Source organism: Eptesicus fuscus, chromosome 6 (assembly GCF_027574615.1).
Source record: "Eptesicus fuscus isolate TK198812 chromosome 6, DD_ASM_mEF_20220401, whole genome shotgun sequence".
NCBI lineage: Eukaryota > Metazoa > Chordata > Mammalia > Chiroptera > Vespertilionidae > Eptesicus > Eptesicus fuscus.
Window position 1 is genome coordinate 7,199,536 of NC_072478.1, and position 68,192 is coordinate 7,267,727.

The 68,192-nt window shown below is 54.1% G+C and overlaps 5 protein-coding genes across 14 annotated transcripts in view; 1 reads left to right on the forward strand and 4 right to left on the reverse strand.

Moving 5' to 3' along the window:
• The window catches only part of IBA57 (iron-sulfur cluster assembly factor IBA57), a 12,606-nt gene extending 7,988 nt beyond the window's left edge, over positions 1-4,618 (reverse strand). Inside the window, exon 1 of the mRNA XM_008151534.3 lies at positions 4,216-4,618. Coding sequence (XP_008149756.2) covers positions 4,216-4,556 — 341 coding nt within the window. The 5' untranslated portion in view covers positions 4,557-4,618. The remainder of the gene's footprint in view (positions 1-4,215) is intronic.
• Positions 4,619-13,330: 8,712 nt separating this feature from the next.
• On the reverse strand, positions 13,331-14,770 carry GJC2 (gap junction protein gamma 2). The gene has a single exon (XM_054716778.1). The coding sequence runs from the start codon at positions 14,768-14,770 to the stop codon at positions 13,505-13,507; it is 1,266 nt and encodes a 421-aa protein (XP_054572753.1). The 3' UTR covers positions 13,331-13,504.
• Positions 14,771-23,035: 8,265 nt separating this feature from the next.
• GUK1 (guanylate kinase 1) lies at positions 23,036-31,100 on the reverse strand. Of its 5 annotated transcripts, none has more exons than XM_028160478.2 (8): positions 30,975-31,100; positions 25,447-25,560; positions 25,189-25,230; positions 24,624-24,720; positions 23,738-23,876; positions 23,569-23,662; positions 23,342-23,427; positions 23,036-23,237 (listed from the first exon to the last, which is right to left on the reverse strand). In XM_028160478.2, the coding sequence occupies exons 1-8, from the start codon at positions 31,033-31,035 to the stop codon at positions 23,202-23,204; spliced, it is 669 nt and encodes a 222-aa protein (XP_028016279.1). In that variant the 5' UTR covers positions 31,036-31,100; the 3' UTR covers positions 23,036-23,201. The 5 variants fall into 5 exon arrangements, with proteins under 5 accessions (XP_028016279.1, XP_054573128.1, XP_028016278.2 ...); XM_054717153.1 differs by having other exon boundaries at positions 23,569-23,653; positions 30,846-31,100; XM_028160477.2 differs by having other exon boundaries at positions 30,846-31,100.
• Positions 31,101-31,134: 34 nt separating this feature from the next.
• Positions 31,135-34,596, forward strand: MRPL55 (mitochondrial ribosomal protein L55). 5 transcript variants are annotated; one of them, XM_054717154.1, is made up of 4 exons: positions 31,135-31,234; positions 32,037-32,124; positions 33,912-34,113; positions 34,367-34,596. In XM_054717154.1, the coding sequence occupies exons 2-4, from the start codon at positions 32,075-32,077 to the stop codon at positions 34,520-34,522; spliced, it is 408 nt and encodes a 135-aa protein (XP_054573129.1). In that variant the 5' UTR covers positions 31,135-31,234; positions 32,037-32,074; the 3' UTR covers positions 34,523-34,596. The 5 variants fall into 5 exon arrangements, with proteins under 5 accessions (XP_054573129.1, XP_054573130.1, XP_054573133.1 ...); XM_054717155.1 differs by having other exon boundaries at positions 31,141-31,234; positions 32,034-32,124; XM_054717158.1 differs by lacking the exon at positions 31,135-31,234 and adding an exon at positions 31,241-31,446.
• Positions 34,597-39,669: 5,073 nt separating this feature from the next.
• ARF1 (ADP ribosylation factor 1) lies at positions 39,670-57,969 on the reverse strand. 2 transcript variants are annotated; one of them, XM_008151411.3, is made up of 5 exons: positions 57,870-57,969; positions 41,529-41,713; positions 41,334-41,444; positions 41,133-41,257; positions 39,670-41,004 (listed from the first exon to the last, which is right to left on the reverse strand). In XM_008151411.3, exons 2-5 carry the CDS (start codon positions 41,674-41,676, stop codon positions 40,843-40,845), a joined length of 546 nt encoding a protein of 181 aa, XP_008149633.2. In that variant the 5' UTR covers positions 41,677-41,713; positions 57,870-57,969; the 3' UTR covers positions 39,670-40,842. The 2 variants fall into 2 exon arrangements, with proteins under 2 accessions (XP_008149633.2, XP_054573134.1); XM_054717159.1 differs by lacking the exon at positions 57,870-57,969 and adding an exon at positions 57,747-57,855.
• Positions 57,970-68,192: the final 10,223 nt, after the last annotated feature.

Genomic DNA, 68,192 nt, shown 5'->3' on the forward strand with positions numbered 1-68,192 from the left:
CGGGCCGTAGTTTGAGGACGCCTGAGCTAGGCACTGACCTTCCAGACTACAGGGAAAGTATGAAGAAAGAAAAATCAAGACATGCTTTACACCATCGAGCAACTTATCCTATATAATAAAAGGCTAATATGCAAATTGTCCCCTCAGGAGTTCGAATGACCAGGAGTTCGACCACTTGCTATGACGTGTGCTGACCACCAGGGGGCGGTGTGAAATGAAGAAAGGCCCTGGCTGGCAGCTGGCAGCCGGGGTAAGGAAGGCCCCGATTGGCCCTGATAGCTGGCCAGGCCGAGGGGGACACACCCAGGCACGAATTTTGTGCACCAGGCCTCTAGCAAGAATATAAACTCGTAAAAAGAACACAAAGGCAAAAAGATGTAAAGACAGACGGCAGATACAGCAAGGAAATTTGAGAATCAAAACATCATTATAGCCCAAGCCAGTTTGGCTCAGTGAATAAAGCATTGGCCTTCGGACTAAACGGTCCCTTGTTCCATTCCAGTCATGGGCACATGCCTGTGTTTTGAGTTCAATCCCCAGTACGGGGCATGCAGGTGGCAGCCAATCAGAGATTCTCTCTCATCACTGATGTTTCTTTCTCTCTCTCTCTCTCTCTCCCTTCCTCTCTGAAATCAATAAAACAAACAAAAAACACATCGTTACAATGCTGATAAATTAAAGAGTAATGACTGAAATAGATGCTACTGAAAATTACTGATAGAGGGCTCAAGATAATAAAAAAAAACCTTGCAAGTTCTAACAAGCAAATTAAAGCAATTAGAGGAAAGTAGTAAGATATGTGAGACAAAGACGATGGCATCTCTGCAATGGAACACAGCAGGGGTGGCAAATGTTTTCTGTAGAGGGCCAGATAACAGACAATTTGGGTTTGGGCCACAAGGTGTCTATCACAAATCTATTGGATCCAGGGCATAGTAGCCCCAGACAGTATGCAAACAAATGGGCATGGCAGCATCCACTGATACAGGAAAGCAGGCGGTGATTGCCTGAAGGACATACCTTAGTGACCCATTACACTGCCACAGCACCCACCAAGCTTCTGGCAACACCACAGGAAAGAAGACCCAAAATAATCACCAAATGAAGAGCCTCTACAACAAGCATGTCAAACTCAAAAGCTAACACGGGCCAAATTACAAGGTTTATGTTTATGTAAAACAAAAGCTTCAATTTTCATAGAAACGTAGGTTTATTTTGATAGAGACATGCTGAATAAAAAGGGCTGAAATAAATGAATAATCGTTAACATAAAATAGAACATTTTAATAAAAATATTTTTCTTGAACATTAACTTACCAGACACTGAATAACTGCACAAATTAATAAGCGTAACAAAATAAACCTATTTTTCTTGTTCTCGGAAAGCGAAACCAAACAAGTCAGTCCAAGACTAACTAAATATTTGCTGCTAGTATTAATAGAGAGAAATGTTGCGCCTGCGTGTAAGGTGCATAAGGGAAATGAATGCAACACGATTACAGTAATCAGTCATCAGCGAATGTGTAGTTCATTATTAGTAACTAGGGGCCTGGTGCACGAAATTCGTGCACTGGGTGGGCGTCCCTCAACCCAGCCTGCCCCCTCTCACAGATTGGGAGCCCTCAGGGGATGTCCTACTGACGGCTTAGGCCGAAGTCTGGCCTCCCTCTGTGGGAAGCAACATAGCTGATCAGGGGAAGGCGCCAGCCCCATCACCTCGCTGCTGCAGCCACTGCCAGTCACCACAGCCGCCAAGATATTTTCATCAACAAGGACTCCAGTCCCTTCACCATGAAAAAATGACAACTTTCTTTAGACATTTTCAAGATGTGTCTTTCATAGGATATGACATTTCTTTATTTTCTTTTTTTATCCTCACCTGAGGATATGTTTCCATTGATTTTTTTCCCTGCCCCTCTGATCGCAGGCTCGGCCCCTGCCCAAGCCTAAAGCCTCAGCCGGAGCTTTAGGCTGGGGCATGGGACCCCCGCCCCTCCCATGGCAGGCTCGAGTGACCTGGGTGCAGAGGATGTTCCCAGGACCCAGGTACGTATGCAAATTAATCATCTTTGTTGGGTTAATTTGCATACTCACACAGATTGGCTGTGGGCGTAGTGGAGGTAAGGTCAATTTACATGTTTGTCTATTATTAGGTAAAATTATGTACAACAGGATATTGTAAAAATTAAGCCATGACATTTTTATTAAAATGTCTCTTACGGCCCTAACCGGTTTGGCTCAGTGGATAGAGCGTCGGCCTGTGGACTGAAGGGTCCCAGGTTCGATTCCGGTCAAGGGCATGTACCTTGGTTGCAGGCACATCTCCAGTAGAGTGTGTCCAGGAGGCAGCTGATCGATGTTTCTCTCCCATCGATGTTTCTAACTCTATATCCCTCTCCCCTCCTCTCTGTAAAAAATCAATAAAATATATTAAAAATAAATAAACAAATAAAATAAAATGTCTCTTATGTACCATTATATTGGCTGGGCCGCAAAAATATTCGTTGCGGGCCCCGAGTTGGACATGTTTGCTCTACAAGCTTTCAGGGCCCCAAAACCAGGCATTCAGCTTCAAAACAGAAATACCAGCTCAGGAAGACAGGCTATGGTTTCACAATTCTCAGTGACAGTTTTGCACCTGGAGTTTTAGTCCGGTCAAACCATCAGCTAAGACCACGTGCAGAGCTATAATGAGTCCAAGTCCACCTGCAGTATCCACCTCTCAACAAGCGGCTACAGAATGAGCTCCCCTGCGAGTCAAACCAGAAAGAGGCAGCCGCGTCCACACCGGCGGGGACACGGGAGCTCCCAGGCTGCGAGGCCCAGGCCCAGCATGATTCCCGACACTGGAATTGCGCTAGTGGGCGGTCCCCAGGACCTTCACGTAGGTCATGGTAATGTCGCCGGATTGATGTAAAACACCAAACACCGATATCACTGGATATAGGGAGATTTGGGAGGGAAATATCACTGGATATGGGGAGATCTGGGAGGGAAATATCACTGGATATAGGGAGATCTGGGAGGGAAATATCACTGGATATGGGGAGATTTGGGAGGGAAATATCACTGGATATGGGGAGATCTGGGAGGGAAATATCACTGGATATGGGGAGATTTGGGAGGGAAATATCACTGGATATGGGGAGATTTGGGAGGGAAATATCACTGGATATGGGGAGATTTGGGAGGGAAATATCACTGGATATGGGGAGATTTGGGAGGGAAATATCACTGGATATGGGGAGATTTGGGAGGGAAATATCACTGGATATGGGGAGATTTGGGAGGGAAATATCACTGGATATGGGGAGATTTGGGAGGGAAATATCACTGGATATGGGGAGATTTGGGAGGGAAATATCACTGGATATGGGGAGATTTGGGAGGGAAATATCACTGGCTATGGGGAGATTTGGGAGGGAAATATCACTGGCTATAGGGAGATTTGGGAGGGAAATATCACTGGCTATAGGGAGATTTGGGAGGGAAATATCACTGGATATAGGGAGATTTGGGAGGGAAATATCACTGGATATAGGGAGATTTGGGAGGGAAATATCACTGGATATGGGGAGATTTGGGAGGGAAATATCACTGGCTATAGGGAGATTTGGGAGGGAAATATCACTGGATATGGGGAGATTGGGGAGGGAAATATCACTGGATATGGGGAGATTTGGGAGGGAAATATCACTGGCTATAGGGAGATTTGGGAGGGAAATATCACTGGATATAGGGAGATTTGGGAGGGAAATATCACTGGATATAGGGAGATTTGGGAGGGAAATATCACTGGATATAGGGAGATTTGGGAGGGAAATGCGGAGGGCACCGCAGAAGTCGGAAAGTCGTGGCACAAGCCGGTCACGCAGAAGCCACTCCCTGCAGTCGTGGCTCCCTTTTCCGGGCAATGAAGACAGGGCGACCGGGGCAAGACTGAACCGAAGGGAAGGGCAGGTGCAGGGGCGCCCAGCAACCACCACCACCACAGCGCCTCGGTGCCCCGCCCCTCGGTACCCCTCCCGCCCACCTACGGAAGCCTTGCCGGAAGCCCTCCCCCAGGCTACCGCCCATCTTCCGGTGCCCTTCCCATAAATGCCCCTCCTCCCAGCTCCCCACCACTCGCTTGGGTGGTCCTCTTCCCTCTGACTCCCCACTTTCCCCCTAGGTGCGCCTCCCCTGACTCCCCTTCTCCCCACCATCCGCACTCACCCATAGAGAATGACGTCATACAGCGTGCGTCCCTGGACGTTGAGAAAGTGGGCGTAGCCCGCACGCGCGGGGGGCGAGGCCGCACCGTCCGCAGGTACCGGAAGCGGCAGGTCATTGGTCAGCAGCCCCAGAAGGAAAGGGGCCGAGTCCGGCCCGCGCACGCGCACCAGGGCGCGTTGGGCCAGCGGGAAGCAGGCCCAGGCCGCGCCGTCGGCGGGGTCGCTGCCGTGGCCGCCCGAGCCAGAGGCCAGGCGGTGCCTTGAGATCGCGCGCAGCCGCCAGCGCCAGGCAGGTCCGCCACACCCTGGAGCCGCGCCCCGGAACAGCGCCGCGGCCGCCATCTTGGGCACGAGCGCGGCGGCGGGAAGGAGCGCCCCGGCCACGGGTGGGTTCCACAGCGGCCCCTGGCGGCGGGCGGGACAAGTGCGGGGACGTGGAAGGGGCGGGGCCTCGGGCTGGTCGTCAGCCCCGCGCCCCGCCCTGCCCGCCGGGGTTGGATCCCGTTCCAGGCTCGGAGCGCCTGCCCTGGCCCGCCGTGGATTTTCTGAGCAGTTTTCTGTTCTCTTACTGCCGCCTCAGCGCTTTTCAGGTGCACAGTTCAGGAGCGTTAAGCGCATCCCCAGTGTCGTGCAGCCATCCCCTCCATCCAGCACTTTCTCATCTTCCCAAATTGAAACACCCTCCCATCAAACTCGATTTCCCCTCTCCTCACCCCCTGGCATCCCCCTGCCCCACTCTCTCTGTGAACCTGACTTCTCTGGGGACTCATAGGAGAGGAATAATGTGGTATTATCCTTTTGTGATTGCTGATGCCACTGTGAACGATGTCCTCCAGGCTGATCCACAGTGTGTCAGCCTTTCCTTCCTTTTTTAGGCTGAATAACATCCCCTGACATTTTGTTTACCTAACTCGTTGCTGGACACTTGGGATGCTTCCACCCCTTGGCTTTTGTGAATGTGCTGCATAGACATGGGTGTGCACATATCTCTTTAAGACTCTGCTCTTGGCATTGTGCATGAAAATCCACTCCTGTGTGTTGTTTTACGCTCACACTCCTTTCACTTATGACACTTCTGATCACCAAAGGTGCGCGCGCGCAGGAGGTCCACACCTCAAGCAGTTGAGCTGGGTGTCCCACAGGTGAAGGACCAGAGCCTCTAACTTTTGAGGTTCCCACAACCCGGTCCTTGGGTTCCATTACTTTGCTAGAGTGGCTCACAGAATTCAGAGGAACATTACTTACTGTTGCCAGCTTCTTATAAAGAATATAGCTCAGAACATCCAGATGGAAGATACGCAGGGCAGGGAATGGGGAAAGAGCGAGGGAGGGGCTCCCTGCTTTCTGTGCCCACTACTCTCCCTGCATCTCCACACTCCACCAGCCCAGAAGCTCTCCAGACCCCCTGAAGAAGTTGATGGAGGCTCCCTCATGCAGGCACAAATTGATTGAATCACCGCTCATTGGTGATTGATTCAATCTCCAGCACCTCTTTCTTCCCTGGAGGTCAGGAGGCAAAACTGAAAGTTACAACCCTCTAATCCAGTGGTTCTCAACCTTTCTAATGCCACGACCCTTGAATACAGTTCCTCGTGTTGTGGTGACCCCCAACCATAAAAATTACTTTCATTGCTACTTCATAACTGTAATTTTGCCACTGTTATGAATCGTAATGTAAATATCTGTGTTTTCCAATGGTCTTAGGCGACCCTGCTAGCGGTTCTCAATCTGTGGGTCGCTGTAGAGTCAAGACCACCGGAAAACCGCTGCCGTAGAGCCTAAGACCACCGGAAAACGGATTAGAGTCTAATCCCTGGTTGGCTTCCCTGGCAACCAGCCCCCATCCTTAGGGGGCTTTCCAAAAGTCACTTCATTAAATATAAGAAAAGACACTTTTATGATTCTCATTACAAGAAATTCAAAAGATTTTAGGAGCTCTGTACCAGGAATAATACAAGACCAAATATACACTGAGTGGCCAGATTATTATGAACTCTGAACGCATAATAATCTGGCACTCAGTATATATATATATATATATATATATATATATATATATATATATATATATATATTTTAGAAGCCCAGTACATGAATTCGTGCATGGGTGGGGTCCGGCCAGCCTGGCCAGGGGAGGGGACATGGGCAGTTGGCCAGCCTGCCTGCTGGTCGAACTCCTGATGGAGGGGACAATTTGCATATTAGCCTTTTATTATATAGGATATACACTGAGTGGCCAGATTATTATGCGTTCAGAGATAATGATAATCTGGCCACTCAGTGTATATTTCCCATTATAAATCACAGTATCACGGGTAACTACCCAAAGTGGAATTGCTGGGTCATACAGCAATTCTGTTTAATTTTGCAGGAAATCTCCATATTGTCTCCTAAGTGTCTCAGTCAGCTCATGATGCATAACAAACACTTCAGGCTGGGTGGCTTAAACACAGGCAATCTCCCTCACAGCCCTAAAGGGAGGCTGGACATCCAAGATCAGGGTACTGTCCGGGCAGGTTTCTGATAGGGCCTCTCTCTCTTTGTGCAGACAGCCCTCTCTCACTCCAGGTGTCTCTTCATATAAGGATACCAGTCCTATGGGATCAGGGCCTCACCCTTATCACCTCATTTAACCTTAATCACTCCCCAAAAGCCCATCTCCAAGTACAGTCACACTGGGGCATAGGGAGTCCACAAGTGGATATTGGGGTACATAATTCAGCCCTTAACACCAAGCAAGTTTTTAAACCCCTGTTCCCCCACCAGTTGTTTGCTTTTTTTTTTTTTTTTTTTTTCAGGGAAACTTTGAGAGCCTATAACTAACTCACTGTTCCTGAAACCCACAACTGGTCGACCCAGGAAACTGCAAGGTGGCAGATTGAAACCAGCCACCAGGGCCCACAGCGCCTCCTGTGCTGTATCATCTGCTTCCTGCCTCCCCCATCTGGCTTGCCTGGGCTCCCTCCTCACGGTCACTTCCACCCAGGCCCACTGGTCAGAGAGCTTCAGAGCAGAAGCATGCTGGCCTGTAGTGTGGGGTCAGGAGTGTCCCTGGGAGCCTCCCCACTTCACTCAACCCACCAGCTCTCCAGCTACCTGATTTCAGGGTGTCCACAAACGAATGCTCCACGTTATGCCTGCAGTCCAGGCGTTACTCCCAAATTCCAGACCCCCTGGCCTGTTTGGCACTCCTCCAGCATGTTTCATGTCTGACTGTGTGTGTACAAGCCTCACCCCCACGTCTCCCTAAAGACCCATCACTCCAGCATTCAGCAGCCCACACTCCCCTGGGCTCAGCGTTGCCTGCACACCCCTCGTGTCCATGAGGTCCCCGTGTACCCCCTGGACTGTCCCGCACGGAGCTCACAGCCCCACACTCCCCTCCAGGCTCATCAGAGTCAGCTCTGCCCCAGCTCTGGCCTCCCCCCTCTGCCCCCTCCCCTCACAGACCCCCCAAGAGCACACAACTTGCCCCGCCCCCCTCAAGATTGGGCCCAGAGACCACCTCCCAACAAAGCTGTGCATGCATTTCTCCCAACATTCTATTTGAAATACTTAACCTACAGAAATTGTGAAAGAATAATAGACTGTACCACCCTTCACCTAGATTCACCAACTGTCAGCATTTGGCCGTCTGTCCGTCTGTCTGCTATCTCCTTGCTGGTCTTCTGCTCGTGCAGCTCCCCCTTGTGGGGCTGGCCCCTTCTGGGGACTGTGCTGCCCAAACTCTGATTTCCCAGCTGGGCCAACTGCGTGGTGAGGGGCACAAGCAGCATGCCCAGAGCCCCCAGGCCCTCCATCCCCACCCAGCTGGCTTCCTGGCTGTGACCAGTCAGGCCAGTGTACGGCTCCCCTGACCACTGCCCTTCGTGGAGGTGGTCTTCCTCTGCCACCGGGCATTCCAAAGGTGACCCAGCACCTCCCTGCCAGCCCCGAGGACAACACGGGTGGGGGCGCATTCCTCCAGCCTCACGTCAGCCCCCTGTCCCCCAGCCAGCCAGCAGGCAGCCTGGGGCCACCTGGAATCTTCCCGGCCTCCCAGTCAAGGCCAAGCCCAGCCCGCCTCACTACCTGGGCTGTTTAAGTGCAAATTAACTAAAAAAGGTCAAGTGAACATTCCAGCTCCTCCCCACCTGACAATGCTGTCTGTTCCATCCACTGAGGCTGGAACAGACAGCCTCCCACCACCCCGGAGTCTGCCGGCCAGCCAGCGCTGCTCCCGGGCCCCTCCTCCAGGAAGCATTCCTGGGTCTCTGCTGTAGCCTGTCCAGCCTGACACTAGGGACCCTGGCATGTGAGCACCACCCAACTGCTGCCCCTTCTCAGTGCCCACTGCTTCTCATGGCACAGCTCTGGAAGGGGCTGTGGCCAGGCCTCAGGAGGTTCCCAGGGAGCTGGGGCTGCAGCCAGATGCAAATGTGTGCTCTCCTGCCTCTGTGGCCACAGGACTGGAGTCATCAGGAGGGGTGGGGAGCTAGGAGCTGGGAAATGGCGGGTGTGGGGGTCTGACCCCACTTCCCAGATGCTGCTGAGCCAGGGGTGGTTTCCTGTTATTCTCTCCTCATGGCCTCCTCCCTTCCCAAAGGCAGGATAAGGAAGTTGCCCCGTTCTGGGGGTGTTAGAGCACCCCTCCCTGCAGCCAGCCCTCTGCAGTCTCCCTGAGTAGCCGGGGAGCTGGCTCCAGCCATGGAAACGGATGAGAATGAGACAAGGCCATTCCATCTGATCCTGCCCCACCTGTGCCCCGGGCTGGCCCTGCCCCAGCTTGGGCCTGGGTGGGCCCCACGCAGCCCAGGGACCCCACCAGGCACAGAGGCTTACCCCGCTGGCCTGCTCCTGAGCCAGGCGGGCAGACAGGGATGGGCAGGGGGACAGTTCTACGCCCAGGTTCAGCCCTTCATCCTCATGGCATCCCAGGTTGACAGGGGCATGGAGAGGGGTTTTTATGTTGTTTTTTGTTTGTTTGTTTTAAGTAGCTAAGTGAGCACAAGGGGCATGCTCAGTGGTTGGACTGGGCTCCACCTCTTGGAGTTAACAGACTTTTGAGCATCTCAGACACCATGTCTGAGTGAGAGATGGCCAACCACGTTAAGGTATCAGCTCAGGCCTGAGGTGGTGGTTGTCACAGCATCAAGGAATTGGTCTTAGAGATGGGACCATGGATGAAACCCAGGCTGGCTCCTCAGGCCCGGGACAGCCAGTGACAACAGAACCTAAGACACCACCATCCAAAGCTCACAAAACTGCCTGGCTGGTGTGGCTCAGTGGTTGAGCACTAAACTATGAACCAAGAGGTCACTGGCTCAATTCCTGGTCAAAGCACATGCCCGGGTGGGGATGTGCAGGAGGCAGCCGATCAATGATGTGCAGGAGGCAGCCGATCAATGATGTTTCTCTCTCATCGATGTTTCTATCTTTCTGTCCTTCCTCTCTCAAAATCGATAAAAACATATTTTAAAGAAAGCTCACAAGCCCTCGCCGGTTTTGGTTCAGTGGATAGAATGTCGAAGAGTCCCAGGTTCGATTCCACTTAAGGGTACACGCCCAGGTTGTAGGCTCCATCCCCAGTAGGGGATGTGCAGGAGGCAGCTGATCAATAATTCTCTCTCATCACTGATGTTTCTGTCTCTCTCTCCCTCTCCCTTTCTCTCTGAAATCAATAAAAATATATTAGTAAAAAACAAACAAACAAAAAACCCTCACAAAACTGACAGGACCCAGGTGGTGCATGCAAGCCCCCAAGTTCCCGAGACAGAAGGCCTGTGCCTTGTCCTGCGGGGATCGCAACTTCAGCTGGGCATGTACCTTCAGGTGGAGCCCTAATGCCCAGGACTTCAGATGGAGCTGTTTTTGGAGATAGGACCTTTAAAGAGGTAATTCAGTGAAACGAGGCCTCCCCTTATATGACTAGTGTTCTTATAAGAGGAGGACATTAGAACACAGATGCACACAGAGGGACGGCCATGTGAGGACACAGGAGGAGATGCCCTCTACACACCAAGGACAGAGGCCTCTGGGGAGCCAGCCCTGCCCACACCTGGATCCTGGACTTGCAGCCCCCAGTCCGTGGTATTTGTTATGAAGCCTGAGCTGAGAGATCCGTTCCAGAATAGAGCCTCCATGTGCACCTTCCCTCTCAGCTGGGATGCCTTTAACCAGCTCTGGCTGGTGGGGTGTGTATTCGTGGGTGTTCTCCAGAGAAACAGTACCAACTTGTGATCTATAGAGAAGGATGTGTTACAAAGAATTGGCTCATGCGGTTGTGGAGGCTCAGAAGTCCCGGGATCTGCCTTCTTCAAGATTCAGGAGAGCCAGTGGCCTAAGTTCCGACCTGAGTCCAAGTCCAAGGACAGGAGAAGACCAAAGTCTGGACATCCTATCCAGAATGTTCGAATCCAGAATGTTCTTCCCCAAACACAAATCTGCCCAGTGCCTGCCCTATCCGCTTGGCTTCATGGCTCCTTTTCAGATGGTAGGGCGCGTGCCCCATTCCCCACCCCTTCTAGACCCTTTCACCATCAGATGTGGAACACTGACCTTCAGGATCCCGGCCAGCCTCCCGTCCCTGCTGGGAGTAGAGGCCTGCATTCCTTGCTGGCCCTCTCCAGCCATTAGGGCTGTTATGAACCCCAAGTTCCACTGTTCCCCACCCATTTCTCTGAGCTCCTGAGGGCCTCTACCAGAGAGGAGAGCCGGCTGCAGGGGACTGACAAGGAAGCACGGAGGGGCCGTGGAGAGAGGGCCGGCGCACAGGCGTTCCTTGCACGTCCATCACTACCAGCTCCGCCACGCACTGTGCCCATTCCTACCCGCAGGGGCCAGGTATGGCAGGACAGCACTGCCCCAATCCCAGGGACCTAGCCTCCCTGGTGACCGCAAAGCCAGGATCACCGTCCTAAGTCCAGGACTGCTATTCCGTGGACCGAATTCTTTTGGGGAGGTGAGCTGTATGTCCCAGCTCTGGATCCAGATTGGAGTCGCCCTCCAAGACTTCCTGGGGCGGGGCTCCCCTGGGAGAGGGCTCACCTAGGGGCCAGGCTCAGCCTGGAGGCGGGTGCCTCTGGGAGCAGGCTTGTCTAGGAAGGGGCTCACCCAGGGGCGGTGCTCAGACAGTCTGACCGCACACGGAAGAGGGACCCAGCTTACAGTTGGCATCTGACCGATGCAGGCTGAGGTTAGGGGCAGGGTTCAGCCCGACTTGGAGCTGTGGACGAAAGGGGCCACCTGCTAACCTGACAAGCTCAGGGGAGGCCTGCATGGCGGTCTTGCAAACTCAGAGACCTAAAGTAACCACACAGGATGGTCTGAAATGAAACTTTAACTAAAAGCAGTGATGGTGGGCAGTTACGTCCTAGGCCGGTATCTTCCCTGACAAGGTCAAGCTTTACCTTAACTGAGCCTATTTGTCTTTTTGCATCTATGCTAACAAATCATTGAAATGTCAGAGTAACTTGTAACTTCCCTTTTTCTGGACCCCTCAGAGCACAACCAAATGCCCTGGGCGCCTGGGCCGAGGCCGAAAATTTCATTGTTATCATGTTAATTGTTGACTGTTAACTATCCTGCACCCAAGTCAAAGAAGTATGTGTCTATCATTTTACTTTTTATCCAATCCCAGGGTTCCCCCGCCCCTTGGCTTCCTCTCGCCTCCCTAATCTATCACCAATGGATTTCATGTAACCCACTTACGTCTCCTCCTAGTTTTATATGCAAGGTATAAAACAAGGTGAAAAACCACCATTATCCGTAGCATTATCCCAATCCGTTGTGATTCTCCTTCCCCGAAATTGGTGACAGTTTGGCTCAAATAAACTCACGAAAATTCTTTACAGGTTTGAATGTTTTTACGTTAACAGGGCTTGGCCTCCGGGGCAGCAAAGAGAGGGCTTTCAGCCAGGAGAGGTGATCAGGACTGAGCTGGGCCTGAGGGAGGCTGGAAGGCAGCTGGGTCACCGAAGTCTAGACCAAGGTGGCTGCTTGCAGACAGCAGCTGATTTCCCCACCTCCCTTGCCCACCTCTGCTCCTCACCAAAGCCACCTCGTCCAAGTTCCCCTGAGACAGCAGGGCCCCTCTGTCCCCTGAGCCACAGGCCAACCTTGGCTCTGAGAGTCGGGCCTGGCCTGCTCTTCGTTCTTACCACCCGAGTGCTTGGAGGGGCCCGCCTGGCCTCTGCCTGGCGCTGACCTGCACCCGGTGTCTCTCAGGAGCTGCTCTCCAGGCTAGCCTGGAGCTTAGCTGTGTACCTGGAGGCAGTGATGGACGTGCACACATGTTTGCACACACCATATGGATACATGCATGCATGTGCTTGTACACAGCACATGTGCACACATGTCACATACATTCATACCCGTGCATACACACACATCACACACCACACATACAGTTACAAACAAAAGTTAGATTTTTATTCGGGAGGCTGTGTCTGAATTAGGAAGGGGGCTGCAGGGCAGGGAGGCCCTGGGCAGGAGCCCCTAAGCCCCTGCCCCCAACACGGCCAAAGCCGCAGCTCCTGGCCACCACCCTGTAGGTCCCAGCAGCAAGGCAGACTGACGTCCCAGGGGAAGGGCCCAGCCAGGCAGCCGCGAAGCTTAGAGGGCGTGGCCGAATCCACTCCATCTGTCTGGGCGGGACCCCGGGCAGGATGCAGGCCCGCCCCACACTCGGGGAGGAGGATGGGCAGCTTAGGAGCTGGTGCCCTGAGGGCAAGGAGGGAGGAGACACAGTTCGGGGCTGCCTCGGTTTCCCCTACTGTAGGAAGAAGACTCAGAATTGCTTCCGTTCTGCAGGAAGCAGCATGTGGGCTGGAGGGGGAGGCGGGGTGCTGGGAAAGGAGTCACATTGGCTGCTGCAGGGAGTGGGGACAGCATTGTGCCCCGAACGCCCAGGCCAGACACCTCTGGGGTCCTATCTGGGCTGCTGCCGGGGAGCAGGGAGGAGGCTGGATCCTCTGTTCAGAGACCTTGTCCTGAGGCGCTGGCCGGGTCCCAGGGAGGCTCTGAGGGACGGACTGGGCACCTGGGCCAGAGAGGCTCAAGGTGGCTCTGTAGGGGGCGATGGGGCGGGGGCGGGGGGCAGTGCCCTAGCCACAGTCCAGCACACTCCTCAGAACTGGGGACCCTTGTGGTTGTCAGGCCCGTCCTCCCCTCTTACCCGGACAGAGAGGGGGCTCAGGTGGGCAGGGGTCGTGATACAGAGCAGGGGTGCCCAGCGCGGCCAGACCCAGCTTCACCCCAGAGTCCCCAGCCGATGCCGGCGCGAAGGGAGGACCGAGCCCCGGGGCGGGGCCTCAGATCCAGACGGTGGTCTTCCCCTCCCGGCTGCTGGCGCTGCCTTTCTCGGAGCCCGCCCTAAGTTTGGCGCCCGGCCGGCTCTGGTCCCCGCCCGTGCCCCCCGACGTGGCGCTGCCTGACCCGGAAGCGGAGGCGCCGGCCCTCGGGGGCCCCCGGGTGGCGGCGGGGAGGCCGGGGCAGGGCGGGCGGTCACGGTCCCCGAGCGCGCGCGCGTCCCGCAAGGTCCGCAGCGCGGGGCCGGCCAGGTCTGGGTCGTGGGCGCGCGCGCGCACCACCAGGCTGTAGTCGGGCGGGTAGGCCAGGCCGGCGGGGGCGGGGGGCAGCGGGCAGGGCGGCGGGCGCGGGGCGGGGCTGGGAGAGGGGCGCGCGGGGCGGCGGGCGCGCACGGCGTCCTTGGCGCTGCCCAGGCCCAGGTGCGCCATCTCGCAGAGGTTGAGCAGCAGGCAGAGGCAGCTGACCACGTACATGACCAGCAGGAAGACCGTCTTCTCCGTGGGCCGCGACACGAAGCAGTCGACGACGTGCGGGCAGGGCTGGCGGCTGCACGGGAAGAAAGGCGGCACCTCGAAGCCGTACAGGAGGTACTGGCCCACCAGGAAGGCCACCTCGAAGGCGGCCCGCGCCACCAGCTGGGCCACGTACACGCGCATCAGGCCCTCGCGCTGGATGCGCCGCCGCCCGTCGTGCGGCCCGTTGGGGCTGGGGGTCCCCGCCGCCTTGGCGTCCCCGCCGAGGCCCTTGGCCGCGCTCGCCACCTCCACCTGGTCCTCCGCGCCCAGGCCTTCAGCCGCCCCCGGCTCCTCGTCTTCCTCGCCCAGGCTCAGCATGGGCTCCTCCTCTCCCAGGTCGAGGGGCTCGGGCCAGGTGGGGTGGGACGGCGGGGGCAGCGGGAGGGGCGCGCGGGGCCCCCGCTTGCGGCGCGGGGCCCGGCGGCGCTCGTCCTTGGCCGCGCGGGCGAGGCGGTGCACGGCGTAGCCGAGGTACATGACCGAGGGCGTGGAGATGACCACGATCTGGAAGACCCAGAAGCGCACGTGGGACAGGGGCGCGAAGGCGTCGTAGCAGACGTTGTCGCAGCCCGGCTGCTTGGTGTTGCAGGTGAACTTGGTCTGCTCGTCCGAGTAAATGGCCTCGCCGCCGACGGCCGTGAGCACGATCCGGAAGACCACCAGCACCGTGAGCCACACCTTGCCCACGAACGTGGAGTGGTGGTGGATCTCCTCCAGCAGCCGCGTCAGGAAGCTCCAGCTCATGTTGGTCATAGGGGCGCGGGGCGGGACCTGGGGGCCACAGCGGAGCTCAGCCCGGGGCGGGAGAGAGGAGGGCGGGAGGGGATGTGGGGGTGGGGGTTGGCAGGACCTGAGGACTAAAAGGGGAGCTCAGCCCTGGGTGGAGGACTAGAGCGAAACCCATGGCCGGGAGGAGCACTGGGGCAGGAGTCAGGGCCCCAGAGGGGAACTCAGCTGCCTTCCGCTGAAGGACCAGCCCCTCCAGTAGCTCCGCTCCCACCCCTTGCCCCTGCCCCTGGGGTGTGTACAGAGAGGTGGGGCCTGGGTTGGCAAAGGACAGACCCCATGCAGGTGGACAAGAGGCTGTGTTGCCCCGTGGACCACTCACCCCTGCTGACCCCAGGTCCCAGTGGCCTGAGTGCAGCCAGCCCCTCCCCAGGAAAGCTTGGTTCTGTGCAAGCCTCTCCCACCCCTCACCTCTGGGAACCCCACCCTAGGCCCTGAGAGCCACAGGGAGTCAACTGGGTGAGCCAACTTCATGGGGTCGCCTAGAAATCAGAGGCCAGCCTCACTCAGAGTGTGGAGGCTGCACAGCCTCAGCCGCCATGCATGCTTGGCCCCCACCCCACTCAGCCCCCAGCAGCACCCGCTGCATGAAGTCCTTTTTCCAGCACGGGAGGACCTGCTCCCAACACCCACCTTCCCCACAGCCAAGGCCAGTCCTGCTCCTGGATAGTCTGGGAAAGGAGACCCTGAGTGCCCAGCTTGCCCAGCATCCCCAGTGCCTCACTCAGTCTAATCTCCCATCCCCCACACCCTCGGCAGCCTCATGGGCCCCTAGGCTCCCAGCAGCACACCCCTCCCCAACCCACACCCTCACGGGGGAATCTGGTCCCTCTGCCTCTGCAGAGGACCCTCAGGCTCCTTCATGCCCTCCCTCTGTCCAGATGCACCAGGGCTGCTGCCCAACTCTCCGGCTGCTCCTCCCTCTCAGGGCTACCCTCATGTCCTCTGCAGCCACAGTGGGGAAAGCCCAGCTGTAGGAGGGTGGGGTGGGGAGTGGATTAGGCCAGGCATCTGTGCAGATGGAACCATGTCCATTGAGGCACACAGTGACCATAAGGCACCTGTGACACTCAGAACAGCCGTAGGCCACTCACCACATCCCAGACCAATGCCCCTTTCATGCCAGCGGATCCCTGGGTGGGCCTGTGCCCAGGAGAAGAGCCTCTTTGGGCAGGGCCACACCACCCCAACTCCCTGTGCCTCCCAACACCCACCTTCCCCACAGCCAAGGCCAGGACCTGCTCCCAACGCCCACCTTCCCCACAGCCAAGGCCAGTACCTGCTCCTGGATAGTCTGGGAAAGGAGACCCCTGAGTGCCCGGCTCTTCTGGCCCTCCCTCCCAGAACAGGCCTGGAGGCAGTGTGGGCAGGTGTGGGATGGAGAGGCAGAGACAAGCAGGGCTCCGGGCCCTCTTTATGCGGCTCGGCCTCTCCCTGGCGGGAGGTGGGGAGGAAGAGGGGGTAGTCAGGGTTCCTGGGGAAATGACCCCACTTCCTTACATCTGTGTGCACGGCCCACCTCAGAGCTACACATATGCAATGCAAACACAGACACACACTCACATTCACTCAGACACACACGCATACAGGTGTACAACCATACTCCCTGATAACATGCACACTCACGTGAGTACACATATAAAAAAATACCCCGTGTACACGCAGTTACCTTACACACATGCAAACACTCAGACACATGCATACAGGTGTACAATGAACTCACAGATATGCACACTCAAGTGTGCACACACTTATAAACACTCATGCACACAGTCACCACACACACATACAAATACTCAGACACATGTGTATGCAGATATGCACACTCCCATGTGCACATATACTCGTGCGTGTGCAGACTCAGGTACAGGCTGGTGCAGGCCAGTCCCTTCAGGGCCACCTTCTCCCTCACTCTGCCTCCGGCAGGGACTCACAGAGGATCCCTCAGGCCTGAGACTGGCTGTTCTTCATGGCAACCTCTGCTCTTCCAGGACCTGTTCCACCCTGCCCTGACACATCACAGGAGGCTAAGGCCCACACCACCCCCCAGGAACCAGAAAGGGATGGCAGAGCAGCCCCCACTTCTTTCCTCTCTCCCAAGCCATGGGAGGGGGGAGTCTCGGGGTGCAGGCAGACCTGACTTGTGCTTTGGGGGGCAGTATTAACAACGGGTTCTCTGGGGAAAGCCTTCACGTCTCATTTGGCAATCCCTGTGGTGGAAGCACTCCCCTCACACCCATGACCTGTGGCAGGGGGATCCTGAGACCAGCTCCAGCTTGGCATGGGTCAGGCCCTGCCCTGGGGGGTGAAGGATGATGCAGTCAGGGCCACGGAGACCAGGTGTAGAGAGAAGAAGAGGGCAGATGACAGTGGTCAGGCGAAGGGCCATCCTGAGCAGTGGGAGGGGAAGGAGCGAACCTCTCTGTTCCCCCAGTGCCATGGGGGAGCTCAGACAGCCTTCGGGCAGGGGCAGAGGCTCTGGCTCTTCCGACCAGATGCATGTCCATGTGCTCATACATGTGTGTGCAGGACCTGTGTCACACATGCAGTCAAGGTGGCCATTCCACAGTCAGGGCTGGCAGTGTCCAGCTCTAGCCTGGAAGACCCTGGCCCTGGTCTTAGTGACATGCACAGGAGTCCTCAAATCCACACCTTCCGCTGGCGCTGCCTCCTGACCTGGCACATGGGTCCAGAGGACCAGTCCCAGCACTTTAGGAATTCTCCTGGAGCATCTGGTGGTGCCAGAGTAAGGAAGTGCTAGCACACGCCCCCTACCTCCCCCCCCCACCACACACACACACATACACTGCCGAGGGGTATGGCAAAGCGATACAGTAATTCATGGAAGGAGCTCCCCATGGGTGTCTGAAACCAGATCAACTTGGGCAATAGAGTGGATAAAGTAGTAATATAGGTTGAGTTATAGATTATTACCAAGGTATAAAATCAACGAATCCCTACTGATACAAATTATTGAATAACTAAATGGGGAGAAGGAAATTCTAACTAGTTTTTGCAGCCACTGTGCCCTCCAGGGGGGGCATCCAACCCCCCATTCCTCAAGGGCAACTGCCCAGAGTGCACAACAGGGAGAGAGAGCAGAGCCTGCAAATGTGACCTCAGGTGGGGACCAGACCCACCTGCAGTGAAAAGGCAGGTTGAGAGCACGGGCCTTGCAATGGTGTGAGAAGGGCTGCCCTTGCTGCCTCGCCCCCAAAACCTCAGCCCAGGCGAGCAGGAGACAAGTTCCAGGCGGGGCTCCTCCATCATACCCAACCATCGGCACAGCCAAGGGCATCGGGCAAGGGGCTCTGAGGGACCAAGGGGACCCAAGATATGCATGCCCTGTGGGGCCCTGGGACAGAGAAGTGAGGACCACATGCCTCATGGGGGGAACCCGGGACATCAAAGGTCATGGGAGCCCTAGTCGGTTTGGCTCAGTGGATAGTGTGTTGGCCTGTGGACCAAAGGGTCCCTGGGTTCGATTCCAGTCAGGTCAAGGGCACATACCTTGGTTGCAGGTTCCTCCCCAGCCTGGGCCCAGTAGGGGCTCATGCTGGAGGCAACCAATCAATGTGTTTCTCTCACATCCATATTTCTCTCTGTCTTTCTCTTCCACTCTCCCTTAAAAAAAAAATCAATGGAAAAATATCCTCAGGTGAGGATTAACTAATAATAATAATAATAATAATAATAATAATAATAATGTCATGGGAGCCCTAACTGGTTTGGCTCAGTGGATAGAGCGTCGGCCTGTGGACTGAAAGGTCCCAGGTTTGATTCCAGTCAAGGGCATGTACCTCGATTGCAGGCACATCCCCAGTGTGCAGGAGGCAGCTGATCGATGTTTCTCTCTCATTGATGTTTCTAACTCTCTATCCCTCTCCCTTCCTCTCTGTAAAAAATCAATAAAATATATTAAAAAGAAAAGGTCATGGGAAACATGGGAAAGCACTGGTGTGGCAAAGTAGTTAGAGTGTTTGCCTGTGCACTGAAGGGTCACAGGTTTGATTCCCGGTCAAGGGCACATAACTGGGTTGCTGGTTCGAGCCCCCACTCTAGTCTGGACTTGTGTGGGAATCGACCGACCAATGGATGTGTCTCTCTCACATTGATGTTTCTCTCTCTCTCTCCTCCCTCCCTCTCCCCTTCCCTCCCTGTCTTCCCCTCTCTCTAAAAAAATCAATGGAAAAAATATCCTTAGGTGAGGATTAACAAAAAAAAATTAAACTAAAACATTTTAAAAAGGTCATAGGAAACATGGGAAATCTGAGGGAAGTGTGGGCTGTAGTGTTGATTGTCCCGTGGGGGATGGGCGTGGGGGTCACATGGTCTTCTTGCCTCTACAACTTCTCTATAAACCGCAGTGTCGTAAAATGAAGACCTTAATTGAAATAGTTAGTGCCTATCACTCTGAGCCGCCCAGCCCCATCTTTTCTCCCTCCCTGGCATACATCTGTCTGTCTGGAGGCTGCAGGTTTGGAGGATGGACTTTGGCTGGTGACCTGTTCTGGGCTGCAGCGGGGCTGTCCGTGCTGCTGGGCGGCTGCGGCCAGCAAGGGCTCAGCTGGGCCAGCGGGAAGGGGGGTTGCTGGCCCTTCAGGGATCCAGACCCTGGGGGTTTGCAGGGACCTTTGTTCACAGGGAATCTCACCCAAAACTATATCAGAGCAAGTGTAGGTAAGAGCTGCTCAGAGATCCAGGATGAGGTGGGGTTTTTTTTTGGGGGGGGGGGGGGCAAAAAAAACCCTGGGTCTGGGAGGTGGCAGATCTTGAATGGTCAGCAAGGGTGTTGGGAGCGATGACTGCTGGGCCAGTGTGAGCACAAACAGGGGTTCCCCATGACGGCTGGCTGGTCATCCCCACCAAGAGCCTGGAGGGAGGTGCCTGATGGTGGGCTTCAGGATGGCCTATCCTGAGACAGCTGGCTTGCTACCCCCAGTCCAGACCTGGAGAGTGGCCTCTGCAGGGATGGGCAGCTGGGCTCTCCCTGCTTCAAGTACCCCCCACCCCCAGGTCTGCACAAAGGTTCTAGGAGGTGGGGGTGGGGAGGCAGGGCTGAGAGCCAGGGACAGCCTAGCGCCATCCTGCAGTGCAGCAGGCCATGGCCTGGCCAGCAATTTCCTTCCCATTTCTGGCCACACTTCCTCCCAGCACCCCTTAGGGCCATGCGGGTGGGACTTTCCTCTGCTGAGGTGGGGCTGGAAAGGAAAGCTCGCCATGAGGCAGGGGGACCCTGGCCTTGGAACCTCGGGCAGTGGAATGAGGAGTCTCAGGCAGCACTTTGCCTCCATGAGGACATAGGGACCCTGCCTGCACCTGCCACCGACAGCCTTCATCCACAGGTGAGCACCATGAATACTTCAAGATGGCTCTGCCCTGCGAGGCTGAGGCCTTGGCTGGAGCCCAGAGCCGGCCCCCACCCGTCCACCCCGAGGGGTCCTGGGGTGCACAGGCCTGGTGCTGCACGCCCACCCCCCAACCTTAGGTCTCCCCTTGTCAGCGCTGTGGTGATCCCATGGGGTTCAGTCTTTCCAGGTCCCTCCCCGGGACACTTAATTCCCATCCTGGAGGTCCCAGTTGTATTTTGCCTAGACTTCCTGGCCAGCCAGGACCCAAACCCCAGGCCTGGGGACCCTCTACAACTGCACAGCAGCTCCTGTGCACACCACAGTCTATCCCCAACCCCCACCTCCACCCTCAGCTGCCCAAGGAGGTTGAAGGCCCTGACAGAGTGGGTCCCAGGGAGCCTGGGATCTCAGCCAAAGCCCTCATCCTCCCAGGGCCTTCAGGGCTGGCCTCGTCCATGTCTGGACTCTGACTCACACGTGTGCACACCTACACGCATTGCCACTCCCTCTACACCAGGAGGGAGAGGCGCCCTCACCGTGCTCAGCAAAGGCAGGGAGGTGAGGAGACGCCTAGCTCTGGGGCGGGTGGGTGCATCCCAGGGCTCTGTGGGGCAGGTAGCTGGGCTTTGAGGAACCCGAGGGGGCAGAGACCCCATTAGCTGCAGCTGAAACTGGGAAGTGAGGGAGCTCCTCCTGAAAGGGTGGAGGTGTGGTGGGCGTGGGCCTGGGGAGTAAGTCATGGTGGCACAGCCCAAACAGCTCCAGCAGCCTGTCCTTTGTCCCCCCCCCCCCCGCCCCAGAACTCCCCATGCACTGCTGGCCCAGGGTAGGATGCAGAGCCCCTCGCCCACCCCTGCAGGGTGCCCACACTCTCCACTCCTCCTAACCCCCTCACCCCCACCTCTCAAACGGCCCTGGGTAAAGCCACCGCAGCCAGCACATTGCCACCTTTCTCAGCGCAGAACATGGGTCCCTTTCTCTCTGCACTCCCGACCCTGCCATGTCCACCTTGTCCCCCACAGCCCAGCACACCACAGGCGCTGAGCGGGCGCGGCCTTGCCCTGTGCAGCAGCCCTGACCACTCCTGGACCAGCTGCTGCCCCTTGCCAAGCCCCCTGCCAACTCCTGCTCACCATCCTTGCTCTGGCAAAGACAACTCACCATTTCTGTGGCACATTGGGGGCCCCTCCTGGAGGACATGGGCCTGTTCTACTCTCTGTTGGTCCCCCGGGCCCAGACCCGAGGACCTGGGACCCACAAAAACTTAAGGGAAGTCCGTCCCAGGCCATGAAGAGGCTGGCTGGCGCCGGTAAGGTGTGGAGGGCAGGGAGGTGTACCCATCCTGGCTTGACTGCCCACATATAGGGGTGGGGCTCCCAGATTTCCCCCAGGTCCAAATAGCCTGAGGCTCCAGCCTCTGGACACACTGCAGCTGCCTGCCGTGGGCTGGTCAGTCCCGCACAGCGTAAGGGTTCCCAGCTGCTGGGGGAGGTTCTGGGCGCACACCCCTTCTCTCCCTGCTGACCAGCTGGCCTGGGCAGCCTCCCCGCTCAGGTCTTGTGATCCCAGAAGACCCTGCTGGTCAGGACCCACCTGTGAACAGTGGGCTTGAGACAGATGCCCCAGAATGAAGGGACACCTGGCCAGGCCCAGCACCTGTCATCTCCTGTGGAAAGGCCATTTCAGGAGAGGCTAGACCAGGCCTGAAACCCTGGTCCAGAAGGGAGGGTGACACTGCTCAGCCCCAAGGGCACCCCACAGCTGGTCCCCTAGACAGCACCCTACCTTTTTCAGGCCGGAAAATGCAAGTCCCTCTGAGCCCTTCCACCTGCCGGCTGGTCAGACACTGGCCTCCAAGGGTGTACACCCGGCAGAATCCCAGCCCGATCCAGGGCCACCTCTCACCACCAAGCACAATGCAGGGGGGAGGGCCTTCAAGGGCCCCATTGTTCCCCCGAAGGCCCCGGGTCTGAATCCCTGATTGTCCCTAGAAATGTATGGGGCCAAGAGAAGGAAGGGCCTCCCCTGGGCTGGGTGACAGTGCGTTGGGAGGCAGCCAGCCTTACCTTACCTGCCCAGCACCCCTCTGCCCACTGTCCCATGCCCAATGCCAGGCCTCCTCTGTGCATCTGAGGGTATGGACAACACCCAGCCTCCCCTCCTCCAGGTCTGTCCACTGCTTGTCTTGGTCCCACTGCAAGAGTATGGCCTAGGCATGGATCACTATACCACAGGCCACCACAGCTGCCCTGATCCAAGACGAGTGGCAAGGGGGGTGTCTTCTCAGCCTCCAGGGCGCCTGTAACCCCAACAGAGGCCCCCAGATGTCCTTCCAGAGCTGACCTCTCCCAGACCATCAGGCCAACTGGGCTCAGTAGGCGGTGCATATGACTGATGGGAGTGTCTGACACAGAGGCCTCCAGGATGCAGGGATCCAGCCCCTATATTCTCAGTCCCCATCACCACCCCTCACCTGGTTCTGGGACCAAGTGGGGTAGCTGGGGCAGGATGAGCCCCCGGGGCCTTCTCCTCCCAGCCTCATTGCCTTGGGGAGACAGTGGGAGAGGTGTGTGCTCCGTCAGCATCACCCTTCCTGCCTTGGGGCAGAAAGCAGCCCAGCCTTGGGGGACCCCCTAGTGCCCCTGGGCAGGGCACCCCTGCTGGTCTCCGAGGTGTGGAGCTGGGCATGTGGAGAGCCTGGGGAAGTAGTGCGCAATCGGGGAGCAACCCCCCTGGCCAATAGCCCAGAGTAGCCGATATGGGGTAGAACCTGCTGCCAGCAGCACTCTTAGGGCTGGCTGTGTAGGAGGGGGGCTGCCGGAGTGGGGGTCCAGCATGAAGGATGCAGGGCCAGGGTGGCAATCCATGGACTCAAGGACACTCTAACTAGCAGCTCTTTATTAGGATGAGGGCCCAGGTCCCACAGGAGAGTGGGACTGATCAGGGGCATCCAGAAGGAAGCTGGCAGAGCCAACCTTGTCAGGGGCACCCTGGCCACCAGGGTGGGTGCAGGGTCCTGTCCAGGGAGGACACAGCCATGGGCATCCTCAGGAGCAGCCAGTCCCTTGGGCCTTCTTAATTTCCTGCAGGAGAGAGAAAGAGGGGCTTGCCCTGGAGCCCAAGTCCGCTGTCCCAAGCCCTTTCCTGCAGCGACAGAGATCTATCCCTGGCCCCTGGCAGAGCCCACCTCCGAGAGTGCCTCCTTCAGGCTCCAGTAGGCCTTGTCCAGGTTGTCGTTGACAATGATCAGGTCAAACAGACCGGGCTCCTTGCCTGAGATGTGGGGGGGGAGGGAGGACACAGGGCCCGTGGAGGGTCAGTGAGGGGAGGGGGCTGTGGGCCTGCCTCCCACCTCCGGCAGATGAGTTGTCTCTATTGGGGAGGGTGGGGGACACTGGCTGCACCCACACTCACTGCTTTCCATGTCGGCCTGGGCAGCGACCAACCGCTTGGCCAGGCTCTCCTCTGTCTCCGTGTTCCGCTGCCGCAACCTCTGTTCCTGAGGTGCCTAAGGAGGGTCAGAGCCTGCAGGGCCGCCTTAGCCCCTCCTCCACCCCTCCCGTGCCTGGCTCCCCACCCCCACCAGGACTTCCAGCGAGGGTGGCTGCACGAAGATGTAGATGGGCCTCAGGTCCGTCTTCTTTAAGTTTCGCACTCCCTGGAGGTCCACATCCAGCACGCAGATCCGGTTCATGGCCTGCACCACTCGCACAGCCGCTTTGCTAGGGAGGCGGGGGCGGGGGGGGGGGGGCATTCAGCAGGGCTCCTGGGGTCCTAGCACCCAGACCATCTCCACTGCCATCCCCTGGGGTTCTGCCTCCCCCATTCCCTGCTCTGGGAGCCTGCAGGGGCCACCCTGACTCCAGCATCTGCTCCCCTTTCCGGAAGCACTCCCTCAGTAACCCTTTCACACCGGGCCATCTGCTAGGCTGGGGGCAGCGGTGGGGCGGGGCAGGAAGGCCCTGACTGTCATCACTGAGCTCAGGGCTCCTGGGTGCCCACCATCTAAGGGTAATAGCAGCCCCAGTGACCCCCTTCGGGGGCCAACTGCCCCTGCCAGCTGCACCTGGGGTGGAGCATGACGGTCACAGGGGGGCTCAGGTACGGGCTGCGCATAGCAAGCCTGGACCCGCCTGTGCAATGATACTGCTCTGGAGGTGTGGGAGGCAGGCAGCTGTTGCTGGGCTGGGGACTCTCCCAGGCTGCCCTAATTGCTGGAGGGAAGAGGGGGGCTGAAGTGCAGCCCACAGACCTCTGAGACCCAGGTCCTCAGAGTCTTCACTGCACACCAGCCCATCACTTGGCTCCCCGTTCCCACAGGGGCCTGGCCAGGTGGGGTGGGGAGGGGACAGGAGGGGGCGGCCTGGACAGCCCAGGCTTCTCTTCGATCTTGATCCCCGGATCAAGCCCTTGCCGGGGCTGCCCACTCTAGGTCCCAGCAGGTCTGGAGGTTGCTGAGTGTGACTCACCTAGTCCCATACAGGTTCCCCGAGAACTCAGCGTGCTCGATGAAGTCCCCGGCAGCAATGTCCCGCTGCATCACCTCCCTGGTCACAAAGTAGTAATCTACAAAGAGCAGGAGCTGGTGAAGCTGTCCGCAGCCAGGCCACAGCTGCCCATGCAGCCACAGGAGCAGAACCAGCTTGTTCTGGGCCTGTCTGCCCTCTGTCCATCCACACCTAGAGTGCTCCAGTCACCGGGCAGGGAGATATCTGAGGAAGGGACAGTCACCACCTCTCACACCGTCCTCACTGAGGGGCCTGGAGCATGCCAGCTTCCACAGGAGAGGCTGGGGACCTGGAGATTGCTGGCTTCCGGACAGCTGGTGTCAGCATGAGATTTGATGCCTATTATCCAACTAGGCCTGCCCACCCACCCTCCCCGAAGGGCCCCCATCAGATGGGGAGAATGAGGCCTCATGCATCACCCTGACAAGTGTGTGTGTGTGTGTGTGTGTGTGTGTGTGTCGGGGGGGGGGGGAAGGGGGCGCCCCCCAGACCTGCACCGGGGCACTGAGGAGCAGGGCCAGCTTACCTTTGCCATTCTCCTCTCCAGGCCTCGGGTCCCTCGTGGTGTCTAGGAACAAGCATCTGTGACCCGTCTGGAACACCCAGAGCTCACACATCCCATCCCTTCCCGAAGGGCCCAGTTCAGCCCGTGTGGGGGACTTCGGGGGGGGGGGTCAGCAGTATGGGCACATCCCGTGTGAGAGAGGGTTCTTGGGGGTGTTAGCAGTGTGGGCAAGTCCCTATATATGTGGATCACAGGGCCCCCCAAGCCCTAGGAGCTCACGGGACACGCTGAATCCGAAGATGCTGCCGTGCTCCTGCAGAAGTCTCTTGAGCAGGGTGCTCTTTCCGGCCCCAGAAGGTCCACTCAGGACAACAGGCCTTGGTCCTGACATCCCTGTGGGTGAGGGAGCAGATATCAGCAGGCCTGAGGGACCCCAGTGAGTGGGATGGCTGCAGTCACAACCCCTCCACCCCAACTCTCCCTAGGAATCAGAGCTGAGGGCCATACTCAAACCTTGGCTGCACCTCCTCGAGGGGTGGGCTACCTGGTACCACAAACACATGACCTCCCCAGCTGTGCCCTCCCACTCCCCCTGTGGAGCCTGGACTTCTGCTCTTGGGAGAGGCACATCTGGGTCCCCACCCCTGCATTTCCGAGGCACCATGTCCCACAGGTGGCCGAGGTGAACATCAGCGGAACCCAAACCCTGTTCTGGGAACTTCTATCCGGAAGTGAGGGGCCGATCCAGAGGACCACAGCTTCCTGACCTCCCCTCCTCTCCGATACCCACCCTCCCAGCCAAGAGCACAGGGCTCAGACATCTGCCACAGATGGGAGTGGGTGAAGCAGGGGTTTAGGAAGGCATCAACCCTGACAGCTCTGTGCCTGCCTGACACCTCTCGCCCCTCCCCAGGAAAAGGACCTACTTCCTGGGTGGGCTAGGCCCTCTCTGTCTGCCTGGGCTGCCCAGATTAAGCTGGGAGGAGTGGGTAATCCAGGTCTGCTCTGACCTCTTAGCACTAAACTCCTCCCAGGGCAATCAGCCCCGCCCTCGGCGCCTCTGGGAAGAGGAGGCTGCTTCCGGCCCTTCAGTAGTGGCCTACCCACCCAGCCACGTGAGCCTGATGGCAGAATGCCAGGTGCAAGTGTGCCCTGCCTCAGAGGGAAACCCCGGCGGGCATGTGGGAACTGGAACAGCTCCCTATGCAGGCCTGGCCCTGCAGGCTGTCTGGGGGCCTCTGATAAGGCGTGGAAGGTGCAATCAGGCCCAGGAGGGAAGGCCACTTGGCTCAGGCATGCCCTGATGCCCATCTCCAGCAGGGCCCCCTTCGGGCACTGCTTTCCTAATCCACAATGTAGGCCAGCTGGGTAATCTGGCTTAAGCACTGCTATTCCGGGCAATCACACCACACAGATTACAAAAAGTACCGTTTCTATCTAGAGATAATCCCAGTGGACGCCTAGCTTCTCACCTGCATCCCAGCTTTCCCACCCAAATACGTGCCACCTACACAGCTGCACACACGTGCGCTGGCTCTAAGCTCGTGGCCATTAGCAAAGTGCAGCCCTGCCTCTCCCTTGAGGCCTGGTGCACAAGAGGTCTCTCCCTCACTGGCAACCTTCACAAAGCCCCGTCCTTTGCAGGAAGGATGTCCCATTGGCAGCCCAGCCTACTCCCCTGGATCTGTCCTGACTCCCTAGGCACTGGGTGACTGGGAGGGGAGTGGAGGGAGAGACCCATCAAGGCAGTGGAGAGGCTGGGTGCCACCAGGTCCCATGAGGGACTGAGGGCTGGGGTCTGACCGCCACACGGCCCAGCCTCTGGGCAGTGCTGGGTCTTTGCCTCTCAGGCCGGGCAGCTGCGGCTGTCGGTGGCCTAGAACTCCTGGGCCTGCGGCTGTGTTTGGTGCTACAGGAACGTTAGTTCTTCCAGGGCAGGAGCAGCCCCAAGTGGACACATGGTGATGGCCACGGCGATGGACCAGGAGGCCTGCCGGAGCCTTGATCATAGTGGCAAGCCCTCAACCCAGTGGGCACTCATCCCAGCACCCAATTTGGGGAGTCTAACTCTAGGGAGAGGAGGACCCAAAGGCACCCTTACCCTCCCGTTAGGGACTTGGGAGGTTGGGAGCACAGAGAAGGGAGGGAGGCCCATCTGCCTGTTTGCACAGAAGCCCCTCAGGGACGCTCTGCTTTCTGTCATGTGTCTGCCATGGGAGAGTGCCCTACCTCATACCCCCACAACCCGAGGGGCACCCTCCAGCCTCCAACTGTAACCTGGTCAGCAAGACCCAGGGCTTTCTCCATGCTTCCCAGCAGCTGCTGCATTCCCCACGCCTGCATAAGGCCACACCTCCTGACTGAGTTCTGACACCTGGAGACTGCAAACCTGCACAGGACTGGCCTGGACCAAACGTCACACACCAAGTCCCAGTGCTGACACCCCCACAGGGCATGTGGCACACGTCCTGCTTATCACCTCACATCCAAACGCTGGTTTCTATCTGGCGCCCTCCACCCTGTGGTGGGACACTGGGTAGGGGAGCCTGTCCCACTGAGCAGCACTCCCAGGCTCACTACCTACCTGCACTGGGCCAGCAGTGAGCAGGGGGTGCATCCGCAAGGACTGGCTGGCAGCTGCAAAGCTCACTCCCTGCCTGACTCTGAGTCACTGCAGCCCTCAGCCTCCTGAGCCCCCACCGACATCAAGCCCAAGCTCCATGTGCCCCAGTGCGGCATTACCTGCCCCACTCTGCAGCTCATGGTGGCGGAGTCCAGCCTGCTCAGCCTGGCTAAGGGCATGTGCGCTGAGTCTTACCCCGAGGGGCCCACACAAATCACACAGGGATGGCCTGGCCCTGCACAACTGCCTGGAGAGCCGCGGGGGACAGGGCTCTGTCCAGTAAGCATGCAACAGAGCACTCAGTAAAGCCACCTTCCAGAACACCCAGCATGGAACAGTGCTTTGGCCTTGAGTACACGGAGACTGACTTTGGCCCCAGGGCCTGCAGAACCAACCAACTGAAACGTGTACGTCAGAGGAGTCATCTCTTGGGCAGAGCCCTCTAGCTGGGGTATTCTGTGTTCTCCATGTCTCGACTATCCCACAATCCCAAACCCTAGTGGCCTGGCAAGAAACGGCAAAGCTCACGGGACTGCACTAAAAACCCAGATGCAAGCCTGTGCATTCCGGAATGCTCTCCGACAGAACCTGCTGAGCAGCACCCAATGCAGGCAGGCAGCCTTCTTCCAGAAACACAAGGTGGGACCTCCTCTTTCCCGCTTCCACGTTCATCCCGCTCTGTCCCAAGAGCAGGACACTGTCACCCCACTTTCCTCCCACTCCTCCACAAGACACCCAGGTAAGGCGTGGCCTCTGAGAACACGGAGAGGAAAGTCAAGCCCTGCCAGCCTTCGTGTAAGCAACAAGCCACAGGACGGGACAGAATCTGGCTCAGGACAGCAGGTCACGTCCCACCCCCCAGAGGGACACATCCTGGCCAAGTAGCCTTGACAAACCACTCAGCCGTTGGTCACACCACACGGTAGCCATAAAGCGCCAGCCATTACTTCTCACTTCTCCCCACAGTGGGGCTGGAACTATTCCTCTCATAAAAGAAAGCTGGCCCCCCAAAAGCAGGAGCAAGAGCCACACTGTCCGTGCAGGACTTGGGCCTGTATCGGTGCTGCATGGCATGTCTGGGTCTCTTTCCATAAAGGAGAAGAACCAGGATTCAGTCTTGTACCAAATCCCAATTCTGCATCACAGACAGAGCGCAGAGGAGGCAAAAGGGGGGGAAGGGTCCCAGGCAAGCAAGCCACAAAGCAGGAAGGGCAGAGGCACTACGGAATCAGCCTTGCTCTCAGAAAAGAAACCGAAACCCTCAAGTGCAGAGTCAGCTGGGACTGGGGGAGGCAGAGGCCTGGCACATGGAGGTAGCAAGGACTTGGGGCCGACTACCAAACTACCTCCCCGCTTCCAGTGCTCCCAGGGGCTCACCCTCATTACTGACTTGCACTGCTGGTGGGCTGGAGTCACCGCTTTCCACCCCAAACACATCACAACACCCTCTTCATTTCTGCTCTTCCTCAGATCGACTGACCATGTTTTTCAGGCTGTGGTGAACATGCTACAAAAAAACCCTGAAATTTACAGTCTAAGTGTAAAATAAATTTTTTTTGGTGTGGCTGAAAAGTAGTGACTGTAGTGCTATAACTCCCGGAATCTGCTACTCAAGAAAATAAGTGAGCCCTGGCCAGTTCAGCTCAGTGGACAGAGCATCAGTCTGCGGACTGAAGGGTCCTGGGTTCGATTCTGGTCAAGGGCACAGGCCCAGGTTGCGGGCTAGATCCCCAGTAGGGGGCATGTAGGAGGCAGCCGATCAATGATTCTCTCTCATCCTTGACATTTCTATCTCTCTCCCTCTCTGAAAGCAATAAAAATATGTATTTTAAAAATGGTAAACCTACTTTAAAAAAAAGAATAGACAATAACTGCTATCACCCATCCCAGTCAAAGATCAAGGGCCAGGTCTACGTAAACCCAGAATCTAAACAAAGTCCAAGCACACCACACCTGTCACAGGTGTGGCCCTGACCTGCACATAATCGAGTTTGGTGTTGCTGGCAGTTGTGTGGCATTCTATGAGCAGGGACAGAGTGGAAACTCACATAGCAGGAAATTAAGCTTGTTAGTGGTAAGACAGGAAACCCCACCCCTCCTAGGAGTGAAGAGAGAGGCTTTCCTGCATTCTTCACAGCAAGTCACGGTCGGGAAGATCTAAGAGTGACAGAAAATCCAGAGAAGCCTGCAGGCATGCTGCCTGGGGGAGTCACAAGAGACCAAGTCCTGGTTCCCCTCTTTCAGTCCCTCTGGGCCCCACCTCTACTGGACAGCTGTCATCTCAGCTCACTGCTTCCCTTGTCCCAAGTGAAAGACAACAGTAATAACAGGTGAGGTGACCCCCCTGGATGAACTAGATTCATCCCCTCTCTGTTCTCAAAAGAATGTCTAAGAACAGCAGGTGGGCAGCTCCAGCAATCTAGCCTTGAGGTCTCTGGGACTGAGAGAAGCTGAACACCAAATTACCACACCCACCAGTCAGGCATGCCCGCCCCCAAGAACCTGCTCTTGGTGGTGTATCTGTACCTGCACTGCCCAGCAGGCTTGGGCCTTGGGGCAGTCCTGGGGGCCCACAAGCTGGTAGGGCTGTGGGGATGATGCCATACCAGGTTCCTCGGGCGGCCACGTAATGGCCTTTGGTCTCCCAGGGTTTCTGGCTGTTGTGTGCCCACCCTGGGGAGGAGTGTCAGACTGCTTCCCCTCTCTGCCCCTCCGCGCCCTTCAGGGTCCACAATGTCACCCGCATGAAGTCCTCGGGCTGCAGGGGTTTTACAAGCTGTCTGGAGCTTTCCGTTTCAGAATTCCCTCCTACGTGACCAGCTTTTAATGTGTCTAAGAAATGCGGCCACCAAAAGCCAACTTTAACACCCAGACACACAGGGTCAAAACGATCCTAAATGAAGTCAATTCACCTCCATGACAAACCGCATTACCCAGTCCTCGTGTCCCCTCTTCGCTCGCTAGGACTCGGCGACAAGCCAGCCCTGGAAACTACTGAGGACCGGGGTGGTGGGGAGTTCCGGCGGCTCCCCCGCCCCCAGGCCCCCTCACGCACCCTGGAGCACGCGGGAAGCCACGTCCTGGGTGCAGGGAGAGAGCGGAACGCGAACGGCTCCAACCATGCGGGTCGCGGCGGCGCGCAGGAAGGGCCTCCGGAGCCTGCGTGCGCTCAGACGCCACTCACCGTCTGCGGGGGCGCGGCCCAGGGCGGCAGCCGCCAGCCCCGCCAGCGGGCGCCGCAGCATAAGGGGCCACGGCGCCACCCTCGGAGACGTGCGTCGCAGCGCCGCGCCGGCCCACTTCCGCTCGTGGGGCTACGTCAGCGCAGCGCCCTGCCCTGAGGGCTGTACGTAAGCGCTGCGCGACCGAGTGCTCGCGGGTGACTGCGCTGCGGCTGCGCCGCGGGAGGGCTGGTGTTGGGTCCCGGTTCCGTGAGAGCGGCAGGTAGGTGCGGCGTCGTGCGGCGGGGACGGCTGCCCCGAGGGAGGTTTCGGATCCCGCCGGCGTCCTCTGGGGCAGCTCACAGCTGTTCCGTCTCCCGCCGGGCCGCCGCCTACGGCGAGAGGCCCGCCGTGCCCTGCTCTGACCGATGGGGGACCGCGAGACAAACCTGCACCTCTCGGCTCGGCCTTGCGGTCTGAATGCGGAGACCTCAGGCACTGGGTTTTGAAACTTCTGGTTTGTCACCGCGGGAACCTCAGCACAGAGTAAGGGCTTAGTAAGAGTGACCCTTGGCCTAGCCCACCGGAATGGGCCCAGGCCCTGCCCAGACTTACCGAGCCTGGCTCTTTGGGAGTAGGACCTGAGCACCTGCTGGTCACAAACCTTCCACAGGTGTTCTAATGTCAGGTTAGGGCGAGAGCTTGGTAGGTTCCTGGGAGAGACTGGCAGTGACCTGGGAATCACACACCGGTTTATAGATGTGATTTGGTTTGTGGCGTTCTTCCGGGCTGGGATTTGGCAAGGATTCATTATGTTGGAAAAGCCTGCCTGTTAGAAATACTTTTCTTGCCCGGCCGGCGTGGCTCAGTGGTTGAGCGTCGACCTATGAACCAGGAGGTCGCAGTTCGATTCCCGGTCAGGGTACATGCCTGGGTTGTGGGCTCGATCCCCAGTGGGGGGCGTGCAGGAGGAAGCCAATCAGTGATTCTCTATCATCATTGAAGTTTCTATCTCTTTCTCCCTTTCTTTTCCTCTCTGAAATCAATAAAAACATACTTTAAAAAATACTTTTCTTGCTCAGCAGGTCACACACTGGGCCAGTGACTGGTCTTGGGCCTCCACATGCCACAGTGGCCCTCAGGAGGAATGGCAGTTGTGGGCAGCATGCTTGGGTAAGCACAAACTTCCAGGCCCTTTGTGATTGCTGTCATGGGGTCATCCAAAGGAATATCAACTCTGGAGCTTCAGGCCACGCTGCCCTAGGGAAGCCTCCCAAGCCAGTGTGTTTGTTATTTGGAGAATACACACAAGTACACACGTATAGATGCTTTAACAGGGTGTTGAGGGGGGACTAGAAGCCACTTGTGACTATTTAGCACCAGACAGTGATGGTGGTCACTTTCCTATTCAGAGCCTGCAACCTATCTCTCTGCTCAGGGTCCCTGGAGAATGCCATGGCTTTCCTGCTGTTCCCACAGGCACTGCCTGTTCCCCTTGCCCCATTGCCTCCCCCAAATGGGAAGCATGGTGTGGTTAGTGTTGCCAGAGGAGAAAACGAGGGCAGGTTTCTTGTTTCTGTGGAATCCGGGGAGAGGGTTGTGATACTTGAAGTCTGAGTCAGTGTGAACATGGGGAAGGAACTCTGGCTACAGCATTCCCTGGTGGGCCCTCATCCTGGGAAAGGTTCATGTGGGAACCGTGCTATAGTGGGAGAACACCAACATTCTCCTCAAGGATTGGCTCCATCCCCTTCCAGAAGCCTCCCCAACCCACTGACCTCAGGAGAGGCTGTGCCCTGGGCTCCCTGGCATTGCTAGGCATAGGCCCTGCCTGACGGCAGGCTCTTCTGGTGCTCCCCCACCATCTCCTTTCTCCCGTCTTACACTTCTGAAGGCAGGGACTGGATTCATTTGGCCAAAATTTACTGAGTGGTCGGCAAACTGCGGCTTGCGAGCCACATGCGGCTCTTTGGCCCCTCGAGTGTGGCTCTTCCACAAAATGCCACGGTCTGGGCGAGTCTATTTTGAAGAAGTGGTGTTAGAAGAAGTTTAAGTTTAAAAAAATTGGCTCTCAAAAGAAATGTCAATCGCTGTACTGTTGATATTTGGCTCTGTTGACTAATGAGTTTGCCGACCACTGGTCTAGGACTTAACAGTCAATAAGTTGTGGTTCTTGCCCCCAGGCCATCAGAGTCTAGAAGAGGAGTTGGGCCCTCAGCCCTGGGTGTCAGCTGGGAGGTGCAGGAGGTGGGTCTGGGCTGTAGGGGACTTAGGGGGTCACAAGGCAAGACCCCAGGTGGGTGAGAGATGGGGCAGGGCAGGGCCTTGCCTCAGAGTATGTGCTTTTCCCGTGTGGGAGGTTTGAGTGTATGCCATGTTCAGAAGCTAGTGGGCTCCACAGGTCTTGGTGGGCTCCGGCTGCCCCAACAGAACGCAACAGACCAGGCAGCTTTTTCCCACAATTCTGGAGATGTTCCTGGTTCAGATGGCCACCTTCTCCATGTCTTCACAGGGCATAGAGAAAGCCAGTTCCCGTCCCTTCTTCTAAGGGTACCATTTGTACTGTAAGGGCCCTACCCTCATGATCTCTTGTAACCATAATCACTTCCCAAAGGCCCTGCTTTTGATGCCTTCTTATTGGGGGCTAGGGCTTCAACATAGGAATTTGGCGATACAAACATTCAGTTCACAGCACCAAGTCTGTGTTCCCCTAAAAGGCAGTTTCCTGCTCCATGCTCATGTCCAGAGCTGCAGACATCTAGGAACTGCTATCCTAAGTCTCCTGTCTGAAAGTCTCTGTGCTCTTCCCCCCTTGGCCTCTTCCCAGACATGGGCAGAAGGTGCTTTGACCATATCCCAAACCAGGAGATCCCTGTGGGCACCCACAGGAGCTGGCCGATTGGGGCTTAGGGGGCACTCTGGTCCCAGCACCTGCCACTGACCAACAAATGTGTCTGCAGCCTGGTGCGGCAGCATGTGGTGATGGGGGCCCCCCGTGTGGGCCGCTGCCTGCACATATCTTCCCGTCGAGCTGACAGCAGCAGAGCTTCGCTCACTCGTGTGCACAGACAGGCCTATGCACGCTTCTACCCCATGCTCCTGGTCAAGCAGGATGGCTCCACCATTCACATTCGCTACCGGGAGCCCAGGCGAGTGCTGGCGGTAAGCTTCCCTCCCTGGGGTGCAGGTCTAGGCTGGATTGGGGGGAGGGAGGGCAAGTCATGGAACTCACCCCACACACCAAGATCAGACAGCAGCAACAGGCTATGTGTAAAACAAATAAAAAAAACCAAAACACTTCCTGGGTAGACAAGCAGAAATTTCTTTAAAGAGTAGAAGCTTTGAAGGGAGAGAAGTGGCATCCACTTTCTGGTTCCTTCCAGTGAATGAGTGCATGCCTTCCCTTCCTCTCCAGATGCCTGTGGACCTGGATGCCCTGTCCCCAGAGGAGAGGCGGGCACGGTTCCGCAAACGTGAGGCCCAGCTCCGAGGGAAGGAGGAGGAGGAGGAGCCAGAGCTCCTTGACAACTTTGACCTGGAGCGGTACAAGCAGTTTTGGACCAAGAAGTGATCATGCCCACAAGCTGCCCTGGCTCAGGATGCTGTAGAAGGGGAGGGCATTCATCTTTAAATTGAGTGTCAGGATTTTAAATCCACCTTGTCTTTCTTTCTTATACACCTGCTGGACAGGGCTCTCTGCGACTGAGCCCATTGGAGGGATCAGTTGGGTCAAATTGTGGTTTTAGGAGGAGGTTCAAAGGGCACATGAGCTGTTGACATGACAGAAGTTGATGGTGTTCTTCCCACTGGAGGAAGTGCCTGCTACTGTCCAGCCACTCCTCAGCTCTGGAGCCTGCTCTGCCAGCACTGCCTTTGCCTCAGTGCCAGGGGCTCTCCCAGGCAGCACAACATGGGGAGTGGGTGGGATCCAAGGATGGTAGCACTCAGCCTGCAGCTGGCATACTCTGCCCCTCTCCGATGCTCCCTAGCCCCGCCCCCTGACAGTGGGGAAGTGCTGACAGAGGGGACAAGCAGAACAGCCAGCCCCATTGCTAACTTTTGAAGTCTTAGCCAAGAGCCTTGGTGGGCTGCCACCTTTTGCCCTTTCCTGCAAGACCTGAGTGAGCAATTACCAACTTTTACACAAGCAGCTGACCAGGCCTAGGCATGGGGCTACACCTTGTCCTGTCCTGGAGGTTGATCATGGGACCCTGGCTGTGAGGCTCTTTTTCATAAACCTGAGGGCCCATGGTAGAACACTGATATATAGCTAGACAATGGGGAGGGCGTTGCAGCCATGACCAGGGAGGCAGAAGCCTGTGGGAAGTGACCCTGCTCACACAGGATGCTAGGCTAAGCACCCACCTTGGATGGACGCATACCTTGCAATCCTGCCCCCTGGTCCACTGAGCATGCAGCCAGCCATTTGTAGCTCCTAGGGGTGGCTGCCCTCCATGATCTGCCAACCCTCTGGCCTGCTCAGGAACATTCCTGCCTGGGCAGCCTCCCTGGATCCCTCATTCCTTCAGCTGCTGCTCCAGCTTACTGCTTACTACTCACTTCCAGGGAGACACCTAGCAACAGTGTCTGTACTCACTGTTCAGGGCCAAATTATTCATGACACTATTGGAGATGGTAGGGCTGTGCCTGTGGGTGCAGTGGGGGGAAGAGGCCAAGTATTGCACAGAAAAGTGGATTTGTGCCAGGAGCAGGATAGGGGTCAGTGCTGGGAAGTTACTAAGAGTACTTACCTAATGGGGGTTCTGGTTAAATCCATCTAGCAGGACTGCTATTGAAGGCAAGCAGGCGATCAGACTTCCACTGGGAATGAGGAACCCAACTAGATATGGAAGGTGGGGGGTCTTGCCAGAACTGGAGGTGTAAAGATGGACCTAGAGGCCCAATGCCTGGTGGGAGAGCTCTGAGGAGCCTGAGAGGGGTTAAGCAGAGTCTCATCTGCACTCCATCCATTAGGGTGGTGGTGGTGGCGGGGCCTCAGCTCCTTCCATGCCTCTTCTGTCCCTCCTTATCCAGTCAACTCGCTCTAAAATGCCATCAATGCTGATTACCCCAATATCCAGAGTACAGATGGGTCTTCCCCACGTGGTAATGTGGGTTTGGGAGAGCAGACTTGGAGCTGATCCTGCGGCTCCCCAGCACCTTTGCGCCCCTCAACTGGCATCTAGCCCTTGTCAGACATGGCAGTACCGCCTCTGGACCCACCACAGCTGCCCAGTGAGGTCCCATGCCTCCCACCACAAGCTTTCCAGCACGGCAGAGCTGCTGTCCCTCACTAGAGGCCCCTGAGCTTGTGCAGGCAAGTGTGGAGCTCCCACATGGGGGAACTGAGGCTTAAACTTGACTTAGTGGTAGTGTACTACAAGGCTGGGGTTCAAACCCTGTTGAATCCCACTGTGGAGGCCCCCTAGTCCCGAAAGCTAGTGAGGGAGTCAGAGGTGGGCCAGGGGAGCAGGTAGAGGCCTCTTCTTTGCCCAACCCACTGAGGACTTGCAGGCCACGTAAGCAGGGTACACACTAGGGCAGTGTCCTGTAAAAGAACCCAAAGAAATGACAACCCAGGGAACGCCCTATTGCATGTCTGCAGCCACCCTACTGAACGGGCCCTGCATTCATTATTCCATTGTCACCGAGTTGGGTCTGCGACAGGCTGTGGTGACAGGTGGGACGCATTTGTCCAATGACCAGCTGGTGGAGCCTTCGCCAGCACCGGGGCAGGAGGGGGCAGAGGTTCTCTGCGGCGTTGCATGCTGAGACCACAGCTGGGTCCCAGCCATGGCCACTCCCTGGTTCCCACAGCTGCAGACATGATGGCGGGAACCTCGGTGCGGCTGGAGACTCATCTCCCCAAAGTTTCCTCCAGGGCACCTATCTGTGGGCCCCGGTACACGGCGCTTATCGCGACAGTGACTTCCGGGCGCCGCCCCTGGGTCCTTGCGTCGCCACACAATAGGGCTTCTAATAGTAGCTGTCCAGCCACTTGGGTCCAGCTTCTGCCCTTTCCGGGTTCAGGCGAGGGCGGGGCAGTGTTCAGGCACGTGGGTTCGAAGCCAGAGCCCAGCAGCACAGGCGCGCCACACCATGATGCGGGACACGGACGCCAAGGCCAGGAAACCCAGAGGCGACGGGCGGCCTGGAACCATGTTTGGTTCCAGCCTAAGCTGCAAACGTGTGTGTGTGTGTGTGTGTGTGTGTGTGTGTGTGTGTGTGTGTGTGTACTTCGTGGGTGAGCCCGAGTGGAGGAGGTCGGGGGTGCGTACCCACTCGTGGGCCGAGGACTGGCCTGTTCCCGCAGGCAACTCGCTGATGGCGGCAGTGGGCCGCGACCTCACCTGGTAAGCTAAGGGCGGACAGCGCTGCGCTGTGCTGAACCGGGAAGGGTGGGGAGGACGGGAGGGCGGGCCTAGGTAAGGCCCACTGCCCGACACTCGCGCGCCTCCACTGTGAAAAAGCCGCCTACCGGCCTGAGCAAGGTGAGGGGCGGCTTCCTCGAGGTGCGAGTGGGATGGGGTAAACTACACGGTCGCAAAGGAAGTGACCGCGGGGGGGAGGGGGGAGTGGACCAGCTTCTGGCCTGGGGAGCTACAGGTGCAGAGTGGGGGCCCTAACGAAGGGCAGGGGGCTCGGCCTTATCAGCCCAGGTGGAAGCTGGTATTGGCAAGGAAGACCTGGGGGGAGTAGGGGGGTGTGTGTGGAGGGGTGGGCGAGAATGTCTCACCCGTGTCCCCCCTGTCCGCAATGGCATTGTCCCGAAAACGAGGCAGCTAAGAACCAGAGGCCTGAGAAGGTGGAACTGGGGTGGAAGGGCTGGCTGGGGGTACAGGACTCAGGGCTCTCAGCAGGCCTGCTGACTTCCTCTTGGGCTAAGTGATGTTCCTGTCTCTGGCCCCTTTTTCTTCTGGGGAGTCTCTTTAAGTTGTGAGCCTGGGCCATCACAGGACTGCCCATTGGAGTCCAGGTAGCCCCAAGTGCATGGGGCCACCTGCTGTGGAGGCCACTTGAGGGGTGCAGGAGGAGGTATTATCTGGCGAATGTGCTGGAAGGGACCATGAAAAGGCCCCACAAATTTTCTGCCTAGATGGGAAGGCCCCTATTGGAGCTGCCCATTATGCCAGTCGCTGGCCACATATCGAACTGAGGAACTTCAATCTGAAATAGCCATATGTGGTCAGTGACTACTGTGGTCGCTGCTGGCACTGTGTGCCTGCCTCACAGCCCTGAGAATCACAAGAGCAGGGAAAAGAAAAAGCAGCACAAGAACGAGGAGAAAAACAGCACAGGACCAAGGTAAGCTTCCTTGATGTCCCTGGCTCCTGCCAAGTAGGAGCAGCAACTCAGCCTGTGGGGCTGGGCCAGGTGGTAGGCAGTTCCTCATACACCCCAGGGCTTGCCACCACAGGCACTGCTCTGCCTCCTTGCCCTGTTGTAAGAGAAGGCGAGGGCATGACAGCGACTAAGGCCCAGCCCACCAGGACCCTCTCACCCTAGGCAGGCCCTGTCCTCAGTGAAGCCTTTGAGCATGTGCCCTACCAGGCCCCTGTAAGCAGGCAAGGTATCTAGATGAGGTGTGACCCCAGGCCCATCAGGGGAGTACAAACCTGCCCAGGAGAGAGAGGTCCACCTGCTTTAGGCTCCAGTTAGTGCTACTTCTATTTTTCTTTGTGTTGACTCATTCTTTGTACTTAAATAAACTTTTAAGTTGAAGTGTCCTAATAGAAAGTGATGTGTGATGTGTCAGATGCCTTGGATTCCAGCAGTACCACCTAAGGTCTCACTAGGTAGGGGACTCCCTAGTTGGTGGTGGTGGGCAGAAATTGCTCACCTGCAGGTGGGCCTTTCTGAGGTGGAAGAGTGCAGGGGGAGAAGGCAGTCAGAACAAGGTTGCTTATAATTGGTGGATGGGGGGTGAAGGTGATTTTATACTTGGAGACACCCTTGTTCCTCAGGTACCTAGAGATCTGCTACCCTGTTCCATGAATCTGCTCTGCTTCTCCCAGGCAGATCTCCAGGTACACCTCCCCTACCCCGCCTCCAGCTCCTCTGCTGGGAGATGTGCCTGCAGCCATTCACCACCTCATCCACACAAGAAATGAAAATTTACAATAAATCACATTGGAGTAAAGACAAAATCCAGGCTGGATTATGAAATATATTCAATTTTGCTTCTGATTTTTTAAAGAACTAAAAAGGAAAGATGATTCTGTCTTCAGAGCCCTGGCCCTGATTATCAACATGTTAGTGAGACTAGATAACAGGGCAGAGGGCTGGGCCCCACACAGGGCTGGATGGCTCTGGGGGAAGGACACCTGGAACTTGGATTGGGCAGGTACCAGGGAGCCCAGAAGGGTCAAAGGGATAGCCCCCAAGGAGAGGGTAGGGGGCCCACAGCACCCAAATGGGCAGAGATGTGCACCACGGCAAAGGCTCTGGGAGCAACGATAAGGAACTAAACCACCGTAGGTGATCCCAGGCCCTGGCCTCTTAGGCATACCCCACATGGGGATCTTCTTGGCCCAAGACTAGACCAGGACTGGGGACTGGACTGCCAGTGGAGACAGACCAATGACAAAGCCCCCCAGGAGTGCTGGCAAGAAACTGGTCTGGAGTGGATCAGGAGTTGGTCACATTCCCTAAGCCATCCCTGCCTGTGTCCCAGGAGGCAGCCTTGGTCAGTGGCACCCAAGCACTGGAAAGCCATGAAATAGTTAAGAGATTTTATTCTAATAGCTATAATTACAGTGCTTGTTTGTCGAAATGAAAACTGAAAACAAGTATACAAAACAGTTGATTACTAATCGTGTATTGAAAGCAGTAAGAGGTTCCACGACACCAGATAAACCAGTTCTGAGGTTTTCCCCAAGATAAATTTTAACAGCTCTAGTTTCTTCAGTGTTTTATCAAAATACAAAAGAAAAAAGTAGAGGTTGTTGTTTTATGTCAATCTGACCCTTGCAGGCTGAGGGAGTGAAAGCACATGTGGACGGGGGCTCTGAGGAGCTAGGCTCTAAGATGACCGGTCACCTGTCTGCGTTCCTACTGGTGAGACCCAGACAACCTGGAACAAGTATGTGTAGGGACCATGCAGGTCTCCTGTTCTGGCCAGAGTGGTCCCACCAAAGCACCTATGCTGACCCACACTGACCGAAGGGAAGGCTGGGGTCCTTCCAAGGGGTCTGAGTGGTGGCCGCAGCCCCCAGCCCAGCCCCATAGGCAGTGGTGTAAGCACAGGTACAAGCATGAATGCTATGGGATGCAGATGACCCAGCGAGACAAAGCCAATCAGGGACCGTAAGTGACCATGCAGAATGTATTGTGGCTGGTTCTGCCCACTGCACGCTCCAGATGGGAGACAGACCACAGGCAGACTGGACTCAAGCCATTACTGCAGAACCTACACTAGGCACATTTCTCCCTTCTCTGTGTTAAATTGTCTCCTTACCTTATATTTATATTATAAAAAATGTACTGAGTTTGGGTTAAAAACCAACCACCAAAATGGATCTCAATACAGATTTAAAGTCCAGAGGAGGAGCGTTGAGGTGATCTCACAGCAGCTCCTAGAGGCCCCGCCCCGGGTGCCTAAAATCCCTTCTCAGTACTAAACAGTGGGTTGATTCTTTTTTTTTTTTTTACAATAAAAAAAGCTGAGTAATATTGCATAGGAGTACCAGAAACTGCCTCATTGGAAACAAGAACTATTTACATTAAATAAAAACCCGGTTGCAGGCTGCGTCTGCACATGTACAGCATGATGAAGCACACTGAGACCGACCATGGAGACAGCTTCTGGCACTCACACCACAGGGGCACATCTGCCACATGAGAGGAAAGCAAGGGTGAAGGAGGAAGTGAGAGGGAAGGGAGGAGTTTGGCTCACTTCTGGTTCTGGAGCTGATTAAACAGCCAGTCCAGTCCCTCATAGAGCCCGTCCCCACTGGTGGCACAGGTAGCCTGAATGTACCAGTTCCTGTGGCGCAGAGAGTGGAGGCCCAGCTTGTCCGTGATCTCAGCTGCGTTCATGGCATTGGGGAGGTCCTGGTGGGAAGGGCAGGTGGCATGGCAGCCATGGATCATCAGGAAGACTGGGATCCCTCCCCACCTGACCTGTGATCCCTTCATACCCCCCGCCCCTTGGGGTGGCTCAGTCACATATAAGTGCGTACCTGCTTGTTTGCGAACACGAGCAGGACAGCATCCCTGAGCTCATCCTCCGCCAGCATCCGCATAAGCTCCTCTCGAGCCTCATTCACACGCTCTCGGTCATTGCTGTCAACCACAAAGATGAGACCTGCCGAGGAGCAGGTGTCAACGAAGGTGCTGAGGACACCCAACCTCTCCCACAGGCCATGGCCCCCAGCCCTCACCTTGTGTGTTCTGGAAGTAGTGGCGCCACAGAGGCCGGATCTTGTCCTGGCCACCCACGTCCCACACAGTGAAGCTGATGTTCTTATATTCCACAGTTTCCACGTTGAAACCTGCAGGAGCAAGGCCCAGTGTGAGCCACCCCCCACCAGCCATTCCAGCCACCTCCCCAACCCCCCATGGCCTGGCTTCCTCACCTATGGTGGGGATGGTGGTCACGATCTCACCCAGCTTCAGTTTGTACAGGATGGTGGTCTTCCCCGCAGCGTCCAGGCCCACCATGAGAATGCGCATTTCTTTTTTGCCAAAAAGGCCCTTGAAGAGGTTTGCAAAGATATTCCCCATGCTGTAGACTGGAGGGAGAGACACTGGCCAGAGAAACCTGGAGAGACAAGAAAGGGGTCCCTGAGTCTCTTTCTATGCAACCCAGGGTTTAAGCACAGGAGACAACCTACCCTCCCACCATGAATGGAGAGACAAACATCCTGCTTCCTCATGAAAACTCACAGGACAGGAACTAAAGAAATTCCAGTTCCCAAGCTACAGAACAATAAAAAAAGTTTTGTCTGCTGGGCAAGCCCCCTTTCACACCCCCTGCCACCCCTCCCCCCCGCCCCCGCACCAATCACCCTTAGAAGGCAGAGTCTGGGAATCTTAGGAACAGGGCTGACCCTTACCACCCGACATCCATGGCTTTCAAAGGAATGCTAGACTCTCTCTAATCTTTTCAAGGGGTCAGAAACAACTGAACCAAGGCCCCATAGTGTCCCTCAGTTGACCCACCAAGCCCCAGTGAAAGATGGACCAGGCTCAAGATGATGAATGCATGGGGAGCTAGGCTCCCCTCTCCCGGAACGAAGCAGAAGCCAACCTTTCCCAACACACTGAGAGCTCAGCACTCACCCAGCAGCAGGCGAGACATGGGGACCACACCTGGGCACTGAGTCCAAGGCACAGCAAGGGCCCCAGGGTAGCATGTCAAGGGGGGCTCTTTCCCAACAGTGGAGGTCACCCCTGTCCCAGAGAGGAGGAGGCCCGGCCCAAGTGGTGTGGCAACACACTTATTTGAGAACATTCGTGCCATGTCCAGGCCACACTCACCCCAGGCTCCCCTCACATCATCCAGTCAACTACTACCCAAGGTCAGAAAGCAGGCAGAAAGGCCCAGGAAGCTATAGGCCAGGAAGAGTAGGCTCTGAGTCCCAGATGGCCCCTCCATGCTGCACCACTGTTACTCTTCAACTTTTAAAAAATATATATTTTTTTATTGATTTCAGAGAGGAAAGGAGAGGGAGAGATAGAAACATCAATGATGAGAGAGAATCACTGATTGTCTGCCTCCTGCATGGCCCCCACTGGGGATCAAGCCCGCAACCCAGGCACATGCCCCCGACCGGAATTGAACCCGGGACCCTTCAGTCCACAGGCCAATGCTCTATCCACTGAGCCAAACCAGCTACTCTTCAACTTTTATTCTAAACAAGAAAAAAACTGTCACTTTCTCAAATGCTGATGCGCCTGCCCCCAGAAGTAACCAAGAGTTCCCAGTCTTTGAACAAACACTGCTGAGGTCAGAGGCCAGTGAAAGACATCATATGGGCCTAGCACAGGCATACCCCACTGTATGGGACATGTCCAGACCCTCACAGCCCCATGTCACTTCTGATGAAAGGCTCAGGTGGAGTCACGGGGTCTTCTCTATTCTAAATTCTCTCCACTTGAGCACTGAGTGACAATGTACACACCCAGCTCCTCATCAAACACCCACCCTCTCAGGTTTCAGCACCTTGACATTTCCTGGCTGAACTGCCATGACAACTGTCAAATGGAGCTTTTCTAATCTAGTCATTCCTCCCAGCTGTTAGCATTCTGCTGTAAGAAACCACCTTTCCTTCTCCAAGTATCTACATGAACACAAACTCACATATTCCTATTTCACTCAATGGGTCAGCTGCCCCACTGTGAATGTGTTGCTCCAATGGTCCCAGACATGCCCAGTAGAGCTCTTTCCAGTGTACTTTTGACAGTTTTTAAAAATATATATATTTTTATTGATTTCAAAGAGGGAGAGATAGAAACATCAAAGATGAGAATCACTGAATGGCTGCTTCCTGCAACACCCCTCTCCCTTTACCACTGGGGATCCAGCTGGAAACCTAGGCATGTGCCCTGACCAGGAATCGAACTGTAACCTCCTGGTTCACAGGTCAACACTCAACCATGGAATCAGTCGGGGGCTTTTGACATTTTAAAATTCTTTTTGTTTTGAACAATATTACCTATTCAAAAAATTCAATTTTTAAAGTTTAAAAATATATTTACTGTAACATTTCCTTTTCTGCAAATAGCAAGTTTTCTTCCTATCTCCCTATAAGGAGTCCCCACGGAAGAGACCGAAATAAACAAGGAATTTGGAGAGAGGCAAGACAGAACGCAGAGACTATTTAAAAGGAAAACAAACAAAACCCTAACCCCCACACAGCCTCCCAGTGTTAACAAGGTGGGTATGTGCTACCTGAAAAACAACAGGGTGCTAACACAGGGAGCAGCAGTGCAGACAAAGTGAAAAATCCACAAAAAAACATGGGTAAGAAGGGGAAAACTGGGAGAGTTTGAAAGGTTAACATCTACTTGGGCATGCTGATGACTTTTTAGATATAATACCAAACACATGATCTAGAAATAAGTGATAAGCTGGACTTTGTTAAAATTGAAAGCTTCTACTCTGGGAAAGACACTGTTAGGAGAAAGAGAAAACATTTGCAAAAGACACATCTAATAAAGGAATATGCATCCCAAACACAGGAAAACTAGTTAAAACCCAATAATAAGAAAACAACCTGATTTAAAAATAAGTAAAATACTTTTTAAAAAAATAAATCATTGATTGGCTGCCTCCGCATGCCCCACACTGGGGATTGAACCTGCAATTCAGGCATGTACCCTTGACCAGAATCGAACCTGGGACCCTTCAGTCCGCAGGCTGATGCTCTTTCCACTGAGCCCAACTGGCTAGGGCTGGGTCAAAGACTTTTTATGACAGTTTTTGTGAAGAAAATACTTTATCATTGAAACAAGCAAAGAAGATGTACACAGAAGGCAAGTGAGCCATGAAAAGATGCTCCACATCATCTGACCTCAGGGAAACACAAATACACACCTACCAGCATGGTCAACATCCAGAACACTGACAGGAGCTGGTGGGAATGCAAATTGGTGCATCCACTTTGGAAGGTTTCTTACAAAACTAAACATACTCTTACAAGCAGCTGTGCTCCTTGGTATTAACTCAAAGGAGTTGAAAGCTTATGTCGACACAAAAATCTGCACACAGATGTTTACAGCAGCTTTATTCATAATTGCTAAAACTTGGGAGCAACCAAGATGTCCTTTAGTAAGTGAACAAATAAAGTGTGCTACAACCATATGATGGAATATTATTCGGCACTACAAAGAAATCAGCTATCACAAGCCATCAAAAGATATGGAGGAAACCTGGTATATTACTAAGTGAAGGGAGCCAATTGGGGTAGGCCACATACTGTACAATCCAATTATCTGACATTCTGGAAAAGGCAAAAACGAGGAGGCAGTAAAAAGATCAGTGGTTGCCAGGGGTTGGTGGGGAGGGATGAATTGTTGGAGCACAGATGATTTTCAGGGCTGTGAAGCTACTCTGTATGATGCTGCAATGGTGGTTACTCTGGTGGGAGATGCTCATAGTGGGGATTTCCCATACCATGTGTGTATGGGAAATCTCTGTACCTTCTCCTCAATTTTGCTATGAACCTAAAACTGCTCCCTTAAAAAAAAAAAAAATCAACATCTGACTAAGATTGAAACAAACCCATTCACTCAAAGCAGACTAAATTCCAGAACACAAAGGGTCAAAGAACTTTAAACTTAGCACCCAGAGATCAGAAAGCAGCAGTACTGCTTACAGTAGATCAGAAAACTACTAACACCAGACAAAGTATGAAGTAGATATAAGGCAGAGCAAAAGTCAGGTGAGAAATGCCAAGTGGCCCCAGGCCTGAGCAGCAGTCAGCCCAACCATTACTACCTACATGGTTTGAACATGGGCTTGGCAATTCCAGGGGAATTGGGAAAAAATAATGACAGGTACATAGAAAAAAAATCCAAAGATAAAAACGAACAAAAGGAGGTCATTTTAGGATTTCCCGTGGGAAAACATAAGACAGTCACCTCTTAGCTCAACAGTGTACAATATTTACTTAGTCACAATAGTTACTGTTATTTGCTAAGGCCAGAACTTGTGGTATGAAGGGCCCAACCTCACCATCCAAACAGACACACTCATATGGAGGAACAGCCAAATGATCAAAGGGGCTATTCCTGAGAAGCAGGATAGAGGACTGCTATTTATGCTTGTTTTATTGTTCAAGTATCCCCTTCACACCCTAGCCAGTTTGGCTCAGTGGATAGAGCATCAGCCTGCAGACCAAAAGGTCCCGGGTTCGATTCTGATTCAAGGGCACGTACCTTGGTTGCAGGTTCCTCCCGGCCTGGGCTCTGGTCAGGGCCCGTACAGGAAGCAACCAATTGATGTGTTTCGCTCACATCGATGTTTCTCTCTCTCTTCTCCTCTCCCTAAAAATCAATGGAAAATATCCTTGGGTGAGGATTAAAAAAAAAAAAAAAAAATCCCCTTCACAAAAACTGACCAAAAAACCCCTCTACTCACCAAGGGGTTAAAAGGTTATCTGTATCCTCCCCAACTAGGGCAGAGGGAACATCTCCAGGTAAAACCCCCTCACCTGGGTGTGGCCTCTGTATGCATAGTCCCTACCTCTACCCCCTGGTCTTTATCTGAGTCCTGATTATCAGCATGGTCCCCATCCGCTTCACTCTGTTTTTAAACAGATCAAAGTCATGTAGCCTCATAGAGGGAAGTCACACTTGGTGGTAGAACCAGGATGGGGATGAGCACCAAGTCTCAAGATTTAAGATACTATGATACACAGCGTTTTGTCTCTCCCCACTACAAGCATCTGTACCCACCCTGCACCTGGTCCAGGAATCCTGGTGGCATCCTGGTGGCTTCCTGGACTGTGCCCTCAGCACCGTTTACTGCTTTGTCAGCGGTCCCGACCTAACCCAGTATCTGTTATAACAGAAAAGTTCAACACTGGCCACCGGAGTTGTGCCATCCTCTTGGCACAGATTCCAACTTGTGGGGACGGGACACCCAGCCCAGGTGCTATTTCACCTTTTACTCTACCAGAATCTCCCACACTCAAGCAAAACCCGTTTTCAGGTTCATCGTAGTAGTGAGCAGAGAAGACACTGACTTTCTCAGCAGAACCCTTCCTCCTCACCTGAGTCTGCAAATGACCAATCTAGAAAATGCAAGAGTAACAGAGACCCTTCTCTGAGAGCAGACAGGACTTTTAGGGTAGCATTCCAGCATTAAAGCCTAGGATAGAACACAACTCCCACATGCAAAGATCTAAAGGCCAACAAGGCAAACGATGGGGCCTCCCTGGGGAAAACATCCATCCGACTCCAATAAACGACTGCTTTAAATGCTTTAGAGAAATAAGTGTACCTGTGCCCTCTACCTGGCCCTCTGCATCACCACCAAGCCTCCGTGGTTTCAGAAGAAGCAGAGGTAGCTCTGCTTCAGAATTTGCAATCAGACTTGTGCAACTTATCTCTGCAGAAGGAAAGTCTGACAGGTTTTCTGAAACCGTTAGAGCTGGTTTATGCAACAGAATCTCTTTAACAGCGAACACCTAGATGACCTAAATGGTTGGGATTGCTAGGAAGAAGACACCACCAATGCAGAGCATAGCTTGGGAAACTAAACAAAAAAAGTGTGACCCAGGGAGCCAGAAAGAGAGAACTGAACTACACTTTGTGCTGCAGATGGGATGAGCTGCATTGGTCTTCTCTGTAAATGGGAGTTAAGATGGACGAATCCCCTACTCAAATGAAAAGCTGGGGGATTTTTTTCTCTTTTTGCCTTTTTAAAGGTCATTGAGGTGTAAGTTACTAGGATAAAATAGTTCATCTGTTTTAGTATGAGAAAAATTAACAAAGTGAAAATTCCGGAGAAACTGATATACATTACAAAACATTCTCTTTAAAGAGTTTTGTGAATGGGCAACTGCCTCTGGCAGTCACATATGTACTTAGAGTATCCATCATTCAAAAGCCCAATTCATCCCTGACACATAGAATTTAAATTTAAAGGCGGACTTCTACTTTTACAGGCTGCAAACTGCTTTTTTGTGTATCACCTTGGGACTCTTATACACCAGCGAAATAAAAGCCTCAAGCTATTAACTCTGCCTGTTAGTCCAACATTCAATTTCTGTAGCTTTGCCGTTTTTCCTTTGTAAAAACTAGTGTTAAGAGGAAAACTGAATGTGTCAATACTAGTGATAAGAAGGTATACCTCACAGGCTTAATACAACTGTGTCAAAGATATGCATTAACAACAGGCTCAGAACACCATTCAGCCTGAGACACTCAGTGGATCTAAAGAAGTTGAGAGAACTTTCTTTTCTTCCCCTTCAAATATAATTGATATACACACTGTATTTATTCCAGGTGTACAACATGACTTGATATGTACATACATTGTGACATGATCACCATAAAAGTCTAGTTAGTTAACACCCACTACTTCACACAATTAACATTTTTTTCTTGTGATGAGAACTTTTATTATCTACTCTCTGAAATACTTTCAAATGTATGATACACAGTACTGTTAGCTACAGTCAGCACCCTGTCTATTACTTAATTATCTTAAGACTGTAAGTTTTTACCTTTTGACCCACCCATTTCCCAACCCCAAACTTTCAATAAATAAAAGAACATGCAACAATATTTTAGAATTGTATCATTCTGATCTGCATCTAAAGGCGAGTTCAAGTTTTTGTCAGAACAAAATTTTCAGGATGTTTTGCAGGAACCAATCAAGCACAAGGGTGGCGCGGTACAAAGGAAGCCTCTATGCAAGATTCTGCCCCTTGTGACCCCCCACCCAAGGAAGGCCAGCATCCTTACACTGGAGGGTTGGTCTCTAATACATCCTTTGCATAGCATCTCCCACACCTGAAGGAGAGCATTACTTGTGAGGTCCAATTCTTAGGAGGAGCAACCAGTGAAATTCAATTTAGATCACTCTTTGCCAGCTTAAGATTCAAGGTAAAAATCCTTAAAGTGACAGCTAGAAATGAGTTTCATTCATGTATATTGACTTAGTCTACAGCAAGCATGTCAAACTCGTGGCCCATGGGCTGCATGCAACAAAATATTTTTGCGGCTATAATGGTATGTAAGAAACGTTTTAATAAAAACTTCATAACTTAATTTTTACAATATCCTGTTATACATGACTAGAGGCCTGGTGCATGAATTCGTGCATGGGTGGGGGTCCCTTGGCCTGGCAGGCAATCTGGGCGAGGGGGGGGGGCGGGGAGACACGGACCACGGGAGGTTGGCTGTGGGCGGGCACAGACCACCAGGGGGCAGCTCCTGCGTTGAGCGTCTGCCCCCTGGTGGTCAGTGCGTGGCATAGCTACCAGCCGGTTGTCCAGTAGTAAGGTTCGCTTAGGTTTTTATATATGTAGATTATTAATAACGAACTACAACATTCGCTAATGACTGATTACTATAATTGTGTTGCATTCATTTCCCTTACGCGCCTGCGCACTATTTCTTTCCACAAATACTAGCAGCGAATATTTTAGCAGCCAATTGTCATTAGTCTTGGACTGACTTGTTTGGTGTGCGCAACAGGATATATTTCGCTTTCCGAGAACAAGAAAAATAAGTTTATTTGCATTACACTTATTAATTTGTGCAGTTATTCAGTATCTGATGTTAATGTTTAAGAAAAAAATATTAATTTTAATATTAAAATATTTAATATTAAAAATGTTCTATTATTTTATGTTAACGATTACTCATTTATTTCAGTCCTTTGTATTCAGCATCTCTCTATAAAAATAAACCTATGTTTCTATGAAAATTGAAGCTTTTGTGTTTTTTTTTGCGGCCCATATAAACTTAAACCTTGTTTATTTGGCTTGTGTTAGCCTTTGAGTTTGACATGCTTGGTTCACAGTAACATGAATTGAACACCCAAGAGCCACTGTCACTATCTAAGTGAACAGGCACCCAGCAACCATAAGGCACATGTAAAAACAGCATAACTGCAATTAATCCTACTTACCACTACCTACAAAAGCATTTAATCGATGAGCATATTTATGTTTTGTAGTTCCCCTTGATTCTCAATCTTAAAGTTCTACTTATTATTAAACACTGGAAGCCCAGTACACGAAATTTGTGCACGGGTCAGGTCCCTAGCGGCTGCTGGCTGGGGCCTTCCTTCATTCCGCGCCACCCCCTGGTGGTCAGCGCACGTCATAGCGAGCAATCGAACTCCCGGTAGGTCAAAATCCAGAGGGAACACTTTGCATATTAGGCTTTTAGATATAGAGAGAAGATAATCATACTCAAAACAATTTACCAAACACACTTAATGACCTGAAACCTACAGCTGGAAGCAAATAACTAGATGGGCTAGCCCAAGTGAAAGTGAAACCAGGATGGAGGAGACCCACAGCTTGGAGCTAAGCCAGGAACCGCTCTCACAGCTCTGTGCACCTGTTCTGGTGCCAGACCCCTGCTTATCTGTATTTCCTCTCCCTGATTTGTCCCTGGGCTCCAGAACAATCCTACATTCCTGCCCCCTCCCCCCACGGCCATTAAGGCCGACTGAGTATTCTGGCCTGTGGAATGGGGCAGTGTCCAGGTCCTCTATTGTAAAGCCACCAGCACTCTAGATCCTAATGAGTAGGTCTACTCCGGAAGTAAGGGTGCAGATACCCTTTGTCTGACCCCAATTGCAGTTAAGTCTGAAGGACCTGTTTCTAGAAAAAAAAATGGAGAAAATTAATTTATGACTAAAATACAAAGCAGGGGCAACTCTAAAGCACCCAGACACCTGAAAGGTGTCCTACCATCAACTCCCTACTAATTTTGCAGGTTATTAGTGGTTCTTTGGATGTCAACTAGAGTTCTTCTGATCCATACCGTAGGAACCAGAGGACCAGCAGTTTGGGATCAGTCTGAAGTGCCTCAGAAAGTTGCTCCGGTGTGTTCTAACCCCAGCTGCAGTCCCAGTGCCCTTGCCATACCCATTTCTCCATGCTGTGCCCACCAGGTCCTTTGCTCAATCTCTGAAACTAAGCTCAAATGTTCCACAGGAGGGTCCTTTCATCTTTATTCTCAGCGCACCCTTGACACATTGCGGGGCTAACAGTCACCATACTCACAAAAGGAAAAGCTGTGTGAGGAGAACAGAGCTGGGCACACAGAGGCCAACAATATTCAGTGATCCAACTGACAGGTGGTGAAGGAGAGTGCAGCAACAAACGGTGTCTGTTCTTCCTCCCTCACCTGATGAGTAAGCTAGTTCTTAAGAGGCCTCTAGGTCAAGCAACATCAAAAGCTGCTTGAGAGTGACACTGGGACCCTCTCAATGCAGCTAAACAGCTTCAGCCCGACATGCACAGCCCCACACCCAACAGAGAGAAAGGGGGGCACACCACACAGTCCTGGGTTTCAGTTCTAATCGTGAGAACATGGAGAAAAGGATTCAGCATTCTGATTTTCCTTTGTTTCTGTCACTCCACTCCTTTAACCATGTGAGCATTGCAAACATACATAAGCCTCTGCAGACTCGATTCCGGTGCCTTCTCAAAGAGCCCACCCAGGCCCACCATGTGGACACAGGTCCTCTACCAACACTAGGGTGGAGCTCTAAGACCACTCTCCATACCCTTGAAGAAAAGAGAAACTGCAACCAGGAACCTGGGAACCCTTCTAAGCTTCAAAAATGGCAGGCAGTCCCTGAGGCTTTCTTGGCACAGGGGCTTTGGTGAGGGGGTATAAGCCAATCTCCAAAAATTGATTTTTGCCTTCAGGGAACTTTCATTTTGAAAACAGTATTTTAAAAATTGCAGCCCCACCTCTTTTTCTGAGGTCCAGGCTTCCAGGTGATCAGAAAAGGAAAGTGTAGCAGGGGGTTGAGAGCCTCGGTTAGATCCCTCCATCTCTGGGACAAGTCCCCTGCCAGACTTGCCACAGTGGCAGCCAATGCCAGCTCAAGAGCACACAGAGGTGCAGGGTTCAGGATGCCCTTTTCATCCTCCAAGAAAGAAGCTGCTCTTGCCTGAGAGGCCACTTGCCTGAGAAGCATCCTCTCAATGGGCTTCTTCCAACCTCTGGTCACACTTTAGACTAGTGGTTCCCAACATGAACACAGGGGACAATTTGATTTTTAAGGGGAGCAATTAAAGAATGAGTTTTTTGCATTTCTTATGGTTCTAGGGGCCTCATATATATTTATATTGTGACATATTCATGCATTTCAGTTCTGTTATATATTTTGAAACTTGCTATTTTTCCATATCACTTCATATTATTATTACTAGAGGCCCAGTGCATGAAATTCGTGCACTTGTGTGTGTGTGCGCGTGTGTGCGCGCGTGTCCCTCAGCCTGGCCTGCGCCCTCTCACAGTCTGGGAGCCCTGGGGGGATGTCTGACTGATGGCTTAGTGCTGCCACGGAGGTGGGAGAGGCTCCCGCCACCGCTGCTGTGCTTGCCAGCTGTGAGCCCAGCTCAGGGCTTCTGGCTGAGCAGCATTCCCTCTGTGGGAGCGCAGTGACCACCAGGGGGAAGCTCCTGCGTTTGATCGTCTGCCCCCTGGTGATCAGTGTGCATCATAGCGACCGGTTGTTCCGCAGTTCTGTCAATTTGCATGTTAGCCCTTTATTATATGATTTTTTTTTTATTTTTAACTTTTTTTTAGCGATTTCTTCCTTAGTACTTCAACTGTCCTTTTGTTCCCTTATTTTTCACTTTCATGGATGCCATGTTCTTTGGAAGCTTGTTTAGACCAAGTTAATGGCCTTTTAGGCTTCCTCCACATGAATAGGAGTTCACTTTTTGAATAATAAGAATTGTATGACACAGGTGGGGCATCAGGATTTTAGAGATGCTTAGGTTAGGCATGGCCAAAAAAGGGTTGGGAACCACTGCTTTAAACAGAAGCCCTAGTGTCAAGAGAAATCTCATTTACATGCCTGCTCACACTGGCCTCTCCTTAAAATCTCCCAGATCCCTGCCACTGTCCACTACACTCTGCATCTGGTACAATCACACCCCAACACTGCCTCTTCTCAGCCATTTACTCCCAGGGCAGTGTGGCCCCTAAAAATGCCCCATATTTCTATTCCCAGCTAGACCCCTCCCTTACCCTAGCTACCCCCATTCCTACCATCCCCTCCACACACAAATCTCTCCGTGAATTCTAACCCTCCAACATAAAGGACCCACCCTTCCTCACTTTAACACTGAGCAACTTTCTCCCAGTTTCTTAGAGATACCCACAATCCCTTTCTCCATCTCTCTCACCCCCAAATCTGTCTGCTTTACCAGCAAGCCCTGCCTCTCCCTTTGAAAGATGCATCCGCACCATCATGTGCCTGTGCCCTGGTACAGCCACCTCATCTCCTCTCTGGCATCTCAACAGCCTGTAGCTTCCACTCCACAAGGTGTAATACCAGCAAGAGGAGCCTGAAACACCACATGCTAATTCAGGGTCCCTACACAGGTCAGAATGGGCATTTCACAGCACCACCTCCACTGTCATGAAAGGAAGTTAGCAGACTACACAACCAACATCTGCTCTGATTGTAAAACACCCATTACATTGCCCAACTGTAATGTCATGGGGAAATGAAGGATAGTGACTTAGAATAAAACACATGCTTCAATACTGGGCACGACCACACCATCAGCTGAGGGAGGCTGTCCAAGAACCACGCAGGAGCCTGCTGCAATGCACACTGCCTGAGCCAGTACCTGTAGCTCAGGCACTAGGGGACTGTCCGTGAAGCAGAAAGAGAAAGCAACTCCTGGGAAGGCTCTGCAAAGAACAAAATATAAACCCCACTCCCTGATTTCCTGGAAAATTCAAAACATCTATTAAAACCATGCCAAAAACCGGAAATTGTTGTCTCTGTAGATAAAACAGAATTAGGTCTAAGATATGAAAGTCACCCAGAATGCATTCTTGCTGCTCTCACAAATTCCCCAAACACCCTTTCTGTGGAGCTAGCCCCTCTAAGGCCCACTGGAACACACCAGTAGACTTCCCTCCGGATCCTCAACCTTCTGCTTCTGGCAGGTCTCCAAAACCACTCCAGGGACTCTGCACTCACTGTTCCCCTGCCTAGAGGCTCCCTATTTCTCCCACAGATCCACAGGACCTCTGCTCCCTCACACCTCTTCTCTCCCCGCAACCCCCCATGCTTATTCCCTATCCTCCCGATAGGCCAAATTCACCGCCTGCCCCTTTCCTATGTCCTGCCTTCCCTTTTTGTTCATTGTATCTCCACCAGGCCCCACTCTGCCTGTGGGGTCTCCTCTATCCAGAACTCACCATTTTCCTCACACCTCTACCATCTTCCTCCACTGTGTACCTCCCTGGGCACCCAAAGGATTCACCATCAAGGAGAGAAGAAAAGAACTGTAAAAGAGCACTGAACTAGGGCCCTTACGGATTGAAAAGCAAAAATATTAATCATACATATCTACAAATATGCTTTCCCAAAATATTACCAGTCAGGAAAAACCTGTCAAGTCAACAATGAATTTCATGCTGGTTTAAAACTATACATGGGTGGTGCCGTCTGAACATTCCTTTGACGATCCAGTGAGATCAGGGCTGTGGGGACACTGTGACTACTCAGGGCAAAGGTGAGCATCTAATGTCCAGTACATGGCAGGGATGTGTGCACAGTCTGCTTCCTACACCTGCCCTTAGGTGCCTGCAACTGGTGACTCAATACATTTTCATTGAGCTCCCCAAGAATTGGCAAGATACTACATCACTTTGACAGAAGAGATGCTAGAAGCTATAATTATTTTAAGCAAAACTGACAAAAGATGCAGTATTTTAAATATAAATTAATGGATCCAATCCGTTAATTAGGCACTGCATACTCATCTACAGAGAAGAAACTTAAAAGACATCTTTTGTTCTGATTATCAAAATACTGGCACATCTAACTTTGCCTTCATTCCTACTCTTCATGAATGGGTCTAGACAAAAATCTTAAAATTGCTTTCTTGGCCATTTGTACCTAAGTTAAACTGATAGGGTACTGCAAAAACAATCCCGACATATAACACAAATGAAAGATGATGGCTATTTTACATTAAGACTTGCTAGCATCCCTTTGAGCAGCATTACTTATTAAACTCTGATTAAACATTAACTAACATTTCCAAAATGCACTGTATACATTAACTTCTGAAAACGTGCATGGGTCATACCTGAGCCTCCTATTAACTTATGCCCTATACTAACAGTCACCCTGTAGCCTCAGAGGTGCGTAAAAACACTTGAATCCTAAACAGAATCACTCCCAATTGCTGTGTGTGTAGTAAAATCTGTTCTTTTCCCTGTCTCTTCCCTTTCTGTTTACTGATGACAGGTTGCCAAGCTCTTGTGCCACTGTATGCAAAAACAAAACAAACAAACAAAACAACAGGAAAAAAACGGTCTTTTAAGGACAAGGAGGTAGGTTCCTACATCAGGCAGACTCACCATTCCTTCCAACTCATATAAACTATATTTTAAAGTGTTTCTAACACAAAAGGATAGAACCTAAGGATAAAGGAAATGAGCTGAGATGTTATATGTGACTTGAAATCAACCCCCCCACATACATACACTCACATATTCTCCAAGGTGTCCTTTACTTGCCAGTAGGAAGAGTATTCCCAACCCCACTAGTAGGTAAAAATCATTTCCAAAAGACCACTTCAGATGATGCTGGAAGGACATCTTAACACCATCCATTCCACGGAGGTGCAGACAGAGCACAAGAGATAAGTTCTTTTCTAATTTTAAGATCTGAAGTGAAACTTTTCATTCATGTTTCTCTCCCACCCACTTCTGACAGATGTGCATTTTATTTCCTTTCATTCTCCTAATTTTACAGAGGTTGGAAGCCAGTGGGAATGTTGATGGGACACGAATGGTATTGGCAAGCCCAACCTAGCTGGGATCTGAAACACTTGCTCAGTAAACTATCACAACGCTTAGGAAGACTGACCTTATGTGACCAAGAGCACATTTAAATGCATATGTCAAAGCAACATTCAATTTGGAAAAGCTGAAGAAAACTGATTCAACTCTCTCAAACCAAGTTAACATACTATTGATGAACTTGCACAGAGTTTTCTCCTTGGTTAGGTTTATTCCTGTGCCCATTTGACTCTGCATATCATCCCTGTGGCCAATACTCCACATCAAATTCCACTGAAATCTACAGATAAATCAAAATGTACCTTCTTATAATTTCAAGTACATTTGGTCTTGGTAGAGGCAGCTTAGCAGGTCTGAATGTTCTCTCCAAATTGTGCAAGAGGTAAAGCAAATAGCTAGACCACACAATGTAAAAACCAGAACTGTGAGAAGCACAGAACCAGTTTTTGCTTTCTACTAACTTTCTTAGTGGTGAACTAAAAAGCATGTGAGTCACCTATTATCCAAGCCAACTTTTAAAGTGTTTTTGAAGTAGTAATTCTGAATACCTGTATCTGAAGACAGCCCTCACAGGAAATAGCATGTTCCTAACACCCAAGTGAGAAGGATCTACTTTCGACAGGACATTCCTGAAGACAGTGACACCTGTGAGGAGGCACAGCTACATTCTGCCCATTATGGAGAGATAACTTTTATGAGAAGAAAGTAGCCCATTCTAAAAATGTGGCCAGATTTGTGATTAACATACACACATTCAATTACTCTTAACTTTGTACCCAACTAGCTAGTAGCACCATGCATTCAAGTTCTTACAGATTTGGCTACTCATGGAAGTTGCTCAAAACTCTGAGGACAACACAGTTAGATACTAGGAACTGCCCCAGCAAAGGGCCATAATGCACTTCAGCATCTCACACTCTTCCAGACACATAGCTGGAAAGGCAAGACCCATCATGTAAAATAGCTGGCAGCATAAAGTGCTGACCACTAGTTCTGAAACAAGAACTAGAGCTGAGCCAGGTCGGCATGGCTCAATGGTTGAGCGTTGACTTATGAATCAGGAGATTACGGTTGGATTCCCTGTCAGGGGCAATCAGGGCCCATGCTAGATTATGGACTCGATTATCAATGATTCTCTGTCACCATTGATGTTCCTATCTCTTTCTTCCTCTCTGAAATCAATAAAAGTATTAAAAAAGAAAAAAAAAAAACAGAGCTGACCACTGGGACACCAGTAGTGGCACCTTCTACACAACTCTCAACAGTGACTTCCCAAACCACTCCAAAGCGTTTGAATTCCCTCGTCTCCTGCCAATAACTTCTTGTGCAATTCCGCTCAATTCATTTAAGACAGCAACTTCGTATTTTGAGGAAATTTGGAGAGTGCCACCTAGCTAAGAAGTGCCATCTGAGTTGACTAGCTAATATTTTAAGTACTCTGTAATTAATTGGCAAGCCTTATTAACACAGCTACAATTTTACTGACCATAACCACCCGGACTGTGCAACAAGAAAGGGTGAAGGCATTCTGCTAGGGAGGCCATCGTTCCATGTATGGGTAGGTCAAATATTCACCAGCTCGGAGGAGTGTTCTCAACTCTGCCAACGGGGCCCAAGAAACAAGCTCGGCGTTGCAGCAAGCTTTGATAAAGGACCCTGCACAGGCGTTCTCATTCAGACCCTAGGACCTCGCCCCACAGCCGGGCCCAGGAACCCGGGCCCCACCCCGCCCCACCCCACCCGTCCCATCCCATCTTCGAAGCAAACAGGAACTGGGCTCAAACCCTGGTCATCGCGTGACCTTGGCCGCGTCCCGGGACAGAGGCCTCAGTTTCCTGGTCCTCTAAGCCCCGAAGCCGGAGGCGGAGCAGGAAACGGGGCTTCCAGGGAGCCCACGGCCGGGCCCGACTTCCGGGCGCCAGCCCCGACGGCTCCAGGAGGCTCGGGGCCGTGGCGGGGTCTAAGCGGGAGACTGACCGCCCCCTCCCCCCGGGCCCGATCTCAACGCGACCTCGCCTTGACCCCCAGCGAGTGACTGGCCCCGATCCCAACCCCCTCCCGGCCTCAACTAGACTTCCAGTCTAGCCCTACGCGCCCACCCCACCGCGCCTCGCTCCCAAGCTTGGCCTCGACCCCGGCCCCAGCCTGGCCTCGACCCTTACCGTCTGGGCTTCACCTCGCTCCCCAGCCCGGCCTCGCCTCGCTTCAGACTGGGCCCTCCCCGCGGCCCCGAGCCCTGCCTCACCTCGCTTCAGCCTCGGCCCCCACCACGGACCCGGTCCCCGGCCCAGCCTCGCCTCTGCCCTCACCGCGGCCCCCGGACCGGCGTCGGCCCTCCCTGCCCCGCCGCTCCAGCTGCGGTAGGCAGGGACTCGCGCGGCCTAGGTCAGCCCCCGGCCGCAGTTCGCGCCGGCCCACGGCCCCTGCCTCACCCTCGGCAGCCGCGGTGGTGCTGCTACTCCGAGCCAGGCGTTGGTTTCGCTCCCACAAGATGGCGGCTCTGACGGCAGCCACGTCAGTGCCTGCTGCCGCGGTGGGCGCTGGGGAATGGGGCAGGCCACCAGAGCCCCGCCCACGCCCCGCCGCGGCGCGCACGCGCAGAATCCAGGAGTGGGAGTGCTGTGTGGGGGCCAGCTGGGCGTGCGCGTCCCACCTCTGCGCATGCGCACCCCCGGAACGAAGTCCGACTGCGCCTGGGCCGCTTGTCTCCCGGGAAGGTGGCGTGGGGAACTTAAAAACATATTTCGTGGCTACGGGAACTGAGGCTCGAGCAAATCCTAGGGTTCCAGAAAGACAGCAGCCAGGATGTCAGACCCCTTCCCCGGCCAGGGGGTCCCCGCGAACGGGCTGCCCTTCCCCCCGTATTGTGGAGACACCCACTGCGACCCACGCAGTCCCTTGATCGCGGAGTTGTTGCTGTGGGGGAGCTGGTCGCGGATCAAATAAAAAGCTGTAAGGTGCTCAGTGGATAGAGCATCGGTCTGCGGAATGAAGTTCGAGTTTGATCAAGGGCACCTGCCCGGGTTGCGACTGCGGGCTCGGTCCCCAGTAGGGGGCGTGTAGGAGGCAAAGGATGAATGATTTTTATCATTGATGTTTCTATCTCTCTCTCCCTCTCCCTCTCGAAAGAAAGAAAGAAAGAAAGAAAGAAAGAAAGAAAGAAAGAAAGAAAGAAAGAAAGAAAGAAAGAAAGAAAGAAAGAAAGAAAGAAAGAAAGAAAGAAAGAAAGAAAGAAAAGGGAGGGAGGGAGGGAGGGAGGAAGGAAGGAAGGAAGGAAGGAAGGAAGGAAGGAAGGAAGGGAGGGAGGGAGGGAGCTGTCAGTAGTAGGGGCCAAGCAGTGCCAGCGCTGCCCCAGGGGAGGCCGCTGAGTCAAGGTCCAGGTGACAAGAAGAGGGAGCCCCCTCCTCCAGGAAGCCTCCCTGGGCAGATCAGAAGGGAGGCGAGGAGCATCATGGTACTCTCTGTTTTCTCCAGATTCAGGGCCTGGCTGTGGCCCCCATTCGGGACCTTACTCTGGCATCCCACCGACCATAGTCCCACCCCCACCCTACCCTCGCCTACTACTACCTGGGCTCCTCCCTCCCCCCCACCTTCCTGCTGCAAAGGTTCCCCCAATCAAGAAGCGCTGAGGAGATTGCTGGGGGTCTCTTCAGCCTTGTGCCCTGAGTATTGTAGAGGGTGCAAAGAGCCATCACCTGGGCCCTGGCCCAGGGGCCTGCCTGTGTTTCTGGCCTGGCAGAGGGTGGGGATCTCCTGTCCCCCTTCTGCCCACCTTGCTCCCCTGCTCCCCTTGGGCAGGGCCCCCTCACTGGGACCTCAGCAGCTTCTAGGGGCTGCCCATATTTAACAGGGATTCCTCCTGCCCCAAACACTGATGACCTCCTCTCCTGAGAGGCTGTGGGCTCTTGGCCTTATGAGCCAGACCCGCTGGTCCCGCTCAGGAGTCCAGCCTCCTCCAGACCTCACCACCTATGTGTTCTGGACCTTGCCTTTGCCTCTGACTCCCAACATCATAAACACTCCAAGATTGTTCATGCAAAGTGCCTCCAGGGGTCCATACCTCCAAGGTGGGGCACAGAACCTTCAGGTGGTGCTGGCTCCCAGCCTGGGAGAGCTGACCCATGGCCAGTCGTCTGCAAGTGCTCAGGACTTTCAACACCTGCTCATGTGTCCTTAGGAAGGTCCTTTAAAAAATTTATTTTTAAACCCACACCGGAGGATATTTCCCCCATCAATTTTTAGAGAGTGGAAGGGAGGGAGAGAAACATTGATCGGTTGCCTTCCACACACAGCCTGACCAGGGCTGGGGATTGAACCCGCAACCCAGATACGTGCCCCTAACCGGGAATCAAACAAACCTTCGACCCTTTGGTGCACAGGACTGACACTCTAGTCACTTAGCCACACTGGTCAGGGCTAAAATTATTCTAATTGTGAGAAATATAAACAGGAAGGAGCATGCGAAAGATACAGTTTAAAAAAGAACAATATGGCTTCCTGTGTTAAGGAATTTACCTTCCTCCATCTTCAGGCCATATAGGTATGGGGATCCCAGCTGTGACTAGCAGATCTGCCAGGGAGCCAGAAAGTGCCAGGCAGTTACCTAGGGAAACTGAGGCCCTGGTGCTTTCCTGAGGTTATGTTGGGGCCATAGCTCCTCTTCCCTGGGATTCTGGGGATAGACATCCTGGATGCCCACTGAGTGGAGTGCGGCCCAACTTTGGCCAGGAAGGCATGAGGTGAGCTGACTAGAGGGCTGCCAGCCTGAGATCCTCCAGGGTCAGGCTAAAGTATCCCGTGCCCAGATCCTCACTCCAGCCTGCCCACGTGGGGGAGGGGAGGTGGCTGGGGTTGAACTCCTCCCCTCTGGAAGTCCCTGAACTTACTATGCAGGTGTGCTGAACATTAAGCCCCCCAAGGAAGGCGGCTGAAAGGATGGAAGGACAGTTAGAACAAAGGGGCAGGAAAGAGAGGGAGCAGGAAATGTTCATACTCTCCAGGACCCAAGTTGGCAGGCACCTCTGCATCTTCGTGTGCAGCACCTGTGAAGTGGGCAGTGTTCACCACGGGCTAATGACTCAGAGGGGTAAGTCCACGCAAGGTCACACGGCTAGGGTTGAGCCTCTGGAACTCACTCTGCCCTCAGCATGCCTGTTTTTTTTTTTTAATTACTTTATTGATTAAGGTATCACATATTTGTCATCAACCCCCCCCCCATTCCCATCCCAAACCCGCCCACACGCATGCCCCCCTCCCCCTGTTGTCCGTGATCACTGGTTAGGCTCATATGCAAGCACACAAGTCCTTTGGTTGATCTATCTCCCTTGTCCCCACCCTCCCCTACCTTCCCTCTGAGGTCTGACAGTCTGATCAATGCTGTTCTTGTTCTTCAGTCCATGTTGTTCATCTTTTCCCCTATCAGCATGCCTGTTGACACACCTTTGCTCTTCCTCTGCTCCCCCCACACCCCCAGGCTCTCAAGACACTAAAGCTTCGGTGTTTCTGCAGGCTGCAATGTTATCTCCCCAGTGACAGGGAGCTCACTCCTTAGTCAATATACTGAACATTCAGCACCTAGCTGCACAGCGTTATCCTCTTGAAAGGGTCCCTGGTTGGAGGGGGAAAAGCAGGTTCTCTGGCTCCCTGTGCTCTGCCACATGCTCCTGGCTCCATGGGGCTGGCCTCTATGGGCCCCCTGAGCCCAGAGGGGACCCTGAGACTGGTTTCTGTGCAGACAGGGGTGGGTGTGGAGAGGCCCCTACCCTTCTGTCTGCTGGGCCCTGCTCCCTTATTCTCTTCCAGGCCCATTCCCAAAGCAGGCCCTCCTGCATGCCCCTCCTGATGCAAGCTGCGGGAATTATTACGGCTGTTCTGACAGCACAGATCTCATGAGGGGGCCTGGAGAGCCCCCATACCCACACCAAATTCCCCGCCCCAACCCAGGTAGCCCTGCTCCTTGGCCTAACCTGGAGTCTGGGGCCAGCCAGGCCTTGACTCCTGTTGCTCTAGTCATGCACCTGCCTCAGTTTCCCCATCTCATGCCAGCCCCTCCCTCCCTGCATCCCTCTTATGATCCCTTGGCCCTGGCCCAGCTCATGGAGCTCCTTTCCATCCCCGAGACAGGCCAGGACCATTCCCTGAGGGTCCTGCCCCCTCTCCTGTGATGCTGTTCAGGGTGGGCAGCTCCGCTGGGATTTCCCAGGCACTGTGGCTGTCCCTGGAAGGCCAACTCCACAGGGCAAGGATGTTTCCTGCCTAGTTCTCAGGCTCCCTCCATACCTGGTGGACAGCAGGTGAGGCAAGTATGGGATGCCCTACCCAGTGGGGCTCATACAGGGATGCTGAAAACAGGTCTTTGCTCTTAGGAAGACTCTGACTGACATTGAGCATTTCCTTCCATTTGGAATGTAGGCAACATTCCCTAACACTGTGTGCACAGGACCTATGACTGTGCCAGCAACAGAAACATCAGATATGCTCATGTCACATCATGGCTGTTGCAAGAACTATGAAATATGATTTTTTCCTCCCCACTCAGCTGAAATTATGAGGTTGTCAGCTGGCTTTGTCACCTCCAGGGCTAATACCTGAGGTTGACATCCATAACAGATGGCACCCTGTGTCCCATTCTGCGCAGCACTTCCATGTTTCCTGGCCTTAAGGGGGTGCAAGTGGAACGCAGTCAGCTGGACACACTGGAGGTGTGCAGTCTGGAAAGTTCTGATCACACTTGGTGCATCTCAGGATCCTCGCCCCCATCCAGGTGATAGAAACCTGTCACCCCTTAAGTCACATCTTGCAATAGACACAGCTTTTGATGACTGGATCTGTTTTTCTGAAATGGCGTGATTTATTTTAGGCAGTGATACATCCTTCTTCTGCAAAAGGGTCCCATCTTTGCCAGTCTGCTAGGGGAGTCCTGGATGCACACACGGCCTCCTTATTCTGTACACCCCCAACAGTGGCCCCCAACACCTGCTGGGTCCAAACACTCCCTCCCCGCCGGGACTTTGGCGAGTAGTCTGCCTGCACCCAGTGCAGCCCCTGCCACTGGCCTCTCTTCACGGTGGTTAGGGTGGAGTTTCTGGGAAGAAAATATCAATAGGGAAAGGGGGAGCCAGTTTTGTCACTCAGGCTGTGTGGGTCCCAAGCTGCAGCTCATCCCAGCCACCTGGGATGTCACTTAACCTCTGACCCCTCTGCCTGTTTCCAGTCAGTTGGCTGTATTAAGGTTATCTGGAAAAAGACCAATAGGGTGTGTGCAGACATATATGAGACAAGGTTGACCTTGGGAATTGGCTCATGTGGTTATGGGGGCCAAGAAGTCCCACGACCGGACATTTGCAGGCTGGAGACAGAGGAGAGGGGATGGGTGAGGCAGTCTCAGTCTGAGGATGGGAGAACCAGGAGCTCTGAAGTCTGAGGGCAGGCAAAATGGACATCCTTGAGGCAGACGTCCAGAGAGTGAATTCGCCCTTCCTCTACCATTTTGTTCTGCACAGGCCCACCTTCTTTTGTGAGGGCCATCTTCTTCCTTCAGGGCAACTTTTCAAATGTCAGTCTCATCTGGGACACCCTCACAGACGTTCAGAAATGATGCTTTACCCATCTGGCCCTCCCTCAGCCAGCCAAGTTGACACATAACACTAACCATGTCAGCAGTGCTAGGTGGGACCTGAGAATTTGCATTTGTAACAGGTTCTCTTGATTCAGATCTTGCTGGCCCAGAGAGCCCTCTGGGTGACATGGGGTGGGGATGATGGACAGCTAGCCTCTTCTGGCCCTGAGGCTCTAAGTTTGGGGGGCTCTGCTGGCGAGTGTCTGTCCATGTATACGTTGTCTTTGTGGATTGGGGTGCAGGTGCTGGCACCTTTGAGGAGTCTGTACTTAGGGAGGGCAGAGTGGGCTCTGGGAGGAGCCCCTGGACACTCCTAGCCCCATCCATACTGAAACCTGGCTCTGTGATCCCGGCTCTGAGATGGAGGGCTTACTGCACTCATTCTGCGGAGGTCACATTCTGGGGCCTTGTCACTTTCCTCTTTCCCAGGCCTCTGGGCGCCCATCGCTTAGTGTTCAGACCTCCAGGCCCACTTTCTCCACAAACCCAGGTCCCAGGAGAGACCAGTCCTTGATCCTGTTCTACTGGGGACAGACCACCTGTCCTAGAGTCTTAGGACCCCCACCTCTTCTACCGCTCACAGAAGAGGAAATCAAGGCCCGAGCACAGGACAGGCTGCCCTGGTGTCCAGTAGGGGCTCTAGCATGGCTGTGGTGAATGGTCAGCTGGGTCCTGGCCACTCTGTGTTTTCCCCTTTAAATTGAGGCATATTTCATATGCAGTGGCATGCACAAGTGTTCAGTGAGCTTTGGAAGCTGGTCACATCTGTGCAAACCCTTGTGAAACCTACATTCCAGCAAATACACAGAACACTTCCATCTGCACGCCTTCGAGGTGCCATGCAGCTCCTGCCAGACATGGCTGGACCCTTCTCAGGCCTGTCATACCCCCTGTCCCCCCCTAATCCCCTTCTAAAACAGCCCTCCCTGCTCTCTCTGTCCCTTGCCCGCTTCCTCCTCTGTTTTATTGTGCTTGTCTGTCTTCTGTCACCTAGCAGGGCCTTTACAGTGGACACCAGACACTCATGATATGCTGTTGATCATTCCGGGGCTTATTGCAGGGAAGGTGACTGGAGGGAGAGCAGGGCAGGTCTCAGGGGGCAGCCAGCAGGGTCAGTGAGGGGCCACGCAGACTGGATGGGAGGCCTCAGGCCCTTGGGGGCCAGCCCGGCTGTGTCCCAGCCAGTGGGGGACAGGTGGGCTTGCTGTTGCCATCTGAGGCACCACTGCCCTTTGGAGCAAGATTGGAGAGGAGTGGTCAGGTGGGGGCGCTCCTGTCCAGGCCACCACCACCTTGGTTGGGAACCCTGGAACTTTAATTAAAACTGGCCTCCTGCCTGACCCCATTCTGCCATCACATTCTCCACCTAATGAGAGCCCTTCAGAGCCGCCGAGGCTAATTAAAAAGCCCAGTGAAGGCTTCGTGGTGTCCCAGCATCTGCCACCAGCGCCCACCTGCCCTAAGCCCCAGAGGGAGGTCCTTTGCCTGCCATCCCTCCTGGGCAGGGGTCCTCTCTGCCATGTGCTGTAGGCCACCTCCAGTTCTGGTCTCTCCAAGGGGGCATATCATTTGGAGCTCACCGTCCCCACCAAGGGAGGGTGCTGTCCCAACTCCAGCCTCCACTCCTCCACCCGCCAGCCCATCTGGGTACCCAAATCTGGGGAGCCCCTTTTCAGGGGGAGTCTCTAGCCTCTCTCCCTCCCAGGCTGTCGCCTCCACCACCACTATTTATGACTGTGAGGGGTGGGCAGGGCGCCTAGTAACCCAGGTGCATTCAAGGAGGACGGAGGGGAGGGAGGGGAAAGGCGAATGTGCAACCTACCAGGTGAGAGGTCAAGGGCATTGTGGTCTTCCAGCTGAACCTTCAAAGGCCTCATGTTCAGGGCCTGGCCACAGAGAGTGAGGCACAGGCCAGCCAGAGGAACTAAGTGACAAAAGGGGTCTTATTCTGCCCTCAAGGGGACAAGGGCAGAGGGAGCTGGACTCAGGGCTAGAGGCCAAGCAGATGACCAGGTTGCTGAGAAGGCCGGGGCAGCCAGCACTTGTTTTTTTTTTTAAATTTTATTTTAATATTTTATTGATTTTTTTACAGAGAGGAAGGGAGAGGGATAGAGAGTTAGAAACATCAATCAGCTGCCTCCTGCACACCCCCTACTGGGGATGTACCTGCAACCAAGGTACATGCCCTTGACGGGAATTGAACCTGAGACCTTTCAGTCCGCAGGCCGACGCTCTATCCACTGAGCCAAACCGGTCAGGGCTGTTTTTATTCTGGAGAGAAAGTATCCCTCCTTAACTGGGTGGAAAAATATCTAAAAAGAACACACCCAACAGTGAAACAGATCAAAGCTGGATATCGTGGTATGCTGGGGGCTTGTCAGGTGGGGTATTGGCCAGATTGCTGGCTGCCTTAGTGGCTTAAGGCATACTAGGTACAAGCTGTGGGGAAGGCCCAGGGCAGGCTCTGGTCCTGTTCCAGGGCCCCAGGCCCTCATAGGAGGGGACACAGGAAGTTGACATGCCCCACTCTGGCTGAGGGTGCCTATTAGAGTGGATGGTGGGCTGTCATATGTCAGCTGAGCTGGGATGTCGACACTGGATCCTGTGGGACCAGACTGGCTCAGCTCACTGTTGAGGGTCAGCCCAAGGGAGTGGCTAGATCTAGGGTCAGGAACACAACTCTCTTCGTTCTGCCCATGGCAGGACAGGCCTGGGTGACAAAGAGACAGAGAGTGGGTCTAAGCCACCTGTGAGTGTGTCTCAGCTTGAGGCCTCCCCCTGCACTGTATGCCACCCCATCTGTGTAGTATGCTCCCTTGTATTGTCTCCACCTGCTGCATGCCCACCTGCAGTGCCCTCCCTCACCTGCATTGTCTCCTGTAGACTCCCCACCTGTATCATTCTCACCTGCACTGTCTCCCCCATCAGCGTCCTTACCTGCAGCATCGCATCTGCCTTGTCTCCATCAGTAATGTCCTCACTTGCACTGTCCCCACCTGCAGTGTCCCTACCTGAGTTGTTCCAACCTGTATGGTTCCTACCTGACGTGTCCCCACCTGCATTGTCCTCCCCTGCATTACCCCCATCTACAATGTCCCTGCCACCTGCAGTGTCCCTACTTGTGTTGTTCCCACCTGTATACCTGTATGGTGCCTACCTGCAGTTTTCTCACCTGTATTGTCCCCACCTGCAGCGTCCCTACCGGCATTGCCCCCACTTGAGTTTCCACCATATCCGTTATTGCCCCAGTTGTCCGGGAGCTACGCTCTACCCTCGTTGCTTGGAGAGGAGGTTGAAGTTGTCCCCTGATGGGTTGCGCTGTCTGTAGGTGGAGGCCACACTGCCCTCCTGGTCTGAGCAGATAGGTGCTGGCACCGAGCCCCACTGGCTTCCCCACATTGGCTGAGGGCTGGGTGTCTGACCTGAGGGGCTAGAACTGTCCACACCAGTGTCTGCCTATCAGTGAAGTTTTCTGCTAAGTCCCATCCAGACTGCAGAAGGGCCACACCCAGGGTGGGGGTTGGGGTGAGGCCACCAGCCAGGGAAATTTTATCACAACCCAAATTTTCACAGTACAAGGTTATATAGAGTGCAGAATACAAAGCAAAACAGGGCATGGGGCAGGGGAGGGGGTGGGTGGGAGACGCGGGATGTGCTGGCTCTCAAGCTGTGTGAGATCAAATGCTAGCTGTTTGAGGAGCTGACCAGGCTCCCAAGGTCTTTCAGTCCGCTATGGATGGCCTCATCACATTCCCCCGTGGTGGGAGGGGGAGTTAGAGCTTGGGCAGGGGCTCATGTTCCCATTTACCATACAGATCCTGTCCTCAATTTGCTGTTAACTCAGAGGCTGGGACAAGGCCTGGCCCTCTCCTGGCCTCAGTTTCCCTGTTTGCAACAAGACCAGATGCTATGCTGTCATCCTGACACCCAGATGCCCTTCCTCGAACGCCAGGGCATAGCTCCTTGGTGGGCACATATGCCTGGCATGGCTGTAGGGCCAGCTCATGCTGAGGTCACACCTTGTGGGGTTGGCACCTTCCGGGTGCCCCAGCCTCTTCCAAATCTCCCCCCAGAAGAGAAGGTGCTCCTCTGAAGAGCTCCAAGGGGCACTAATTTGGCTGGTCCAGCCTGGCCTGCACAAGGGCTGGGCTGGGGAGGGTGTATCTGGTGGGGGTGGGTCTGGAGGTGGGGAGAGAATTGGCCCCTGCAGATGAACCAGGTAGGGGGCTTGGCAGCAGGGCCCCATCTCCCCTCATGCCCACACACACAGCTTCTCCTCTGGAGCCCTGGCGCCCTGTGTGGGCCCCTGAGGCATGGCTGGCACTGGCTTCCCAGGGTCCCCAGCAAATAGTGATTCGGGAGGCACGGAGGGTTATGGCAATGTGGTGGTAAGAAGGCTGTGGTTGGCAGGATGGAGGGAGGGTGAAGGAAGGGCGGAGTGAACTGCAGGTGGGACTGAAACGTGTGATGCGAGGTTGCTGAGTGCCCTTGGGCAAGTCATGCCCTGGTGAGGGTCAGTTTCTCCATCTCACCACGGAGGCCCCCCTTCAGCCCCGAGTAGGACCAGAGTGCAAGAGGCACAGGCTGGGGCACTCCAACTCCATCTGTGGGCACTGGGGAGCCATGGAAGCAGAGGAGGGGCTGGCTCAGGGCTATGCAAGCCATGATCTCAGTTCCGGAGGTTCCGGCTCAGACCTGGATGCTGAAAGCATGTGTGGGAAGAAGCATGTGTGATCGACAGGGCTCCTTCCAAACAGCCTGGCCCTGGGCTCCCAGCCTTGCCCCTCTGGGTGCTGTGAGCTGGCAGGCTGTGCTGTGCTAGGTGAGGTAGGGAGGACGAACCCGGCGGACTGTAGGCAGCAGAGGGAGCTGAGGGGCTACTGGGAGTTCTGCACGGACCTGCCTGCCTTCCCACCAGCTGTTGTCAAGAAGGGGCAGGCAGTTGGGGAAGTCCCCTTCTCCCCACTGCTGTCTGCCTGTGCCTGGAATTCCACCATTCACCCTCCTGTACTCCTGTCTTCAGTTCTGCAGATGGCTGCCGGGGTGGGGAGAGGACTTGGAGCCTGTTGAGGGAGGTGATAGGAGCTGTGGTTGGATGCAGAACCGCCCTGGGAGGGAGGCAAGGGCTCCGGTGAGC

Excerpts from the sequence above, each read along its gene's own strand:
- MRPL55 (XM_054717154.1), top strand. The coding sequence starts at position 32,075 with ATGCCACAGTGGCCCTCAGGAGGAATGGCAGTTGTGGGCAGCATGCTT. Across the intron at positions 32,125-33,911 it reads GTTGTGGGCAGCATGCTTGG|CCTGGTGCGGCAGCATGTGG; the intron begins GTAAGCACAAAC and ends ATGTGTCTGCAG. Across the intron at positions 34,114-34,366 it reads AGCCCAGGCGAGTGCTGGCG|ATGCCTGTGGACCTGGATGC; the intron begins GTAAGCTTCCCT and ends CTTCCTCTCCAG.
- ARF1 (XM_008151411.3), bottom strand. The coding sequence starts at position 41,676 with ATGGGGAATATCTTTGCAAACCTCTTCAAGGGCCTTTTTGGCAAAAAA. Across the intron at positions 41,258-41,333 it reads CTACTTCCAGAACACACAAG|GTCTCATCTTTGTGGTTGAC; the intron begins GTGAGGGCTGGG and ends GCTCCTCGGCAG. Across the intron at positions 41,005-41,132 it reads TCGTGTTCGCAAACAAGCAG|GACCTCCCCAATGCCATGAA; the intron begins GTACGCACTTAT and ends CCTTCCCACCAG.
- GUK1 (XM_028160477.2), bottom strand. The coding sequence starts at position 31,035 with ATGCTGCGGCGCCCGCTGGCGGGGCTGGCGGCTGCCGCCCTGGGCCGC. Across the intron at positions 25,561-30,845 it reads GGCTTCCCGCGTGCTCCAGG|GGATGTCAGGACCAAGGCCT; the intron begins GTGCGTGAGGGG and ends CCTCACCCACAG. Across the intron at positions 24,721-25,188 it reads TGGAGAGGAGAATGGCAAAG|ATTACTACTTTGTGACCAGG; the intron begins GTAAGCTGGCCC and ends TGCTCTTTGTAG.
- GJC2 (XM_054716778.1), bottom strand. The coding sequence starts at position 14,770 with ATGACCAACATGAGCTGGAGCTTCCTGACGCGGCTGCTGGAGGAGATC.